The 72,089-nt window shown below is 39.0% G+C and overlaps 1 protein-coding gene across 1 annotated transcript; it reads right to left on the reverse strand.

Annotated features, from left to right (window-relative positions):
- Nucleotides 1-4,833: 4,833 nt before the first annotated feature.
- On the reverse strand, nt 4,834-49,856 carry Nse1 (SMC5-SMC6 complex component Non-SMC element 1). Its single transcript, XM_090387251.1, has 6 exons — nt 49,772-49,856; nt 35,368-35,497; nt 30,139-30,347; nt 14,126-14,269; nt 11,286-11,402; nt 4,834-4,995 (listed from the first exon to the last, which is right to left on the reverse strand). The coding sequence occupies exons 2-6, from the start codon at nt 35,480-35,482 to the stop codon at nt 4,834-4,836; spliced, it is 747 nt and encodes a 248-aa protein (XP_090243377.1). The 5' UTR covers nt 35,483-35,497; nt 49,772-49,856.
- Nucleotides 49,857-72,089: the final 22,233 nt, after the last annotated feature.

Consider the following 72,089-nt stretch of genomic DNA (forward strand, 5'->3'; position numbering starts at 1 on the left):
CTCCTCAAGGAGCTGGCCATTTCTAGTTCCTTGCAGACCCGGGGTGGTGCTGTGCCATGTAGGTGAGCGACAATTGACATCCGCCCCCACAATAATTGGGAGTGTTCCCAGCAGGCCGATGAAATGGGCACATGCAGCTCAGGCCATACAGAAGTGGTTTAGTTGAGTTGCTGTGAGACTAGGATTACGGAAGACAACAGTTGCCCATGGGGTGTCATCATCTACTTGAATGACTTTATAAGTCGTAGGACGACCTCTGACCTGTTTAGTGTGGGGATAGGGCTCTTGCAGGATTAAGATGTCTACATTTTCCTCCTCTGCTTTCTTTCAGAGTTGTTCTGCCACTGCTCTTGCTCTTTTTGCGTTTTGCTGGAAGATTTTTAGCATGGTGTTGTAGTTTTTAAGGCATGCCCCCATAATCTATTCTTCTTTGGTGGAAATTCTTTGTCTTGATGTACGTGGGACATTTTGGTTCCCTAATTGAGTGGGCATGGTCAATCTTCAGTGTTTTGCAATTTGCACAGGTTGGCCCTTTTGTCTTATTCAGGCAGTTGGTGAAATCATGCCCCTTCTCAGAGCAGTGACCACAAGTGGAGATGACCTGTGTGCATGTGTGGCCGAATTTGCAGCAGCGATAACATTTAGGGACAGCCACATGTTCCCTGAAGCGGTGACTTCGAAGGTTCTTCTCTTGGTAGAATATTTTGAACTAGGCTTTGTTGCTCTCCCTGTGGGATGCCTCGGAGGTTCCACTGAAAGATTTCCTCGGCCAGTTGTTGGGGTGAGAGGTCTTTATCAACATCAAACATTAATATGGAGGGACCTTTCTTTCAGATATGAAGTTTTCTGAGCAGTGCAGACAGACTGCAAGAGTAACTCATGGTGTCTTCTCAATATTATATACAGGAATTTTTCTAGCAGGGATAAGGTGATTATCCCCTTGTATAAGGCAATGGTCAAGCCACACCTTGAGTACTGTATACAGGTCTGGAGGCCTCATTTTAAGAAAGATGTGGAGCTGTTTGAATGAGTACAGAAAGGCTTAAGTTTTGCAAATTATAGTGTCCGGTAAGTAGGCACCTGCGAGGTGATCTGATTGAGGTGTATAAAGCCTTGAATAGTTTGAGCATGCTCAATGCTGATGGGATTCTTCCTCAGAATAATCGCCTGAGAGGGCATAAATTCAAATTGAGGAAAGACAGTTGTAGGATAGATGTGCGGTAGTTTGCCTTTAGCCAGAGGGTGGTTGATTGCTGGAACAAACTTTCATCTGTCACTTTAGAAGTTGATAGCTTAGATTCAAGGCAGAACTAGACAAACATTTGGAGCGAGTGGATGGGTGAAATGAAAAGGGTGTGTGTTTTTTTTTTTTTTTTTTTTGGCTGATGCTATATAAGCTTGCTTTCTTGCATCATGTGCCTTTACTAATGCTAATCAGTTGAGAAATTATGGACCAATCTACCATCGCCTACAGCCAGCAGTCAGAGAGAACACTGGTTACCCAATTTCAAAAAAACAGATGGTAACCATGAGGTGCAAGCCTGTTTAGAACACCTTTATTTTAGAAAACCAAAAGCCTTGGAATGTCAACAGTAACTGTTCGAGTTTCACCAAACTTATCATCGAATTTGTCCGTAGATGAGTAACATAAGCTAATATAACACTAGTGGATGAATACCAATGGAATCCACATTGGCAATTATTGATCAGAGGGAAGACAGATTAGTATTAGTAGTGGAAAATGATGCGTTCTTACCTCCCAGTATCCTTTTCCCCATCCTGTCCAATAATTTGTCTAGTTTTCCTTGAGTTTATTCCAACTGCTCACTTCCACTAACAGATGGAAGTTTGTTCCAATAATCAACCATCTCCTGGCTGAAGACAAAGTTCTGCATCTATCCTACAACCATCCTCCTCAATTTGAATTCATGCACCCTCATGTGTGTAGGGCACATACCTCCTCTTGTTCATCTGAGCAAGACGAAGAATGCCATCAGCACTGAGCTTGCTTAATCCATTAAAAGCCTTAAACACCGCAATTAGATCACCTCACAGTTGTCTAGTCTACAGATACTGCAATTTACAAAAATGAAGGGTTTCTTATCTTGAGAAGAAAACTCTTTTGTTTCTTTCACCGATCTTGTTGCCCTTCTCTGCACCCGTTCCAACAGATCTATATCCTTCCCAAAATGTGGCCTCAAGGCCTGTATGCAGTACTCAAGATGCAGCTTAGTCACCACCTTGTAAAATGGGATAATCATTTATCCCTGCTAGTAAAGTTCCTGTATGTCATTGACAAAACCCCATGAGCTATGCTTGAAGTCTGCCTGAAATGCTCTAAGAACTTCATATCTGACTGCACATTTATCCTGAGGTCTTTTTCATTTCCCAGTACTGAATGAAATACCACACAGTTGTTACATTAATCTGGGATTACTGCTACACATGTGCAGTACCTTGCATTTGTCAATGTTAAACTTGCCATTTCTCAGACCATCTGCCTCATTTTTCTAGATCTTGTTGCTCAATTGATTTGGTTTTTAATGACACATTGGCAGCTGAGGCCATAATGCAGAAAGTTAAAATAGAGGAGATTTCATAGTGCAATAGAGAATAAAGGATTTCACTGCTGCAAGAATAATTCACTGACAATGATTTAAGCAAACATTGGGACTGGAAGATTTAAAACAGCGATTCAACCAAGAAAACAAGGAACAGAAATCATGCATATCATCCCATTTCACACTCTTAATGCCAAATGACACAAGGCTGAGAATGGCCACAAGAGAAGACTCCATTGTGGAAGAGGCCAAGTTGTGATCTGAAGTGCCTAGAGGACCACTAACAATGTATGTTGAAATTGTTCGTGAGGAAAAGAGCAAGGTTCTCAGGATGCAGTTAGGATTGTCTGGTATCCTGGTAGGTAAATGAACAAGCTGTTAGGTCATTAGTAATTGCAAAAGTCTCAACATCTTTGACTAGCTAGGTCCACATAATTAGAAAACCTAAGCCAGCTGGAGGTATAAACAATAAAATTGCAAAGGAAAGTTATCTCACAGCTAAAAAAAGTTATACTGGAGAAAGTCAAGTTTTAAAGAAAGGAGGTCAAACAGTTCCAAGTAATTAATATAGTAAGAGAATGATAGAAGCAACTTGAATTTTGCAGAGATTTGAAGCCAGAGGAAAACAAAAAGAGGTGATTTAAATTAGGAAGTCTCCAACAAATATCAGTCCAAACATATACGCAAGTACCACTTCTGAAGCAAAAGGTTTTATAGTTTTGGATTTGGATTTTATGGTGCAAAAATGACTAGGTTATAATGCACCATGTAAAATTTAATATTTAAAAGGTATTGTAATATATCAGTAAATAAAAAGTTGTATTAGAGTAAAAATAACTGCCTATATGTAGCAAGTCAAACTGTCATACCAGGAAGAATGTCTGTGACAAGTCTCAGTACATGCGCCTCCGTAGCCAGGTGGGAAGGAGCAGTAGTGCGTAGCACACGCTTCTTGATTAGACCGGGGTTCGAGCCCGTCATCACCAAATACGGAGGATGCGGTAAGGTCAGGGAATGACCACCGCATATTCCCGGAGCAATATGGCCTTAGTTGCTAATGCTCCTAAAAAAAAAAAAAAACCAAAAAAAAAAAAAAAAAAGTCTCAGTACCAAATAATTAGTCATACTAAAATGCATTCATTATAGCTGAACTCTCAAATATATTCCTCTAGTGTCTCATTTCTCTGTAACTGGTCTTGTAGTGGCCTGGAAATAACTATACAACATAGTTGTATAGCTAAAATGGGATCAGGGTACAATTTGAGTCAATGTACTTGTAAGTTCAGCAAGGCTATAAGGGAGTTTCCATGGAATGATATTCATGTTCCCCAGTCTGAAGTTGGCCAATAGAAACACCTGGTTTCCTGTCATTCTATTTTTCTACCTCAAAATCTAATATTCTTGCCATATGTGGTGGGAGGCCAGAGACCAAAATAACTGGAAGTATGCTTCAGGACAGAAGTTAAGTAAGTGAAGTTAAGTTTAATGTATTGAAGAGCTGAGCTACATGTCCATATAAGTTCCTGTTGGACCAGTTTGACCCATTACACTAAAATGCTTTTGTAAGGTAAATCCTTTGTCCCACATCAGGTCAAAGTTGGTATCGTAAAGTACCTTTTCCACCTACTGTTATAAGACTTCTTGTTCCCCCCTCAAAACAATTTGTTGAAGAAATGAATTTATTAGAAGTGACTTGTAGTTAAGACAAGATCAATTAACTTATTACCAACTGACAGTTCTCTGAAAGTACCACTATTAAAGTACCTAACAAAATATTATAGTAGTTTTGAAGAAAGAGATCAGTAAGCATTCTCCCACCTCCCCTCAGATTACTACAATTGCAGTTTGAATGATATACATGTGTACAGACAATTTTTTCCCACACGACTACCTTTGGAAAAAAATTAACTTCCATTATATGAGTATGGAAGAATAATGATTAAGCTGCTAATATATTAACTGATTGTATCTTTGATTACAAATAGATACTGTAGCTTTCGAGACAAATTGTGTCTCTCTTTCAACAGAATTTGAAGTTCAAATTCTGTTGAAAAAGAGACAATTTGTCTCGAAAGCTACAGTATCTATTTGTAATTAAATTGTTTTTACTGGTTAACACTTAACTGATTGTATTTACTGATGTGTATAATAATATAATTTTGATTGGAATTATGATGCTAAATAATAATTAATAATGCATACAATTAAAATCACACAGTATGCAATAAAAATTTCTTTTTATCTTAAATGGATCCCGATAAAAACAATCCATTCATATTTTAAGATGACGTGTACTAGGAACACTAGACCTTAGGCCAATATCATGAGTCCACTCAGCATGGCAATTAGTGCACTCTCTGGTTTCTTTTCTGCTGAAGTATTTGGTGGCACAGTGTTTATGTACCTTGATATTGCATTCCTCACAGGCTTGACCCTAAAATATAATATAACAATCATAGATAAATATGTCTTCATTTCATACTAGCATAAAATAATCTCAATGCAAAGAGTAAATAAGAAACTACTTTTTATTAATTTTGAGAATCATAACAAGATTCTCCATAAAGCACTAGTTTCAATTACCAAAACGATTAATTAAAATAGGGCAATACAACTTTCTTTTACAACTCATGGATAGAGAGCACTTAAAGATTACACAATTAGGCATTAATTTTCTCCCTGAAATAATTTAGAAAAATTCTTGTAAGAAATATGTTCAAAACCTCATATATTTGATTAAAAAGTTCTCATCACCCTGAGTCTTCAAATATCGTAGTTTAATGACTGAAAACGAAGACCTGTAGTTGGTTTAATCATGTTTTCCATCTATTTTATCTATTTATTTTTTTATAGAACATTTGAGAGATTTCTAGAGCATTCAGGAGCTTTCTACAACACTGAAAATGTTCTGAATTGTTCTAGAACATTGCTATGTGCGAAAGAAAGGTCGGGAGTCAGGATGCTTCTGGAACTTTCTACAGGGTTATCTAAAAACATTGTGAGCATTCTAGAACTTCTCTACTGGTATATATATGAGTGGGTTCTACACCAAGCAAGCATTTTCGTATTCCAAAAAGTGTATGTTTCAGAGAGTGAGTGGTGAGCAGAGTGAACAAGTGTTTTAGTGAATCAGTGTTTGTAAACAAGTGTTGTGTGCATTAGTGCAATTTTGCAAACTGTGTTTAAATTAAAAATAACAATCTAAATTTTCTAAATTGTGTTCTGTATTGCATACCTCAACCATACATGAAATATGTTGCGTTCTTTCCGAAATAAGCCTGAAAGCTGTTGCTACATTTGTGGAGAAGTGGTATTAAAATTGCAGCAGAAGTCACTATCACAATTTGGGAGAAAAGTCTATAATCTCTATTTTGGATGTAAGGTCAGAGATCAAGATAAAGTATGGGCTCCAAAGATTTCCTGTAGCTTGTGTTCAAGGACATTAACAGGCTGGATTAGAGGTAGTCATAAATCGATGCCTTTTGCTGTTCCGGTGATAGGGTGTGAACCTCGAGACTACATAAACAATTGTTACTTTTGCACGACCAATATTTTTTAAACAGAAACTTATGGATTTGACTGTGATTAAGGATTGGAAAAGGATTTTTGCGATTGATTGATGGTCAAGATTTTTGCAGCTCTGCCGAACACTAAGTTTCATTTATATTTAGTCGTTTTATTGACTTAATTGTTATACTAAATTATTTTCTATAAGTAGCTTTATAGTTCTAGCCAAGCTCTAGTTTATTTTGAATTTAGATAGCGATTTTTAAAGTTAATACTTAGTGTTCATAGATTTTATGTTCGTAACCTCTCCAAAACAAAGGTTCGATTACTAGGATCACGACTTCAGCAGCAGAATCTTCTTGAAAAGGATGTCACGGTGTCTCTTTATAGGAAGAGGCAATCTAACAATGACCATGGATGGTATTTTGGTTTATTTTAACAATGTCCTGGATTGAAGAAGTTACATCTGGAGCATGTCCCTGAGCAGTGGAGGCTTTTCATTGATTCAATTAAGATCAGTTTCAAAGCAGTTGTACTCCATAATGGAAATAAGTATCCATCTATACCATTGGGCCATGCAGTTCACATGAAGGAAACATACAAGAACCTACGGGTTCTTTTGCAAAAAATATATCAAGAATATAAAAATGGAATATCTGTGCCAACTTAAAAGTGGTAGCTTTGTTGACTGGGATGCAAAGTGGATACACTAAATACTGCTGTTTTTTTATGCAGGTGGGACAGTCGAGCGAAGGATTGCCACTACAAGGAAAACAATGGCCAGGAAAACATTCACCAGGCCAGAAAAATGTAGAACATTCTCCTTTGGCACATAAATCAAAAAACTCTTTACTTCCATTGCACTTCAGGCTAGGTTCAATAAAAATACAGGCTTTATGAGTTCCCGGGTTTAAGAGTTTTTTTTAAAGTATCAAGTATCAACAAAATCTAAAATATGAACATTAATTGCAAAAAATGAATATTAAACATTCATAAATACCGCATTTGAAACCACGTGCATAGCTATACAATACAGTGTACCCTTACAATATTAATCTGTTCCAGAGACATCATTGTATCATGAAAATATAGTAATGTGAACCCAATAAAATATTGTTTTTAAGTTATTAGTTCCAAGACCTCGGAAATTGAAATTTTCGCTCTATAACTGATCTATTTATCTTTCTAAAAGGTCATTTTTATAATGTAAATTGTATTAGTTACCAATTCAAATCATTAAAATACACTACACTTTCATCGTTATCATATGTTCTGTTATAAGAAACAATTTTGAATGTCTTGTGATATTTTTCTAAGCACATTTATTTATTTATTATTTTTCTAAGCACATCTCTAAGCATGGAGGTAAAACAATAAAAACAATTTATGCTATTTGGTTTATTGGACTTTTCTGTTAGTGCAATCAATTATAGTAATGGAGTTTACGGTAGTAAATTCAATGTTATTGCATTTGCAAAAATATCGATAGCTGGAATTGTGTGGGTTTTTATGTTATGGTGAAATGTGTTTCTCCTTCACTGAAATCTTCGATCATATAAAAAAACATAAATAAATTTTCAGAACCTTCTCTTCATTCTTTTTTTAGGCTTCCTAAACTTGTTACTCCATGCAAATCGTGTTAGTTGCAATCTCACTTGCACATATCGCATTAGTTGCAATTGGTACATGCCGTTAAAAAGTGCTTATGCATGCTATTGTGAAATTTGAAAAGAAAAGAGATCATCTTGGATACAAATGCCTCTTGAAGAATTTCTGAAGATGACAACTCATTGTGCAACAAACTAATGATGAGTGATGAGCCAACAATGAGTGATTGACGAGTGTACATTTAATCAATGATGATGAAGAATAAACATTCTTTAACATTTGTAAGTCACAAATAATTTATTTATTATTCTTACAAGTTAGTGCAAATGCATCAGATCTGCTCGCAGCTAACTACTAAATAGTTATAAGATTGGTATCATTATGTATATCTCATATTGTGAATACCTTCACAAGTTGCCATGATATTGCACTACCTTGAATAAGTAACTCTTCACCATAGGAGAAGACTACTGTTACTTATTCTCAGCAGATGCCACCACCCAGACAGCACAGTTTCGGAGCTGATTGGCTCCTCTTTGGTGGGTGGGCAGGCACCCTGATGTTGCAATGATGGCAAGGCAGTTGCAAAGTATAACTCCGCACAATATGAGAGATGCCTGATGGTGTGTAGCAATTTGATTTACATCGCATTTTAGGGCAAAATCTTCAAGTTGCAAAGTGAGGTAACATGCTTACAAGTTAGTGCAAATGCATCAGATCTGCTCGCAGCTAACAACTAAATAGTTATAAGATTGGCATCATTATGTATATCTCATATTGTGAATACCTTCACGAGTTGCCGTGATATTGCACTACCTCGAATAAGTAACTCTTCACCATAGGAGAAGACTATTGTTACTTATTCTCAGCGGATGCCACCACCCAGATGGCACCGTTTCGAAGCTGACTGGCTCTTCTTCGATGGGTGGGCAGGCACTGAGAATAAGTACAATAGTGAAGAGTTACTTATTCAAGGTAGTGGAACTTGAGGTTTTGCCCTAAAATGCAACGTAATTTCTTTATTATTATAATTTGCTTGATTTTACAGGCTGTTTTCATTTCTTTGGATAAATCAATCATTGTTTAAACATAAATTAATTAGCTAACAAATTTCATTGTTAAGAACATAACCACTGTTTTTTACTTATGTCTATGGGAGATAAATTCCTGTTTTACAAGTTTTCGCTTTACAAGTGCACGCTAGGAACCAATTAACTTGTAAAGTCTGGAACTACCTGTATCTGTGAAAGCAATGGACTAAAAAGGAAGATTTTTCTGTTTGAGGCAAAAGTTTCCTCGAATCAGTGAGGTCAAGATAAAAGAGGGAATTTTTGTGGATCCTCAAATCAAACTGTTATTCCAAGATGAGGAATTCACTAAAAAATTAAATGCTACAGAAATAAGAGCCTGGAAGGTATCAAAAAACGTCTTCCAGAACTTTTTGGGCAAAGAGAAATCACAAAATTACAGTGAAATTGTGGATGAACTAATTTTAGCATACAGAGAGCTGGGATGCAACATGTCGTTAAAGCTTCATTTCCTACATTCCCATTTAAACTTTTTTCCTGAAAACTTGGGAGAAGTCTCCGATGAACATGATGAAAAGTTTCACCAAGATATTTTTCATATGGAAAAGATAAAACAAGAAGAAAATCACAAAATAGGTGTTTTGTTATCAAATAAACATTTTTGTAAATAGAATAAAGTTAATAGACCCACTGTTCAATATGTAGTATTGTAAGTAACATTTCTTTAAAATATATGAAATCTTTGTTACTAGAAACTTAGTTTTTGATTGTAATCCCTTCTCCTTTAAAATTGGTTGGGTAATTACAACAATAAGGTTGTCATATTTGGATTCAGCAATGTCAAACCTACAAGAATCACTCTGAACTTTTAACAGGGAGAAAAAAATATTTTTTTTGAAGACCAGTGTTAGCACTGCAATTATGCTTTTTTACTGTAACAATGAAAAGTGTTTTTCTTAGACCAGCAAATTTGAACCTTGTATTGAGTAATTGCAAAATTCAGGTGAGGGAGGGGCTGCAAAAATAGAATTATGATGAAAGAAAACAATGCTACTATAAAATAACAGAACAGTGCTAATCAAAATGATAGAACTATCAGATACATCCATCAACTTTCTTTTTAAAATTATTTGTTTAACCACCTTAAAAAGTACCAGTGCACCTTTTCAAAGGTACAATGGAAGAATCACAAATAATTAAAAATGAAATCATATAAAAAAGAGAATCAAAAATTGTGTTTAAATATTTATTATAGGACTCAGTATTCCTACTATTAACAGTACAACTGTTAAATGTGAAATCTCACACTTTGTTTTTGAGAGGCATGTCCAGAGTTGCTGCTTATAATTTTTTTAAAAGAATAATGGAAATCAGTGTGTGATCAGGCTTTTTCTATCTGTGATCAACAAGAAAAACCAATATATTTTATTAATATTCTTTATCAGCAAACGACTACGATTTTGGTTTAAGTGGCGATTTCAGCTTACCATTAGTTACAAGCAGCAGGTGGAAGAAGAAAATGTCTGAAGACAAGTACCATTTGTTTATCAGTCTCTCTCTACTTCCTCCTTCAAAAACATCTCTCTTAACATCCCTCCCCAACACACCTTGCAAGTAAAACCCCTGATTGTAGTATTAATTTGTTTCCTGGTAACTGGTGTGTAACAGTACAACTGTTAAATGTGAAATCTCACACTTTGTTTTTGAGAGGCATGTCCAGAGTTGCTGCTTATAATTTTTTTAAAAGAATAATGGAAATCAGTGTGTGATCAGGCTTTTTCTATCTGTGATCAACAAGAAAAACCAATATATTTTATTAATATTCTTTATCAGCAAACGACTACGATTTTGGTTTAAGTGGCGATTTCAGCTTACCATTAGTTACAAGCAGCAGGTGGAAGAAGAAAATGTCTGAAGACAAGTACCATTTGTTTATCAGTCTCTCTCTACTTCCTCCTTCAAAAACATCTCTCTTAACATCCCTCCCCAACACACCTTGCAAGTAAAACCCCTGATTGTAGTATTAATTTGTTTCCTGGTAACTGGTGTGTAACAGTACAACTGTTAAATGTGAAATCTCACACTTTGTTTTTGAGAGGCATGTCCAGAGTTGCTGCTTATAATTTTTTTAAAAGAATAATGGAAATCAGTGTGTGATCAGGCTTTTTCTATCTGTGATCAACAAGAAAAACCAATATATTTTATTAATATTCTTTATCAGCAAACGACTACGATTTTGGTTTAAGTGGCGATTTCAGCTTACCATTAGTTACAAGCAGCAGGTGGAAGAAGAAAATGTCTGAAGACAAGTACCATTTGTTTATCAGTCTCTCTCTACTTCCTCCTTCAAAAACATCTCTCTTAACATCCCTCCCCAACACACCTTGCATGTAAAACCCCTGATTGTAGTATTAATTTGTTTCCTGGTAACTGGTGTTTCTATTCCGTGGTAGTTTTGGAGACGTGACTGTGTTTGTCTTTATTTAAAGACAAACACAGTCACGTCTTGTCAGTTAAAAGTTAGACTGTCATGTTGGTTAAAAGTTAGACTAACTATAATTTAATGGCATCATGCAATTACCTTGATCACCATCTGGTTACAAATGTGGCATACTGATATGATATTTTCATATTCCCTTTTCAAATAATGATCCAATTCAACCACTGATCTGGTGCTAAGGGAGATTTTTCCTTTTTCCTAAGAAAAAAAAACAAAAAAAAAAAAAAAACAGCACTTATTAATAAAAGCGCTTATGAAACTAACTGCTGTAATTATTCATAATTCAAGGAGAGGTTTCTTTTATTTAGCCAAAAATATTTAAGAGTTGCCTTAAATTTGCATTACTTTTTAAAATACCTGTACTTAATATTTTTAAAACTGGTAGCATAATTATTGCTAACAAGAAACATACTCAGCTCATCTTATTTACCATACTACTAAATATCTGAAAAAAACAGTTCACTAGTAAACACTTCTCAATGGAAATGTTAAAAATATTTTCCAGGTCTCCATTTCACCAGATCTGTCTCCCAGGTTATTTTTCATTAAAAAAAAAAAAAAAAAAAAATCGGAAAACAAATTGATGTAAGTTTGACTGCTTTAAAAAATGTCTTTCAGAAGTCAAAAATAATTGGTAATCTGAAGGATTTTGTGATTATGGCTATGACAACACACGTTAGCAAATAAAGAAAAAAAATTTTTTTGTAGCACAAAAAATAAGCTATTTTTGATTGAAAACTGCTATAGTAAAAATAGTGACGGCCCTATACTATTTGAGAGCACATGACACCCACCCTAGACAAACTTTTTTAATATAATTGGATAGCTTCGAACGTTGAAAGTTCTTTATTTACTTTTAACTTTAATAATTACTCTTTCTTCTAATTATGATGAAATCATTTAGCACTGGTCAGAATAAAGTATTTGTGATATTACTACCCCTAAGAACTTCATGATGAATGTAGATGCAAAATAATTATGCAATTTGTCAGCGACTTGAATTGTACAGCATCATTAATAATTATGCCATTCATACTAGCTAAATGGATTTTCTCTTTCCTTCTGGTCACATCCATTTAGTTCTAAAACTTGAACAAATCCTCTTAGTATAAAAAGCTTATTAGCTTCTACAATTATTTTCCCTGAATTCTTCCCATTTAGCATTTGCAGTTATTAATAAATCAGCTAGCCCTATTCTCACTGCTCTGAGCTCTTTGCTTTGTCGATCTAGTCTGTGGCATAATTTTATTTAATTTTAAAATTTAACAAACTACAGCTGTATGTACTGTCACTAATTCTTAGAGATATGCAAGCTCAATAATAATGATACACTATTCCCAGTTACTACATAAATATTAGCATTTAGCATTAGCATTAGTAGAGGCATATGATGCAAGAAAGCAAGCTTATTCAGCATCAGCCAAAAAAAAAAAAAAAACCCTCTCCCATTTCACCCCTCCGTTCGTTCGAAATACCTGTCCAGTTGAGCTTTAAATTTGTTTAGGCTATCAACTTCAACAACAAGTGATGGAAGTCGGTTCCACCAACCAGCCACCCGCTGGCCAAAGGCAAATTTCCGCACATCTATCCGACATCCGTCCTTCCTCAATTTGAATTTATGCCCTCTGAGGTGATTATTCTGAGAAAGATGAAGAATCCCACCGGCATTGAGCATGCTCAAACCATTCAAAGCCTTATACACCTCTATCAGATCACCTCGCCGGTGCCTAGTCTCCAGACTCTGTAATTTGCAAAACTTAAGCCTTTCTTCGTAAGAGCAACCCTTTGTTCCATTTACTAATCTTGTTGCCCTTCTCTGTACCCGTTCCAGCAGCTCTACATCCTTCTTGAAATGAGGCCTCCAGACCTGTATACAGTACTCAAGATGTGGCCTAACCATTGCCTTATACAAGGGAATAATCACCTCCTTATCCCTGCTAGAAAAATTCCTGTATATCATTGACAAGACACCATGAGCTACTCTTGCAGCTCGTCTGCACTGCTCAGAGAACTTCATATCTGCCTGCACAATTACCCCCCGGTCCTTTTCATTCTCCACCACTGTCAGTGTAGTACCGCAGAGTTGATACATTGCTCTGGGGTTACTGTTACCCATATGTAGTACTTTACATTTGTCAATGTTAAACTTCATTTGCCACCTCTCAGCCCATCTGCTCAACCTTTCCAGATCCTGTTGCAGCAGCATAGTGTTAGTAGTGTCCTTGACAACCCTGCCAACCTTTGTATCGTCTGCAAACTTGGACATTAATCCCGATATACCATCATCAATATCATTTATAAATACAGAAAACAATAATGGACCCAACACTGAACCTTGAGGAACTCCACTAATAACATTAGTCCACGTTGAGCAGTGTCCATTGATTACCACTCTCTGTCTTCTGCCACTCAACCATCCCCTTATCCATAGCAGCAATTTGCCTCCAATGCCACACTGCTCCAATTTGTGCAGCAGTCTTCCATGTGCAACAGTATCAAAAGCCTTTCTAAGATCCAAATATATAATATCAAAGTTATTCCCTGCATCCAGTTCTTTTGTGACTACATCATAGTATCCAATCAAATTGGTCAGGCAAGACCAATATGTATGCATTATGCTATCAAATTACATTTGTGCTATATATAAAATTACTTTATATATTATGTTATAAAATTTATAATACACAGACTTTATAAAAACACTTACCTTATTAATTATACAACTATATAATTGCACAAAAGAATATTAAAGTCTTTATATTGTGCTTACATCGATACAATGAATATAAGGTAGCCACTGTGTTCGATTAAAACAAGTATGTCTAGTAATGGTTACTAAAAGGCAAACTTAGAAAAAACAATCTACACATTTTTTATTTATAATGCATAAAATTTATAGTGGCTTTAGTTTTTATTTTTACCTGTGTAAGCCACTGTTCTTCAATAAAATGCTCTAGAAGATCTTCAGTATCTTTCTTGCTAATACGTTTCTCTAGATCATCACTAAGTTGCAAAGCTTTTATTGACGAAATATAACCATCATCAGAGTATATTATTTCAGCCACCTAATAACAAAAATGCAATCATTAACGTTCATGAAAGAAAATTTAACCATTTATAAAATCTTTCAGTCATAAAATTTTAAGCTTTTACACAACCATTAAAGGTATAAAGCTAATAATTCTTGCACTTTGATCATTTGTGGAAAACATTTGAGACCATAACCCTACCCATCACAGTTTTTGCCTACTATGGCCTTTAATACAACCTAATCCAATTTTAGGTCCTTAAATTTGTTCATAGAAATCTTTAATATTCATGAGAATCACTGCCAAGATTATTGCCACTGGGCTATAATGGCATAGTGTTTTGTGGAAGGCACCACCAGTGGTTCCCCACATCTGTACCATGGTACTTTGTGAAGAATTACAGAACCTCTGCAAAAGCCAGAAAGGTGAAGTGTCTGGTTTATGTCAGAATGGGGTTACGTTCTGTTGTTGTCTCTCTGGCTACTTGGCTACAGGGCCCTAGTGGAACCCCACACTGCCCATCACCACTGGGAGCTAAGCCCATTGTACTCTAGCTGGCATCTGCCAGGGTTGCCTGAGCTTCCTGACAGAGACAAAAAAAAAAAAAAAAAAAAAAATCGGAAGGAGTGAGTAAAGAAATAGTGAAGAAAGGTGGGGTACAAGTAGTTAAAAAAAAAAAAAAAGCAAGGCACGGAGAAGGGGGCCCGCTAGAGATGGAAACAGGGAAGAGTGAGGAAGGGGACTGCCCCCCCCCAAGGATAGAAATTCATGGAAGACAGATGCTCCCATGGGAGTCCCACATGGCAAGGATCAATCCTAACTCCAGAAGGGGTGAGCATGACATCATAAAAATCCCATGACAGAGAGCTCGTTGTCAGCAGCTCCTACTCAGGAAAGATGCCTATAGCATCAGCCAGGAAAAGAAAAACAAAAAAAAAAAAAAAAACCCTTCTCATTTCACCCATCCACTCACTCCAAATGTTTGTCTAGTTCTGCCTTGAATCTATTTAAGCTATCAATGTCTACAACAATAAATGGAAGTTTGTTCCAGCAATCAACCACCCACTGGCTAAAGGCAAACTTCACAACATCTATCCTACAACTGTCTCTCCTCAATTTGAATTTATGCCCTCTCAGGCAATTATTCTAAGCAAGAGGAAGAATCCCATTAGATTTTCTACATGTGTGTGAATAGTCGCGGTGGTGTTGTTTGTGCTCCTGCAAATGTATGCTAGAATGAATGATTCAAGATGAATCTGTTCCAATATTTTTACTCTCTCTGAATCAGTGAGTGTTGCTCTTCACATCTCTGAAGAAAGAAGTATTCGAGAGATAGTTTTCAAGTGATAGCAAACGAAATTTATGTTCCCCTTCAACAAGGTTGTCATATAGTTTCTATAGGCAGCCACGAAGCTGGGAAGTTTTCAGTGTAAGGATTACTGTTTCACAGGTTAACCAAGGTCAGTCACTTTACTGTTTTTTGTCTGATAATAGTCTGCAAGGTCATCCGCCATTGTTCTTACAAAGAGGACCTGTGACTTTCAAAAGACTCCTGATTAATCTCCAGTGGTGTGCCATTAAGTACTGCCTGTAGTTGAAATTAGGAATGTTCTAAGCTTATCTATAAAATCTCACTTAACCCTTTGCATGAATATTAAAGAACTCTAAAGTATTTCAACTATAATTCTCTAATACGTTTACTGTAAAATTAGTTCAGATAGCAATAATTTTGTTTGAATATTGCATTTTAAATTTTAATTTTAAAACAATTTTATTGTTTTTACTGTTAATTACAATGGCTAAGCAAATGCAAATTATTTGCCATATACCCCAGGGGCTCAACATCTGGTGAGTATGGGATTGGAAAATCCAGGGTCCTGAGCTGGATATCATTATTTTTCTCTTTCTTGCTTTCTTGGTGATTTCCTTCTATTTCTGACTGACACTCTCTCTGGGTAACATGGGAATTTATTTTTTTTTTGCTGGTGCAGCATAAGCCTCAGGCTTCCTTGCATCATACGGCTAATAATAATAATAATAATGTGTAAAAAGAAATGCAAAGACTTCCTTCAATGCAATCTTGTGTACTGCATAAAATGCATTGATATGTCAACAGTAAACTGCAAAAAGATGTCACAGGCAGCGATTGACTCATGGAAGGATGATTGTTGCTACAGGCAGATGAAGAAAAAGCAGACAAAAAATGAAAATAACTCAGCATCAAGCCCAACGGATCTTTTAAGACTTTGCAACGTTGAATCTCAGTGTTTCACCTGCTCCCCATTGTCAAATGGCACTCAACAGAGTGGGCTATCCGAGGACATACCTCATGACGTGGTATCAGAGCAGGCAAATTGCTCCTTCTCTCATCTTCTTAACCATCTTCTCACACCATGAATTGTCAAACTAATAGAGCAAGCTTATCTGCGAAAAGATCTAAACCTCCCAAGGACTTCCTAATTCATTTCACAAATATACGTGGTCTCAATTCTAATCTCAACGATATCCATTTCCACTTGCAGTCTGGTAACAAATGGGGTCCAAATCCCATGTACTTTTTCTGACAGAATCTCAGTTATCGGATGAATCAACTACTGCTCATCTCAGATGCCCAAATTATTTGCTGTATGATTCCTTTCGCCTCAAAGGTGGTACTTGTGCATATGTCCATTGCGGTATTCCCTGTCAGAGACTTGGTAATTTGGAACTCCTTTTTTCGATCTTCTCTGGCTTAAAATCTCTCTACTTCATTGTGTCAAATTCATCTGTTGTCTCTACCGTTTTCCCAATTCCACTAATCACTTGGAGCTCTTTGACTTTGTCTCTTTGAAACTTGACTTTCTCCAGTCCAACTTTCCTAACAGTGAGGTAATTTTCCTTGGTGATTTTAATGTTCACAACTCCAGTTGGCTTCCGTTTTCTAGTCACACACACCCAGCTGGTCGAAATGCTGATGCTTTTGCAATTACTAATGACCTTGCACAGATTGTTCATTTACCTACAAGAATACCGGACAATCCTAATCATACAGCCAATACGCTTGATCTTTTTCTCACAAACAACCCTTCTAAGTAAACGGTCGAAGTGAGAGGTCCTTTAGGCACTTCAGATCACAACTTGGTGATTGTCTCTTCTCCAAAGGAACCCTTATCTCATGGCTATTCCCAACATCGTGTTGTTTGGTATTACAAGAATGCAAAATGGGATGACCTGAGAGACGTCTTTTCTTCTTTTCCTTGTCGGATTACTGTTTCAAAACTTCTGATGTCAGCGTTTGATCAGATCATGTCAGTGAAATTATTCTTGCAGGAATGGAATCCTTTATCCCACACTCCACTTTAAAATCTCGTCCTTTATCTAAACCTTGGTTTTCCAATAAATGTGCTAAGGCTGTTCAAGAGAAGAATATTGCATATCGTAATTGGTTTGTTTCTAATTCTCCAGTTTCATTTTCTGCCTACACCAAAGCTCGCAACAATTGTAAAGCAGTTATTAATCAGTCCAAACTAGAGTTTGAACAGGCTAAAAGTAGAAGACTTGCTTCTTGCCCTAATGGTAGCTGAGCATTCTGTTCTCTTGCCAAAGCTATTGGCCACAACTTTTGCTCATCTCTGCATCCACCTCTGTCCAAACCAGATGGGTCTGTTGTCACTTCAGCCAAGGATAAAGCTGACCTGCTAGCATTCCATTTTTCTTCCAACTCATGTATTAATTATCTTGGTAAAACACCTCCCACCATTCCCAATACGCTCCGTTCAATGCCTCCTGTGGTCTTCCGTCAAAAGGATGTCAGAAGGATTTTAACAAATCTTGATGCTAAGAAAGCTCCCGGTCCTGATGGTATTTCTCCATTTGTTCTCAAAACCTGTGCTCCTGAACTTACTTCTGTTCTTTGCTGCCATTTTTCACTTTCTTATTCCAAAGTTGTTTTTCCTTCTGCTTGGAAATTTGCTCATATCCAGCCAGTTCCTAAAAAGGGTGACAAATCCCTCCCATCCAATTATTGTCCCATTGCAATTACTTCTACTCTTTCTAAAGTAATGGAGAAATCAATTAACCGCCAACTCTTAAACTACCTAGAAACCTTCCGTCTGATCAACGATAGCCAGTATGGATTCCATCAGTGTCGATCCACTGGTGATATTCTGGCTTATGTTACCCATTTATGGACTAATTAAATGGAGAGGTTCGGGGAAACACAAGTAGTTGTAAAGCCGGTGTCCCCCAAGGTTCAGTTCTTTCCCCCACTCTTTTCCTCTTGTATATAATGACCTTCTTCCATTGACTGGAAATCCTATCCATAGTTTTGCCGATGATAGCACATTGCATTCCACTTTCCATTTTGAGAAACCTTGTCCTGCTCAATCAGCATCAATTTCTCGAAAATTTGCTACCAATTCCTTAAATGCCGATCTTCGGGTAATTATCCATTGGGGCAAAGATAACTTAGTTGATTTCAACCCTTTTAATACTCAGTCTTGTCTTATATCTCGCAAAAAGGATTCTTCTGCTCCTATGCTTATCTTTAGTGACACTCCAATTTATAGGCAAAAGGATATATCTCTTTTGGGGATTACCCTGACGTCTAATCTCTCTTAGCACGAGCATATTACAAATATTGCTTCCTCCGCATCTAAAAAACTTGGTTTTCTCTAGGCATTACTTTTCTTCCAAACAGCTGCTCACTCTGTATAAATCGCAAATCCACCCTGCCATGGAATATTGTTCGCACATCTGGGGTGGTGCCCCCAAAACCTCTCTCAGGCTTCTTGATTCCATTGAGAAGAGGGCAGTTAAGTTAATTAATAATTCATCTCTAACAGAGTCTCTCCACTCGATCTCTCACAGACGTACTGTTTCTGCTGCATGCCTCTTCTACAGATACTTCCATGAGCACTGTTCTTCTGAATTGGCTTCTATAATTCCAGCTCTCACTTTCAAAACAGTCCGAACACGTTCCGCCACCAGCCAACATCCATTTACTGTCCAACTTCAAACAACTTTTTTCTGGAACAACCTTCCTTCATACGTATTTCCTGAAAATTACAGTCTACAGAAATTGAAGTCCAATGTCAACAAATATCTTCTTTCATCTTCTCAACCTCCAACCCAAGCATGGTACGAAGTACTATAGGTTCTAATACCTGTCATGTTTGGGGTTTACTTAAAAAAAAAAAAAAAAACCACGAAGTCTCACAAATTGAAAAGTCAAACGAGATGACCACTAAAATGATTTTTCAAATCCTGGACAGTCACAAATCCATGATGGCCTCTCTTCTTGAGAAACTAAAAAAATCAGGTTGGAAAATGCCCAGCTTCATGAAATAAATTACATTTTACTACAGAAAATTTTGAACTTAACAGATTTTATTCCAAACTCCAGTAGATCCTTCAGTCCTACATGCAACTTGGCAAAACCCAGGGAAAATCCCACATTTCAACCAACTCCTACAGGAGAAGCCACTTATGCATCTATTGTAAAGCAACCTCTATACTCTCCAGTATATGCTCCGGTTACTAATCGATCTCAGAAGGCATGTAAATATGGCAATCGATCTGTCAATCCACTCCTAGAAGATGTAATTTCCTCCAGGCGGCAGGCAGATCACACTGAAGGACAACGGAATCAATCTGCCTCTAATCAGACAGGAAGACATCGACATCCTCCTCCTGTTGTGGGAACAGCTACGAACTCTTCGATCCGAGCAGTCCCCAGAACTAAAAGTTCAACCAAAGGTATTTTCGTCTCAAGACTCGAACCCCAACTGTGCGGTACAGAAGTAGAGCAGCATATCAGAACTCAACTGCAGATAGAAGTAAAAGTAATAAAAATGAATTCCAAACATGATTCATACAGCTCTTTCTACATTCAGTGTCAACAAACTGACTTTGATCTATTACTAAAGGATCACTGTTGGCCTGAGGGAGCCATTATTCGGCCTTTCTATGGACACCCCCTTCTTCCTGGTACTAGGTCATCAGCCAGTGACTTAGCTATTGAAACAGTTAACGGGAATGACAATTCGTGCATTTTTCAGATGTTCTGGAATCCCGACTGAGTAAGTCTATAAATCATTCATCTATCTCTTCATCCTACCAGAATTTGAATGATTCTAATTCGTGAAAACATCTTTCTGCCCTGTCATTTGCCAACAATTAAACCAAATAACTTATGCCTTACTACAGCATCAAAAGATGTAATTACTGTATTCTATATGAATGCTTGCAGTCTTGTAAAACAATGATGAAATCCTTGCTCAACTGACATAATTCAATTTCCATCCAAACCTGATGGTTTTTACTGAGACCTGGTTCTCACCTGAAATTTCAATCCAATTTCAAGACTCTTTCACAGTTGCAGATGTGATTCTAAAGGGAGTGGATGCTATTTACGTTCACAATCATCTGCGATGCTCTGCCTTTTCCATCTCAAATCTTCCATGAAATCACTTTTATCCGCATTGCCTCTTTGGTGATTGGGTGTCTATACCGACCTCCCTCAGCTTCATTCAACAGCTTCTTTAACTCTTGACAATATTCTATCTCACTTCACAAGAAAATCCCTTAAGTCTTCTGCTGATGGGAGACTTCAATATTAACAAACTTCAAAGCTCTTCTTCTCAAGTGCAAAAAGACCTCCTAGATGTCATTTCTTCCAATGGTTTCTCTCATCTGACTGACAGAAATATCCCAACAGAATGGGAGAGTCTCACAATTCCCTTCTTGACTTTGCAACTGGGGAATGCTCACTCACCTATGCAGTGCTGGATGCAACTGTTTTTGATCATTGCCCCATCCTAATGGTAATTGAAAATGAAGCAGGTGGGGAAGAGATCATGCACACTTACAGATCTGTCACTCCAGGCTCTCTCAATAAGCTCTATTATGATCACCAGCAGTCTTCATGGGATGGGGTGCTTGCTACAGATGATCCTGAAATTGCAATGAACTTCTTCTTTGAGCATATCCTAAATAGTTATGAAAAATGCGCATCATATATCAGGAGTCCAGGGTAATAAAAAGACCACCAAGCCAAGACGGAAATTATGCCCATTCATCTCAAACAAAATTTGTAACATGCTAAAGAAAAGGGACAAACTTGCAAGAATTGCTAGAGCAACACGAAAGGAGGCAGATAAAAACAAATACAGCGTAGAGAAACAAAGTCACCGACAGTATTCGGTTGGAGAAAAGGAAATATTATAGTTCCCAACTTGAAGGCATCATTACAAGCAAGGAAAAGTGGACAGTCTTGGACAAGCTACTACCTGGAAGGAAAATGAAATCACAGAGCTACATTGGAGATGTAGTTGAGAACGAGGTACTCATTTCCCGGATGACCAGGAAAAAGCTGCAGCCTTCTGTAATCACTTTATCTCAAGTGTGAATAACCTTTTTCAAGACAAATTTGACTCTAGAGACAATGCAACAAGAGAATCTGCCAAGCACTCAAATGTGGAGCTCTTTTTTTCTCATTCCGCTCTCACATCAAGAGATTTTAGAAGCAGGACATCAATTAAAAGTAAAGGGAGCCCCTGGTTTTGATGAAATATCTCCTGCTCTGCTGAAGAAGGTCCTTAACACAATTCTAACACCACTGAAGCTGAAGTATATTCACAATCTTTCCTTTCAATCTGGTAAATTCCCATCTCAATTCAAAAAAGCAGTTATTGTTCCAGTTCCTAAGGGGAAACACTGCAACTCTGTCAATAGTTTTCGTCCAATAGCTTTGCTCTAAGTATTTGCTAAATTATTTGAAAAATTCTTCAAGTCAGACTCATGGGCTTCCTAGAAGTCAATCAGCTTTTCCATCAACAACAGTACACTTATCATTCAAAAAGATCCACTGACCTGGCAATTGTTGACTTCTGCTCAAGGATCATGGATTGTCTTGAAAAGGGTCACTACGCAATAGCACTGTTTCTAGACCTATCAAAAGCTTTTGATTGCATAAATTATAAAATCCTACTCAACAAGTTCAAGAATCTTGGCTTGAGAGGAAAAATTAACCTTCTCCTTGAAGACTACCTTACTGATTGACCATTTGTTCTCAAAACAAACTACAGTGAAACTTCCCTTTAACGGACAGCCATGGGGAACGAAAATGTGTCCGTTAGAGAGAAGTGTCCGCTAACAAGAAGTCTGAGGGAGAAAAAAAAAAAAAAAGAAAGAAAAATCGTTAAACGTTTAATGTAAAATTAAATTAAAATATATACAGATTTTGAACAATATTTTTGTAAATAATGTACAATTACACACACAAGAGATAGAGAAAAATCATTAAACGTTTAATGTAAAATTAAATTAAATTATATACAGATTTTGCGCAATATTTTTGTAAATAATATACATAAAATTGTGCTATGCATATTATGACTTTATCTTATGAAAAATACATACAGTAATCACTTATTTTCTTCTGCACCTTCTTCCGGCTGATAATTTTGTTTGTTTGGAGTGAAGAAACCATCGAAAGTCCTTCAGTAAGATACTTCAGCGGCGAAAAACATTTTTAAACGATTGATTTGTATGGGCGCTTCTTCTATTTTCATCGGTGGTTCGTCATTAATATGCTCTTCGACATAATGACCTCCTTCCATTTCTTCATCCTCATGAGGAACTTCTTGAAAAATATCGATGATAATGTCATTGATATCTATAGCACCATCTTCTGTAGTGAGGTTCGAGTCTATATCTTTGTAGCCAGGGTCACTTGTAGCTGAAGTATCGTACATTATCAATAGATGAAGTTCTTGTTCTTCTTGGTGCTGCTCCACATTGCTGTTCACAACTTCAATTTTTGCGTTTGAGAAGCCAGACTTTACAAAACAGTTCACGACAGTTTGTTTCTAATTGCGTTTACTGAAGAGGAAATCCACTGTATCGCATCTAGGATGCTGATTTTCTTTGCACGGTCACTCGTTACATGTTACATCGTCCATGTTTGCAATGAGATGTCTTAAAACATGTTTTCTGTAGTGAAGTTTAAATTTTTTTATTATCCTTTGATCCAAGGGCTGACACTCTGCAGATGTGTTTGGTGCAGAAAAACGATTTGAATGTTGGACAATTCAATGTGCAGGTGAGATGCAGCATTATCCATGAAAAGAATAATTTTTCTGTTTTGACGAATCGTGTTTTGGTTAAAGTGACTTATCCATTCACTCATGATATCTCGTGTCATCCATGCTTTTTTATTAGACTTCCAATCAACATTCAAGATTCAACTTTATGCCCTTGAAACAACGAGGATTTTGTGGTTTTCCTATAACAAGAGGTTGTTCAAAGTCTCCCAGCATATTTGTACACAATAGTACAGTCAAGCGTTCCTTAGAAATTTTTCCGCCCTGGCACTTTTCGTTTTTTAGACTCATTGTTTTTTCAGAAAGAACTTTAAAAAACAACCCTGTTTTCATCACAGTTGTAAATATCCTTAGCTTCAAAATCATGACATAAATCTTCCAATTTGACGGTACACTCTGTTACAACCCCAGTATCAACAGATCCACTTTCACCACTTACGGTTCTCCAAGAAATTTTATGCTGAGTTTTGAACTTGTCTAGCCATCCCACAGAAGCTTTGAACTCATTTACTCCCATAGATTTCGCAACCTCCGAAGCCTTTTCCCTAATAATAGGCCCATTAATGGGAATTTTTTTAGCACATGTGTGACAAAACCACTCATACGTAACATTGTCAATTTGAAGTCCAACAGTTTTCGGGAATGATTTTTGAACCTGATCATTTCCTTGTTGCCAAAATTGTTTGAGCAGTTCATTGTTTTTTCTTTAGTATGTCGCTTACCTGGGTCTTCCCGATTTTGAATTTTGCAGCGAGAGTGCGAACACTATTTTTTTTGCCGATCATACGCATTAATGAGTTCGACTTTATCTTTTAAAGTTAAATGTTTACGAGAAGACATTGTGCACTTCACACGACACTGAACAAAACTGAAAACTGAAACGACGAAAGGCCGACCATATCCCCCCCCTTGCACACACCGAATTCATCAGAAGTTTTACACGTGCCTTAAAATTCTTGAAAAAGGGTTTAGAACCGCGACGTAAACCTTGATAAAATTCAGAGAATCGGAAATAGAAAATAAACACACGATTGAGGCAATACGTGGAAGAAACGTTCCTAGAAAAAGGGCCGTGAGCTCTCCCGCAGTCCGTTATGGGGAGATAAAATTAAGTGCTAATCTAAACGAAACAGTGCAGATTGCCTGTCCGCGTCCGTTACAGAGAATGTCCGCTAGACAGAAGCTGCAAATACGTTAAAATCAATGGAGGTGAGTTGGGGAATTTGAAAATGTCCGTTGTAGAGAGATGTCCATTAACGAGAGGTGTCCGTTATGAGAAGTTTCACTGTAGTCTTTTTCAGACATTTGTTATTTCTCCAGGGCAGTACCTCAAAACACTTCTCGGACCCATCCTATTTGTTCTTTACATTAATGAATTTCTCTCTCTTCTTCCATCTTCCCACCTAGTAGCAAATGCCGATGACATTTCCATTCTGATCACTGATAAAGACCTTAACCAGCTCCAACTCAAAATCTCTGCCATGCTCTCTGTGATGCATAGTCGGCATCAAAAGAATCAGCTTACACTAAATCCAAAAAAATCCAAATATATGGTGTTTAGGATGAAAAAGAAACTACTAAATATTGATTTCGAAATTAACATACAAAGGAAAACAACTTGAAAGGGTGAATGATACCAAGTTTCTAAGAATTTGGCTAGATGATAAGCTGAGTTGGGATGAACAAATCATCACCTTATGAAAGAAGACTATCACTAGCAGGAATACTTGCCCAAGCCTCTGCCTTGGTGCCTCCTTCCCTTCTCAGACTAGTATTCCTTTCCTTAATACAGCCTCGCCTCACATATGGAATCATCTCATGGGGTACTACACGTCAGGGCTGTGCCGAGCCATTTTAGCACCTGAGGCAAGAATGAAAAATTGCACCCTACTGTTAATGATGGCAACGGCAATTATTTAAACTTCCTTTTGGCATCCCTTTCAGCTTTTCACGTGAGGCAAGAGCCTCGTTCACCTCACCCTCAGCACAGCTCTGCTACCCGTCAGGAAAACCTTGTGAGAATCAATTCCATTGTCAATCGATGTGTTCGTTCAATATTAGGCCTTCCCTGGAATGCATCGGTGACTTCGAGATATATAGTCAGCCCTCGTATAACATGTGTTTACACTACACGAATTCAATCATACACAATTTATAAACAGGGAAACGATATCGTATATAACATGAACCGAATTCGGTTATTCATGATTTGCCTTTGTGTTTACAAAAAATGGCAGTTGAATGCGGAATCGCCCCAACTGAACACAACACGATAGGAATGAAGAGAAGATTCTGGAAATGTATTTATGTTTTTTAAATCAGTGAAGGGGAAACACATTTCACCATAATAGCGTAAAAACCCACACAATTCCAGCTATCGGTATTATCGCAAATTCAATTAGATCGAGTTTACTATACCAGTTTATGACAGATTCCACTAGCAGAAATGCAGCTGGAAATTATTTTTATTGTTTTATGGCAGTAACCCCCAGAAATGTGCTTTAGTAAAATGTGAGCTAGTGAGGTGTTCATAGTGTGTCTCTGCCTTCAGTGTTGTTTATTCAGTTGCTACACGCATGCAGTTTTGTTTATGTGTATCATGCGTGTCTCCTCAACTTGTAATTGTGCTTTATTTCCTAAAAATCGGTAAAATACTTAAAAGGTGTGAAAAGGAAGCGTTCCGGTGAAGACACTACAGATTCAGAGAGAAAAAGAAAAGCAATATCGATAAACAGAGGTGGACTGGATCAAAAATTCTTACAAACAGCTTGAACTTCTTGAATATCCACTACCAATGTGGGGCACAGATAACTTAGTTGATTTCAATCCTTCTAAAACTCAGTCCTGTCATATCTAGAAAGAAGGATTCTTCTGCTCCTATACTTATCTTTGATGACACTAATTTCGAGGCAAGATCATATATCTTGCTTAGAAATCTATATTGGGGATTACCCTGACTCCTAATCTCTCTTGGCATAAGCACATTACAAATATTACTTCTTCCACATCTAAAAAACTGGAGTTTTCTCTTTCACTCTCGGCATTATTTTTCTTCCAAACAGCTGTTCACTCTGTACAAATTGCAAATCTGCCCTATCATGGAATATTGTTCCCACATCTGGGTTGCTGACCCCCAAAACCTCTCTCAGGCTTCAAGAATCCATTCAAAAGAGAGCAGTTAGGCTAATTAATGACTCATCTCTCCACCCTACCTCACCTCATAGACGTTCTGTTTCTGCTGCATGATTTTTCTATAGATACCTTTATGGGCATTGATCTTCTGAACTGGCTTCTATAATTCCCGCCCGCCCGCTCGCTCTCTCTCTCTCTCTCTCTCTCTCTCTCTCTCTCTCTCTCTCTCTCTCTCTCTCTCTTAAAAAGTAGTCCGAACACATGCTGCAACCAGTTAACATCCTGTTACTATTTAACTTCAAACACACAGAACCAACTTTTCTTCTTCCTCATTTATACATTCACCTTCCACTTTCTGGAACAACCTTCCTTCATACTATTTCCTGAAAATTACAATCTACAGAAATTCAAGTCTAATATCAACAAGTATCTTCTTTCATCTTCTCAACCTTCAGCCCATGCACAGTACTAAATACTACAGATTCTAATAATGGTTGTGTTTGGGCTTTCCATAAAAAAAAAAAAAAAAAAAAAAAGTTGTGATCATATCTGTTTATAAATATATTAAGCAAAAATAATAAATACTGTACCAGTTGATCTCACATAAAAATTCATATTGTAATAACATAAAAAAAATGTATGATAAAAAAAAAAAAAAAACATTAAAAAGTAGATCCAATAAAATCCAAACACTCAAAGATGTTGCTCGGAAGTAACAATATTATTATATAACTTGCCCATTGACCCTCATTTGATCCCTTGGTACGTATAAACTCCTATTTCAAGACGACTGACCCCGAGGAGGTCAATATTGATCTTGTTTTCGAATCCCTGCACTACACGCACACAATCTCTTTTTGCTCAAAGTAGGCCTACACGCACAACTTTTTTTATACAGCAGTTTCAATTTTTGACAAAGAACAACTAGGCTGTGTTCTTCCCCTTTCCCCCCCCCCCACTGCAACTTCTTATCCCCAAAGATACTGCAGCTCAAAGGACAGAGATTTTATGTTTTACAAGATCCAAACAGAACTGTAGGCAATACTGAATGTGATCTTAAAACAAGAGTTGGAGTAAGCTTACAGAAGTGAGATAGATGCTGGACTCATTCTGTATATTAATTTCAAAGAGAACAACATCTGTGACCAAGATAAGCCTACCACCTGTTATTGAACCAATTCAAGAAAACTTTGTCTCACCACTTTGTAATTAAAACAACAAAATAAACTTGTGTTTGTTTTATGAATAAAATGTTAGATACAGGAAGGGGAAAAAATAAAAAAATAATAAATTTTTGACAAGATTAAGTGTACATAAAACAATTAATTTTGGAATTATTTACATTAGTTAAATCTCTTCCTTTTCTAGATTATAAAAATTTAAGTGCAGCAGTTCTAATGTATAAAACTCTTCATTATAAAAAAATGTTTACCAAGATTATAAATATTTTCAAAAACAATAACCTAACAGCCAACATTGAGATCTTGAAAAATGAGAGCCAATACCTCAAGGCTGTCCAAGAGATATACACTAGTTTTATCAACAGAGAGTCACTAGAAAAGCAAAAGGCAGTCCAAGACAGTAAACTTTAATATAATATTTTATGCATTATCTTGTAAAATACAGGAGACCATGCAGTTTTTGTGCAAGCTTTGTTAACAAAACTACATTCATGAGTCACTAACTGCATGAAATATAATTTTTACCTTGTTCGTTTGGACTTCAGCAAAGCATAGGACTCTGTCCTATGCATTCTTGAAAATTTATTGGTTTTTCGACCTGTTACTTATTTGGTCAGGTAAGGGTTTGAATTCCACTGGGAACTGGAGGAAACGTTAAAGGTCTCGTCGATAATGGCCATGGCAACTTATCAAAAACTATAAGGTTAATTTTACCCAATTTTTTATGCATGAAGAAAGTATAGAATTTTTATTGGGCAATGATGGGTACTTCGTTCATGGGTATGTCAGTTAAAACTTATTACATTTTTCTCAACTCATTCAAAAGTAATCTTGAATGAGGTTTTGAAAAACTGCAATCAAAACATTATAACCACCTGCCTAATAGGTATGTCCTCCTCTTGTACCAATACTGCCACCACATAGTAAGGTGTGGATTCTATAAGGCCTCTGAATGTAGCAGAAGGTACGGCATTGCCAGGATTGCTTCCTGTACATCTGCGACAGTCTATAGTAGAGGATCCAAATGCCAGATCTCTTGTTCCACATAATCCCAAAGATGTTCTACAGGATTCACATCCAGCGAATTTGATAGCAAAGGCACACCTGAAAATAACTTTTGTGTGTGCATTTGCTATCAAATTATAATACTAGCAATGCGGCATGGCACATTATCCTGCTGGAACATACCTGTGCCATTCAGGAAGAGTCACCATGAAGGGATACCTGATCAGCCACAATGGATAGATAATTTTCAGCATTCAGAGTGCAGTCCAGGGTTATGAGGGCTACAAGAATTTCCCATGAAAACAGCTGACATACCAAAACACTGCTGCAACCTTCCTGTTTCTATTGGGCCAGCAGATCAGTGATTTCTCTCCACAGCCTGTTGCCATACCCTTCATCTACCATCCACACAGCATAGCAGGAAATGTAATTCATCAAAAAAGGAAACTTTTTTCCCAGTCGATGTTCAGATGCAAACTTTAGGTGTCGTTGGCAATGGATAGCCATAAGCATAGGTATCTTGATTAGGTGCATACTCTGGCTGCTCATATGGAGGAGGGCCCTTTGAATTATGATCCTGGAAACACTGCTGGTCATCCCCTCGTTAAAGTCCATGGTCAGCCATTCAATCATTTTCCACTTACTGGGACAAGGTGGGACAGCCTATGTTCACTATAACCATCGATAAGACATGGGTGCTTACCATTGGCCTGATGACTGCTGCTCTGTCCACTATCCATCCACTCTTGGAAGTCAACTGCAACACTCTGCCCACAAGATTCACAGTTAGCATTAGTAGAGGTATACGATGCAAGAAAGCAAGCTTATACAGCTTATCAATCAAGCTTATCAATCAAAAAAAAAAAAAAAAAAAACCCATTTCACACAACCATTCGTTTTAAAAGTTTATCCAGTTCTTCCTTGAATTTATTTAAGCTATCAACTTCCACAATGACAGATGGATGTTTGTTCCAGCAATTAATTACCCGCTGGCTAAAGGGAAATTTCCAAACACCTATTCAGAACATCAGTCTCTGAAATACTGCCACCCTTTGACTGGTATCCAACAATCATTTTTTCAAAGTCTATCAGATGTCTCTTGCCCATGACAATCAACTACTTTATATGGATGGCATGCCTCAAACCTACAGTATCACATTTAATCGGTTCTCATTGTGACACATGTACCACCAGGCAAGAAGAAATGGCAGATTACTAAAACAAGGGAGTGGCCATAATGTTTTGAATGGACAGTGTAATTCATAACGTGCTGATTCCCAGGTATACGACCCTCAAACCACAGATGAATTACCCGTACGTAATTTTGTTTGTTCCTTTTATTTGTTATACCAATGAAGAATAAAAATGCTGTAAGGAAACAACTACACGTCAGGAGGGTGTGTGTGTGTGCGCGCGCCCGTGCACATAAATATATATGTCTTTGAAAAAATAGCAGCTAATTTCATGAAATAACAATTAATAAAACTATTCTAAAAACACTTACAACTTTTTTAAAGAGCTCCAATTCATTTTTAGAAAATGATGTAGCCAGCAAAGACAGAGGACTTTCCACTAAGTTTACAAGAACATAACAATGCTCTCCAGTTTCCTCATCGATGCCCTTTTTGATTTGCAAGTGGTAAGGTTCTATACAAGCATTTATAGTTGTCATAAATTCAAACAATTCACGCGGATTTCTTCCCCCTATTGGAACTTCAAAATAAAATGTTATATTACCAACGGAAGTTACTTTCACATAATACCATTAAAAAGGTTCTAATCATACTTTTCTAACTTTTCAGTGAATAAGTTTTTCAAACACACAAATCCACAGATTATCATTTAATAGGTAGTACCTTACATGTTATTTAATTTATCATTAAATCACATGTCAGTATATTCCTCCTTCCACCAAGAATAGTGATCGTACTGTTCACATGGAGAATGATTTGGGTCTTAACATATAGCAGAAAAGCTGAAATGCTACTAATAAAAACAAGAAAAATTGTTTCTTCGAAAGCTAGGTTATATTTTATGCTTCTCATTTATGTACAGGGAAGTTCTAAACATACTGAAATCATATGATATAGAGTCGATTCCGGTTAATTGGGACACATCGGAACTAGTGCATTTTGGCCCAATTAAGTGGCTGGCCCAATTATCCGAAGTTCCACATAAAAAAAAGTTTAAAAAAAAATGGACCCCCGCTTTACAATTGGTTCACTGTACAATCAAATGTCTCTTGCATCACGTTACGATAAAGTACCATTCACTATACAATGTGTAGTAAGCGCCGGTCATTGTGATCATGTTTGTGAATTGAATTTTAATTCTATTAAACAGCAATTCTAATTAGGGAAAATAGGAGGAATATTATCCACAGCTATAAAAGTAAAGATATATTAAGCACAAATTTACCCTTTGTTACCTTACCAATTAAAAAATTAAATGATACGTGAAAATCGGAAGAATATATGTGATAATTGGAATAATTAATACGTACTGTAATATATACATACTAACTAGTTGACATTTCTGTACACTGACATTTGTGGCTGGGGGTTAAAATTTAAAACAGTAAAATGATAAGCAATCAATCACAAAGAACACAGCACACACAAATTGCAAGTAACACAATACGCACAAGTGCGAACGGAGTAACAATTTTATGAAGCTTTAAAAATAGGAATGAAGAGAAGATTCTGAAAATAAATTTTTTTATATGATTTAAGATTCCATGGAAGTGTAAACACATTTCACCACAATAACCCACAGAATTCCAGCTGTCAGTATTATCGCAAATTCAATAAGATCAAGTTTACTATTCGTTTATGATAGATTGCACTAACAGAAAAGCCTAATAAACAGGTGACTGCTAATTGTTTTTATTGTTTTATGGTTGTGACCTCCACAAATCCTACCGAACCCCGTGGTTCGGTCGAAGAAAATCGTAGGGTAATCTCCAGTGCTGCAGTCTCCTGCCCCGATTAAATGGCATGTTGTCCCAATTAAGCGAAGTAAACCCTGGCTATTTTCTCCATTTGCCAATAAACAGCAGCCCCGATTAACCGGAGGCATAAATAACTGGAATCCATTGTATTAGGTATCAGATTGCTCTCAAATCCAACCACTCTAGACATTGAGTGTGTTGCTTTTTTTTTTTTACAAAAAAAGAAGTATCGTATTTCCCCATGTATAAGACGCACCTTAATTTTGGGGCCCAAAATTTGAAAAAAAAATGTATTACATACAGTTATTGAACTCAAGTTTTATTCATAATAAAATTCATACAACTCCTCATCACTGTCAAAACTCCCATCCATTAGCTTGTCCTCATCTGTGTCTGATTACGAATCACTGTCTTCATATATTGCCTCGTCCTCAGTTCCATCTATGGCATTTGAAATGCCACTTGACAACGATCTCAATCTTGATATTACCCCAGGATCTTTTCACCCAGGTACAAACTTCTCGTATAGTTGGTTTCTTCACTCTTCCTGCTGGTGTCAAATTGTCCCCAGAAGACTTCATCCATTGGTTCCATTCGTCTGTCATGGCAGCTTTGAAGGGTTTGTTAATGCTGACACCAAGTGGTTGGAGCCGGGATGTCAAGCCTCCAGGTATGACGGGAAGTTTTGTTTTTTGTCATGCAGCAACCTTCTTTGTGTTTTTTGTTATGTGTGCCCTGAACTGATCAAGCACCAATAGGGCAGGTTTGCGTAAGAGCCCACCTGGTCTCCTGCTCCAAACTTTCTCAAACCAGATCTTCATCCCATCCTGATCCATACAACCCTTGTCATGAATGTGGACAATCACTCCTCGAGGAATGTCTTCTTTTGGCATTGTTTTGTATTTGAAAATCAGCATAGGCGGCAGCTTGGTTCCGTTGGCACAACAAGCTAGAACAACCGTATAATGGCTCTTTCATGTCCACTTGTCTTCACAGTTAGTTTTCACCCCTTTCTTATCAACAGTTCTGTTACTTGGGACATCAAATTGAAGGGGGACTTCGTCCACATTTGCAATCTGTCTCAACTCAAACTGATGTGTCTTCCGACATTGAATGACAAAACGATGAAATTCAAGGGCCTTCTGCTCATAGCTTTCAGCCATCTTTTGGGCAAGTCTGGTGCGTGTACGCATGCTTAGTCCATTCCGTTTCATGAACCTGAAGCACCAATTGTGTCCTCCTTTGAAATCAGTAACTTCTTTTTCATCAGCAATTTTTCTTGCCTCATGCTTGAACCATCTTTGTGGACACAGGAATTCTAATTGCCCTTTGCTCTTCAATCCATATCTTCAATTCCCTCTCTAAATCAGGCCATTTTGCTGACTTGCCTCTCATGGCCTTCTTCTGCCGTGGCGTTTTCAGTAGGGTTTCTTCTTCCCGTAGCCAGTCTCGGATTGTTTTCTCAGTTGGAGGAGGACCAAACTTACGTTCAGCAGCACGATTTCCATTCACTTTTGCAAACTGGATCACTTTTAACTTGAATTCAGCACTGTATAAAAATCTTTTCTGAGCCATTTCTAGGCAGAACGTGGCAAAACGTATCCTAATATACCGGTAACAAGTGCAAAACAATGAGCACAAAGACAACAAGCACGAAAAAGCGGGAAATGCAAGTTAAAAAATCTACAACCACTGTATAAGACGCACCCAGTTTTTAGACCCCAAATTTTTCAAAAAAGGGTGCGTCTTATACATGGGGAAATACGGTATATATTCTGACCAGAAGGCTTTTATTGAAAAATTCTGACATTTTTCTGTGGACTTTAGTTATAGCTAATTTATTTAATCTGCAAACTTTATTCCCTACTGATAAGCTTTCTCGTTGATATAATTTACCGTATTTCCCCACCTATAAGACGCACCCTTTTTCAAAAAATTTGGGGTCTAAAAACTGGGTGCGTCTTATACAGTGGTTGTAGATTTTTTTTACTTGCATTTCCCGCTTTTTCGCACTTGTTGTCTTTGCGCTCATTGTTTTGCACTTGTTACCGGTATATTAGGTTACGTTTTGCCACGTTCTGCCCATAAATGGCTCAGAAAAGATTTTCGTACAGTGCTGAGTTCAAGTTAAAAGTGATCCAGTTTGCAAAAGTGAATGGAAATCGTGCTGCTGAACGTAAGTTTGGTCCTCCTCCAACTGAGAAAACAATCCGAGACTGGCTACAGGAAGAAGACACCCTACTGAAAACGCCACGGCAGAAGAAGGCCATGAGAGGCAAGTCAGCAAAATGGCCTGATTTAGAGAGGGAATTGAAGATATGGATTGAAGAGCAAAGGGCAATTGGAATTCCTGTGTCCACAAAGATGGTTCAAGCATGAGGCAAGAAAAATTGCTGATGAAAAAGAAGTTACTGATTTCAAAGGACACAATTGGTGCTTCAGGTTCATGAAACGGAATGGACTAAGCATGCGTACACGCACCAGACTTTCCCAAAAGATGGCTGAAAGCTATGAGCAGAAGGTCCTTGAATTTCATTGTTTTGTCATTCAATGTCGGAAGACACATCAGTTTGAGTTTGGACAGATTGCAAATATGGACGAAGTCCCCCTTCAATTTGATGTCCCCAGTAACAGAACTGTTGATAAGAAGGGGATGAAAACTGTAACTGTGAAGACAAGTGGACATGAAAAGAGCCATTATACAGTTGTAACTTGTTGTGCCAACGGAACCAAGCTGCCTCCTATGCTGATTTTCAAATGCAAAACAATGCCAAAAGAAGATATTCCTCGAGGAGTGATTGTCCACGTTCATGACAAGGGTAGGATGGATCAGGATGGGATGAAGATCTGGTTTGAGAAAGTTTGGAGCAGGAGACCAGGTGGGCTCTTACGCAAACCTGCCCTATTGGTGCTTGATCAGTTTAGGGCACACATAACAAAAAACACAAAGAAGATTGCTGCAGAGCAAAAAACAAAACTTGCCGTCATACCTTGAGGCTTGACATCCCAGCTCCAACCACATGATGTCAGCATTAATAAACCCTTCAAAGCTGCCACGAGAGACAAATGGAACCAATGGATGAAGTCTTCTGGGGACAATTTGAAGCCAGCAGGAAGAGTGAAGAAACGAACTATAGGAGAAGTTTGTACCTGGGTGAAAAGATCCTGGGATAATATCAAGATCGAGATCGTGGTCGAGTCATTTAAGAAGTGTGGCATTTCAAATGCCATAGATGGAACTGAGGACGAGGCAATATATGAAGACAGCGATTCGTCATCAGACACAGATGAGGACAAGCTAATGGATGGGAGTTTTGACAGTGATGAGGAGTTGTATGAATTTTATTATGAATAAAACGAGTTCAATAACTTTATGTAATACACTTTTTCAAGTGTATTACAAAATTAAGGTGCGTTTTATACATGGGGAAATATGGTAAGTCTTGTTAGTCAGAAGATTGTGCACTCATGCACAATGTACAATTATATTAAAATATTTTGTGAATTCCTTCAAGTAATGCCACACAAAACTTTGCAAAACAGTGCAATCTGCAAGTTATGCTTCAAAGCTGGAGTCTGTCCTGCTCTAAAGCATGAGGTCATCTGATATACAAAGGTGTGGTGAATTTAAAATTAACCATTTAGAAGTCAACTAACTTTGTTAGAAATAAAATTATATATAAAATGATAATAATATGAATTAATTGGAAGACTATATTAAATTCTGGTGGCAGAAAGGGTTATCGATAGGCAATATAACTTTTATAATTAAAAGAAACTAACCATCATATTTTGCGCAACACTGTTCATAATGAACCCAAACTTCTTCAGCGGAACAAATTTTTTTAAACATCATCACTTGCAGAAATGCCTGATGACTAGGTTGAAGGGAATTCATTTTATCAACTTGTATCTACAAGAAATGAAAAATTATGTTACTTTTTTTTAATAAAAAAATGGAAACAACACATGCAACTTCTCTGTAGAGATATTCTCCTAAATACAAATACTACACAAAAGCCACCACTAACTTCTACATATAGATTTCAATATATGCTCTTAATTGCAATAACAACATTCTATCCTATTTTGTAATTATATTCATGCATGGTAGTTTCATTCTAGACCTGCCAAAATATATGGCACTTGTGCCATTGTACTTAATACACCTGTTGAGCAAATATCTCTAACAAAATCGTATTTATGTCATTTTAATTTTTTTTTTTTTTTTTTTATGAGAACCCCAAACACAAGAGGTATTAGAACCTATAGTACTTAGTACCGTGCTTGGGTTGGAGGTTGAGAAGACGAAAGAAGATATTTGTTGATATTGGACTTGAACTTCTGTAGATTGTAATGTTCAGGAAATACGTATGAAGGAAGGTTGTTCCAGAAAACGGCAGTTGAATGAATAAATGAGGAAGATGAAAAGTTGGTTCTGTGGGTTTGAAGTTGGACAGTAAATGGATGTTGGCTGGTGGCAGCACGTGTTCGGACTGTTTTGAAAGAGAGAGCGGGAATTATAGAAGCCAATTCAGAAGAACAGTGCCCATGGAAGTATCTGTAGAAGAGGCATGCAGCAGAAACAGTGTGTCTATGAGAAAGCGAGTGGAGAGACTGTTAGAGATGAATCATTAATTAACCTAACTGCCCTCTTCTGAATGGAATCAAGAAGCCTGAGAGAGGTTTTGGGGGCACCACCCCAGATGTCGGAACAATATTTCATGGCAGGGCGGATTTGCGATTTATACAGAGTGAGCAGCTGTTTGGAAGAAAAGTAACGCCAAGAGCGAAAGGGAAAACCAAGTTTTTTAGATGCAGAGGAAGCAATATTTGTAATGTGCTTGTGCCAAGAGAGATTAGAAGTCAGGGTAATCCCCAAAAGAGATATATCATTTTGCCTAGAAATCGGAGTGTCACTGAAGATAAGCATAGGAGCAGAAGAATCCTTTTTTGCGAGATATAAGACAAGATTGAGTTTTAGAAGGGTTGAAATCAACTAAGTTGTCTTTGCCCCACTGGAGAATTACCTGAAGATCGGCATTTAAGGAATTGGCAGCAGATTTTCGAGAACTTGAAGCTGATTGAGCTGGACAAGGTTTCTCAAAATGGAAAGTTGAATGCAATGTGCTATCATCGGCAAAACTATGGATAGGATTTCCAGTCAATGGAAGAAGGTCATTGATATACAAGAGGAAAAGAGTGGGGGAAAGAACTGAACCTTGGGGGACACCGGCATTAGTGGAGAAGTTAGAAGACAGAGAGCCATCTACCATCACCCTCAGTGAGCGATCAGAGAGAAAACTGGATAACCAATTACTATAAACAGTTGGCAAACCATAAGATGGAAGCTTTTTTAGAAAACCTTTATGCCAAACACGATCAAAAGCCTTTGAGATGTCAAGAGCAACTACTTGTGTTTCACCGAACCTTTCCATTGAATTAGTCCATAAATGGGTAACATAAGCCAGAATATCACCAGTGGATCGACACTGACGGAATCCATACTGGCGATCGTTGATCAGACGGAAGGTTTCTAGGTAGCTTAAGAGTTGGCGGTTAATTGATTTCTCCATTACTTTAGAAAGAGTAGAAGTAATTGCAATGGGACGATAATTGGATGGGAGGGATTTGTCACCCTTTTTAGGAACTGGCTGGATATGAGCAAATTTCCAAGCAGAAGGAAAAACACCTTTGGAATAAGAAAGTGAAAAAAGGCGGCAAAGAATAGGAGTAAGTTCAGGAGGACAGGTTTTGAGAACAAGAGGAGAAATACCATCAGGACCTGGCGCTTTCTTAGCATCAAGATTCATCAAAATCCTTCTGATATCCTTTTGACGGAAGACCATAGGAGGCATTGAATGGAGCGTGTTAGGAATGGTGGGAGGTGTTTTACCAAGATCATTAATACATGAGCTCGAAGAAAAATGGGATGCTAGCAGGTCAGCTTTATCCTTGGCTGAAGTGACAACAGAACCATCTGGTTTGGACAGAGGTGGGAGCAGAGATGGGCAAAAGTTACGGCCAATAGCTTTGGCAAGAGACCAGAATGCTCGGATACCATTAGGGCAAGAAGCAAGTTTTCTACTCTTAGCCTGTTCAAACTCTAGTTTGGACTGATTAATAACTGCTTTACAATTGTTGCGAGCTTTGGTGTAGGCAGAAAATGAAACTGAAGAATTAGAAACAAGCCAATTACAATATGCAAAATTCTTCTCTTGGACAGCCTTAGCACATTTATTGGAAAACCAAGGTTTAGATAAAGGACGAGATTTTAAAGTGGAGTGTGGGATAAAGGATTCCATTCCTGCAAGAATAATTTCACTGACACGATCTGAGCAAACGTTGACATCAGAAGTTTTGAAACAGTAATCAGACCAAGGAAAAGAAGAAAAGAAGTCTTGCAGGTCATCCCATTTTGCTTTCTTGTAATGCCAAACAATACGAGGTTGGGAATAGCCATGAGATAAAGGTTCCATTGGAGAAGAGACAATCACCAAGTTGTGATCTGAAGTGCCTAAAGGACCTATCACTTCAACCTTGTACTTAGAAGGGTTGTTTGTGAGAAAAAGATCAAGCATATTGGCTGTATGATTAGGATTGTCCGGTATTCTTGTAGGTAAATGAACAATCTGTGCTAGGTCATTAGTAATTGCAAAAGCCTCAGCATCTCGACCTGATGGGTCGGTGTGACTAGAAAACGGAAGCCAGCTGGAGTTGTGAACGTTAAAATCACCAAGGAAAATTACCTCACTGTTAGGAAAGTTGGACTGGAGAAAGTCAAGTTGCAAAGAGAGGAAGTCAAAGAGCTCCAAGTGATTAGTGGAGTTGGGAGAACGGTAGAGACAACAGATGAATTTTACACAATGAGGTAGAGAGATTTTAAGCCACAGAAGATCAAAGAGAGGAGATCCCAAATTGCCAAGTCTCTGACAGGGAATATCAGAACAGACATATGCACAAGTACCACCTTTGAGGCGAAAGGAATCATACAGCAAATAATTTGGACATCTCAGATGAGCAGTAGTTGAATCAACTGATAACTGAGATTCGGTCAGAAAAAGTACATGGGGTTTGGAAGACTGCAAGTGGAAATGGACATCGTTGAGATTAGAATTGAGACCACGTATATTTGTGAAATGAATTAGGAAGTCCTTGGGAGGTTTAGATCTTTTCGCAGATAAGCTTGCTCTATTATTTTGACAATTCATGGTGTATTCAATAGTAAGAAAAAGTGGGTGGGACATGCTGTATGAAGTAGTGAAATTTTTGGATATGGCGTACATGTGGTAAGAATATACCCAGATCCTTGACATAACGTGGCCTCAACAATGCTCCCCGCATACACACTACTCGGACTCCCTCCAGTCACTATCTGGCAGAGAAGAGGTAGCAAGATTATACACTAGCTGATCCGGAAGCCTCCTAGAGAGTTACCAATAGGTTTGGTCCGGTGTACTATCTAGTGGCCGGCCTGCGAACACCGTTTTAGAGCTGTACCCTCAAAATGTAAGGAATATTGGATCTCGCCATGACATTCATCATAACCTCAAAAATCATCAATCATACTGCATGATGGAAGAGATAGGGAAGGGTTTCCTGGAACTTAGCTCTAGAGATTAAACATGGGTTCCACCACTTCAAGCCTCCAATAAGCGAAGTGGTGGTATTTCACCGGTTGATGAGTCATCTACCACCTAGTACTGCCTGGTAACATAGAGGGGCAGCGTTCCTCCATGTGGTGTGGGCGCCACACCTCAACCCCTGCTTACGGTGGTTCACACCTGGGTGGTCACCCACCATGTACTTGTGCATGAAGGTTATACCCAGGATTACTAACAGTCCCACCATCGTGAAGGTGCAAGCAGAGGATTTGGCTGTCATAGACCGTCCGGACTTCGCCGAAATTGGGTCCACTTGACTTGAGTGTCACCCGAATATCAGTTCCATCAGCGTTTTAGACTCCCAGGTAGCAAGAACAGGTTGTCTGGCATATCTGAGAGAATGTCTGTGACAACCACAAGGACCTAATTAAATTAAATATATATATATATATATATATTTAATACTAATTAAATATATATATATAATATTAAGATTTTAAGAGAGGGGAGGTAATGAGTATGAAAGCTATAAAGGAGTATGAAAAGTATAAGGGTTTATAGTTCCAGATTACTACATTAATATTACAAGAAACTAGCAACTATAAGGAATATAGATAAAATATATAGAGCCTATAGGTATAGGGTGCAGAGCAGTCTAAAGAACTATCTGTTGAATTCATAGTAAAATTACAAGAAAGTACTTGTAAAGAAAATTGCAAGAAAGTACCTGTAAAAAACCATGAAATTAGTCATGTGAAATTACTCGTTCCAATTACGATGATTTTGGCGATTTCATCAGGGGTCAGCCGCCAAAACCAAGGGAAATGCAACTAATGAGCAAGGGCCTATGTTTCAAACATGAGATACACTCAATGCAGTGTAAATTACTGTGATAATGGAGTGAATATAAGCAGGAAAAGAGTGTGAAAGCTGACGTATATCTCGTGGCTGAACTGGAAACACATTCCCAAAAATATTAATAATAACAACTGGCGTAAAAGTGATTATATATATATATCAAAGTTAATATATTTATTTTGTATGTATGATTAATTGATGTAAACTGATTATCTGAATTTTTAAAAAAAATCAAGAAATGAGGGCAATTCTGTCTTATTTTTAATGTTCCAGGCCCTGTCAACTGAAGAAAATGGAGAAGAAAATAACTTTTCATTGGTTTTATTTTTCTCTCTATCTCACTCACTCACTCACTCATACACACACACACACCAATTCCTTATTTCATAAATTGTCACAGTACTACACTATCAAATAAATAGTTCAGGCTTCAGTTCTTTCAGCTTCTGGAGGCCTCAATCAGATCACCTGCAAGGTGATCTGATTGAGGTATTTAAGGCTTTGAATGAATTGGACAAGCACAGTGATGGTTTTTTATCTCTTACTCAGCCTACACACATGAAGCAACATAAATTCAAACTGAGGAAGGATGGATGTGCGTAAGTTCATTTTCAGACAGCAAGCAAATTGCTGCTATGGATAAAGGAATGGTTGAGTGGGAGAAGACAGAGAGTGGTAATCAATGGACACTGCTCTTCGTGGACTAATGTTATTAGTGGAGTCCTGCTGGGTTCAGTGTTGGGTCTATTGTTGTTTTCTGTATTTATAAATGATACTGATGATGGTATATCAGGCTTAATGTCCAAGTTTGCAGATGATACGAAGGTTGGCAGAGTTGTTAATGACACTAATGACAGTATGCTGCTGCAACAGGATCTAGAAAAGTTGAGCAAATGTGCTGAGAGGTGGCAAATGAAGTTTGACATTGACAAATGTAAAGTACTACATATGGGAAGCAGTAACCCCAGAGTAACGTATCGACTCTGTGGTACTACACTGACAGTGGTAGAGAATGAAAAGGACCTGGGGGTAATTGTGCAAGCAGATATGAAGTTTTCTGAGCAGTGCAGACGGTCTGCAGGAGTAGCTCATGATGTCTTGTCAATGATATACAGGAATTTTTCTAGCAGGGATAAGGAGGTGATTATCCCTTCGTATAAGGCGATGGTCAGGCCACACCTTGAGTATTGTATACAGGTCTGGAGGCCTCATTTTAAGAAGGATGTGTAGCTGTTGGAACGAGTACAGAGAAGGGCAACAAGGTTAGTGAATGGAACAAAGGGTTGCTCTAACGAAGAAAGGCTTAAGTTTTGCAGATTACAGTGTTTGGAGACTAGGCACCTGCGAGGTGACCTGATTGAGGTGTATAAAGCCGTGAATGGTTTGACCATGCTCAATGCTGATGGGATTCTTCCTCTTGCTCAGAATAATCACCTGAGGGCTTAAATTCAAATTGAGGAAAGACAGTTGTAGGATATATGTGCAGACGCTTGCCTATAGCCAGCATGTAGTTGATTGGTGGAACAGACTTCCATCTTTTTGTTGTGGAAGTTGATAGTTTAAATAAATTTAAGGTTGAGCTGGACAGGTATTTGGAATGAATGGAAGGGTGAAATTGGAGCTTTTTTTTTTTTTTTTTTTTGGCTGATGCTGCATAAGCTTGCTTTCTTGCATCATGTGCCTATACTAATGCAGTATAACGGGGGATTTAAATTTTCCAGATACTGAATGTAACCTATAGGCTTTTAGCTCACACAGTAACATAGCCTTTCTGGATGTATTGGATGGCTGCCTCTCTAACATGATACTGTTTCCTGCACAAGCATATTAGAGAGGCAACAAGAGAAAACAATACACTTGATTTGATTATCCACAGTGACTTTGCATACATTAAGAATCTCCAGATAAAGAAACCATGGGTGGCAGTGATCACAATATATTGATCTGGGATTTATTTAAAGATGTAATTACTGTCAAGGGTAAAGGGAAGGGATTTTGCTTCTTAAAGGTAACTGCTATGGTCTTAGACAGTGTTTAAAGTGTTCCCCATGGGATCAACTGACGACGTTACTAACTGAAAATTGTAAATGGGAAGCATTCAGGGAAGTAATCATAGATGCTACATCTTTTTTTACAACAGATACTGTTCAAAGTTTAGACCTAAATGGATGTCAGATGAGATTAGTAGCAGAGAAGAAAAATGCATGGCATGATTTAAATTAAGAGAGTATCCCCAGATTCATAGGAGGTACCTATGGATTGGAGAAGTGCAAATATATCCTTAATTCACAAACATGGATAAAAGGGCAATGTGAGTAATTACAGACATGTCAGCTTGACTTCTGTTCCAGAGAAAATAATGGACTCGTGGTTAAGGAAGTACTGCAGGATTATCTTGACAAGAATGCAGTTCTACGAAAATCACAGCATGGATTTGTTAAGGGGAGACCTTATTTTAACAATCTGATTAGTTACTATGACACAATAAAGGAACTGGATGAAAAAAATAATTTTGATATCATATACTTTGATTTCATAAAAGATTTAGACTGTTTCACATGAAAGACTGTTGATATACAGTTGAAGCACTGTGGCATTAGTGGCAAGTTACTGTTATGGATAAAGAGATGGTTGAGTGACAGAAGATAGACGATGGTTATTCATGGGCACTTCTCTCTTGGAATAATGTAATTATTGAAATCCCTTGGGGTTTGGTGCTGGGCCCCTTACTGTTTTCAATATTTATTAATGATACTGATGAAGTCTTATCAAGCTTACTGTCAAATTTTTAAAAAAACAAAGGTTGGCATAGTGGTTAATGATAGAAATCAAGACCTAGAAAATTAGGCAGGTGGAATGAGATGTAGGAATTGAAGTTTTAAATTGATAAATATAAAGGTACTGCATATGGAGAGCAATAAGCCTAGAATAACATACCAATTAGTATTAGTAGTGGCAAATAATGCAAGAAAGCAACTTTTAAAGCATGAACAAAGAAAAAACCTTCTCATATCACCTGTCCATCCCCTCCAATAATGTCTAGTTTTTCCTTGAATTCAAACTACCCACTTCCACAACAGATGAACGTTTATTCCAACGATCAACAACCTGCTGGCTGAAGGCAAACTTCCAAATATCTATCCTAAAACCATCCTTTCTCAATTTGATTTATGCCCCTTCATATTTGTAATCTGTGAAAGAAGTTGGTTGTTTGGTGTTTAATGGTGCATTGGCAACTAATTAAATAATGTATCAAGCCAACTGTGCAAGAGGAAGTATTTCATCAGCAGTGAACTTGCTTGAAACATTCAAGGCCTTAAACACATCAATAAGACAACCTTGCTGGTGCCTAGTCTTCAGATGCTGCAATTTACAGAACTGAAGCCTTTCTTGTTAGGACTACCCTTTTGTTCCCTTCAATCTCATTGCCCTTTTCTGCACCCATTCCAGAAGATCTACATCCTTTCTAAAATGAAGCCTGCAGTACTCAAGATGCAGCCTAGCCATTGCCTTGTACAATGGGATAATCACCTTCTTATCCCTGCTAGCAAAGTTCCTGTATATCATTGACAAAACACCATGGGCTGTCCTGGTAGCCTGTCCGCAATGCTCAGAGAACTTCATATCTGACTGCACAATTATCCCAGGTCTTTTTCATTTTCCACTATCCTGAGTACAGTAGAAAATGAAACCTAATTTTTCAAGATCTCGTTGCTGTTGTCATAATAGAGTTTTAATTTATTCCTATTAATTGTTTCTAAAACTCCCCCCCCCCCTTTTTACACATTTCTTATTACAAAATTAACCTTCTTTTAGTACTCCCCTATTTCTTTGTTATGCCCACTTATTAAGGATTTATACAGAATCTTTTACTTGTAATATCCAATTATCAACTCCATTATAACGAAGCACAAGAAGTACATAAAACTCTCACAAAGTTCTACCGGGCTGTTTCTTAAAATAACTTATATTATAAACAGAGAAGCCTTACGCTACTAGCTTGGACATAAATCACATGCCTTTAGTGATATTCATGCATATGGGCATCAACAGTTGTGCCAAATATGGAAATGCGCTTGGTACTTCGGGTAGACACCGGACACAGATTGAGAGAGATGAGGGGGACATTGTGATCATTCCTTTTCCATCACGTGCCATCCAGGTGCATGAGACAAGCACTGAAGAGTGCAATCATATCGTAGTTTTATGTAAACTCTGCAGAATGCTCTCCCTTTAAAAACTGGGTACTGGGAGACGCAGGGAGTTTAAGGGAGAAAGGAAAAGTGGAAAGTCCAAGACAGACGAGAGAGAAGAATGTCGGGAGGTGTCATTGAAGCAGTTTTTGACCACAGTGCGTGAAAAATGTTGCGATAATATTTCTTTGTGATATGGTGTCTGTGTCGTCACCAAGGAGAAGGCCGCTGCCCAGGTTCCTCCAGATGAAGTTGCCCATGAGAGGACAGCAAGGGAGTGAGAGGAGAATGGGATAAGTGACAATCCCTTTTCATAAGAGTGAAAGGATTGTGAGGAAATGATAACTGAACAGAAAATATTCATGTTAATTCTTACCCCTAAGGAACCATGATTTCTTCCTAAGAATATATATTTCTTCTTAATGTATATCTAGTATATATATATGCCTAGTATATCTTGTGTTTCTTAGTATTCTGACAACCTAATAGATATGGTTAATGAACTGATATTTCCAATAACGTGTTTTCAACGTAAAGCCCTTTTATTTATATGAAATAAAAATGTATTTTATTTATATGAAATTACTATAATATGTGCTCAAACGAGTGAACACTATAACTAATTATTATGTTGACTTACTCTCATAAATGTAGAATATAATATATCAGAATGCTCATGTCATTAATCTTTTTAATCTTGGATGGAAGGTGTGATGTATATTCATTAATGTATGTTTGTTCATTAATTTGTTATATTCAATGCTTTGTTTGAAATAACTGTCTCTTTCTGCTAACTCCTCTTCATTTACACCAGAGAAAAAAACCAGTTCTAGAATCAAGAAAGGTTTTGGTGGCATTACAGATTTTAAGCTAATTTGCATAACTGAAGTCTCTAATGTAAATACAACACTAATCCAAATCACGATATTTTATTGGTGGAGTGATTCCCCCTTTTAAAATATTCAGGATATACGAGATTATTGTCCTATTTTACCACTAGACAGATATGTTAAGCTAGAGGAACGTTCAGAACTTAAGTGCGCTGATAGTGAAAAATATTAGGAGCACCTGAACACCCTATTAGCATTAGCATCACATGTCGGGTCTATTCAGCCCCCCTACACTGTACCTTACCTTACCATGATTACTGTCATGTCACTCTGCCAACCTTTGTATCATCTACAAACTCAGACGTTAAACCTGATATACCTTCATCAATATCATTAATAAATATAGAAAGCAATGGGCCCAGAACTGAACCCTGGGGTCTGCACTAATAACATTAGTCCAAGAAGGGTAGTGTCCATTAATTGCCATGAATGCCACACTGCTCTAATTTATATAGCAGGTTTATATGCAACAGTATCAAAAACTTTACTGAAAAAACTCAGGAATGGGATACACTTAAATAGAAAAGGTGCAAGAATATTTGCTGATGCTATCAAGGCAGTGTTAGGTCAGTAGGAAAACTGCTAGCTTGGTGGGATACAAGGAATAATAGATTAACAGTAGCCACTGGCAGAGGTGAAAGTGATTCTTGCACTGCTTCTATTGGAATGAACAGCAGCCTGGAAAACAAGATGCAGGATATTTCGGAGACTGCTGGGAGTCATTGCGTTACAAGTAAACACATTGTTTGTGTTAGGGTAGCTAAGAATAGGAACAGGTGCATGTATACTTGCGTGTACACCAATGCTAGGAGTTTGGTAAATAAATTTTATGAATTCGAGGTACTGCTCAAAACATCAAAGGCAGATATTGTTGGGATATCAGAGACGTGGTGTCACACAGATATAAGGAATGCAGAACTGGAATTTGGGGAGTACTGTGTACAGAAAGGATAGACAGGATAGGAAGGGAGGAGGGGTTATGCTATTAGTTAAGAAACACATAAAATCCAAGGAAGTGAAGCCAGTCAACATCGCTGGACAGTGTCGAGTCAGTTTGGTGTGACATAAGCATTGGGAGATAAAAATTGAGAGTTGGAGTGTGCTATAGGCCTAATGACTCTGATGAGTATAACAAGAAACTGTACAGGGAAATAGAGTGGGCCAGTAAATCAAAGAGCCTTATAATGGGGGATTTTAATTTCCCAGATGTTTACTGGAATTTGGGGGCTGGTCACGCACACACTAGCAAGGCTTTTGTGGATTTATTGGATGATTGTTTTCTACATCAGCATGTTCGGGAGGCAACTAGAGGGAGTAATACTCTTGATTTGATTATCAGTAGCAATTCTTCATGCATTAAGAATCTGCAGATAAAGGAACCACTAGGTGGCAGTGATCACAGTGTGCTGAAGTGGGATTTACTCAAAAAGGTAACTACCATCAGGGGGTAAAGGGAAGCGATTTACTTTCGTAAAGACGACTACGATGGTCTTAGACAGTATTTAAATTATATACAGTGGGACCTACTAATGATGTTACCAACAGCAAATTCAAAATGGGAAGCATTCAAAGAACTTAACTTGGGAGCTACTAGGTTTAGGCCTAAATGGATATCAGATGAACTAAGGAGACATGTTGCAGAGAAGAAAAATGCATGGGATACATACAAATTAATGGGTGACATGGAAGCCTATGATAGATACAAGTTGATCTGTAACCAAGTTACAAAGGAGGTTAGGCAGGCAAATGCAGATTATGAGAAACCCTTAGCAAATGATGCAAAGAAAAACAGAAAAGAGGTCTTTACCTATGTAAACTCTAGAAGGAAAGGGATGAATCAAATTGGTCCACTGGATATTGATGGTTCAACAGTTGAGGATCCTGCTCAGGTGGCTAACAAACTAAACAAGTATTTTGCATCTACATTCACACATGAGGAATTATTCAGGAGGGAGAATGCCAGAGGTGAAGTAAACTCTGGCAGTGAGCTAGATGATTTTGTAATAACTGAGAGGAAAGTGGAGGAGAAATTGTTGAGGATACACATAAAAAAGGCACCCGGGGTGGATGGGACCTATCCAGTTATATTAAAGGAGGCAGCAAAGGAAGTAAGCAAACCCTTGGCCATAATTATGAGAGCTTCCTTGGACTCAGGAGAGGTACCCATAGACAGGAGATGTGCAAATGTGACCCCAATTCACAAAGGAGGATCAAAGGCTGACACAAGTAATTATAGACCTGTGAGTTTAACTTCTGTTCCAGGAAAATTAATGGAAGCACCGGTTAAAGAAGCACTGCAGGATCATCTAGACAAGACTTCAATTATAGCTCAAACACAGCATGGGTTTGTTAAGGGAAAGTCTTGCTTGACCAATTTGATTGGATACTATGATGCAGTCACAAAAGAACTGGATGCAGGGAATAACTTTGATATTATATATTTGGATCTTAGAAAGGCTTTTGATACTGTTGCACATGGAAGACTGCTGCACAAATTGGAGCAGTGTGGCATTGGAGGCAAATTGCTGCTAGGGATAAAGGGGTGGTTGCGGCGGAGTGGTAATCAATGGACACTGCTCATCATGGACTAATGTTATTAGTGGAGTCCTTCAGGGTTCAATGTTGGGTCGATTATTGTCTTCTGTATTTATAAATGATATTGATGATGGTATATCAAGCTTAATGTCCAAGTTTGCAGATGATACAAAGGTTGACAGGTTGTTAAGGACACTACTGACGCTATGCTGCTGCAACAGGATCTGGAAAGGTTGAGCAGATGGGCTGAGAGGTGGCAAATGAAGTTTAACATTGACAAATGTTAAGTATTACATACGGAAAACAGCAACCCCAGAGTGACGTATCAAATCTGTGATACTACACTGACAGTGGTAGAGAATGAAAAGGATCTAGGTGTAATTGTGCAGGCAGATATGAAGTTCTCTGAGCAGTGCAGACGGGCTGCAAGAGTAGCACGTGGTGTCTTGTCAATGATATATAGGAATTTTTCTAGCCCGGATAAGGAGGTGATTATTCCCTTGTATAAGGCAATGGTCAGGCCACACCTTGAGTACTGTATACAGGTCTGGAGGCCTCATTTCAAGAAGGATGTAGAGCTGCTGGAACGAGTACAGAGAAGGGCAACAAGATCAGTGAATGGAACAAAGGGTTGCTCTTATGAAGAAAGGCTTAAGTTTTGCAAATTACAGTGTCTGGAGACTAGGCACCAGCGAGGTGATCTGATAGAGGTGTATAAAGCTTTGAATGGTTTGAGCATGCTCAATGCTGATGGGATTCTTCCTCTTGCTCAGAATAATCACTTGAGAGGGCATAAATTCAAATTGAGGAAAGACAGTTGTAGGATTGATGTGCGAAAGTTTGCCTTTAGCCAGCGGGTAGTTGGTTGGTGGAACAGACCTCCATCCCTTGTTGTGGAAGTTGATAGTCTAAATAAATTTAAGGCTCAGCTGGACAGGTATCTCAAACGAATGGAGGGGTGAAATGGAAGTGGTTTTTTTTTTTTTTTTTTTTTTGGCTGATGCTGCATAAGCTTGCTTTCTTGCATCATATGCCTCAACTAATGCTAATGAAATCCAAGTATATGTCATCAACAATTAGGTGGTAACACAAGCAGGGTAGTGGAGAACAAAAGAGCTCTACAGGTAGTTGCAAAGTCGAACATGAAGTTCTTTGAGCAGTGCAAACAAGCTGCTAGTGTAGCTCATGAGGTTCTGTCAACAATATATAGGAGATATAATAATATAATCACATTGTAGGTTTTTTTTTTGTGAAAAAAATTTTTTCACTAATTTTTTTTTGAAATACAGCTGGGCAATCCATTGATTTATAAGATTGGTGATGTTTGATTGTTTTGAATCCTAAAGCTCCTTCAGCAGCCCAAACAGTCTCTGAACTATTTTCTATCATAAAAAAGTCACTCAAACGTGAATTGTTACTTTGATTCGGAACATTTTTTAATGCTTATCTGACTCCAAATGGCACTGTACATCAACAGCACCACATGTAGTGCATTTAGCTTCCCTCTGACTCTTTCCAGGTGCAAATTCGGGAAATTTTCTTTGCAATTCACTATTAAATAGAGATTTTCTCTTTGGCATTTTTGATAGGGTATTATTCTGAAATATTAAAAATATTTACAAAGTTAATAAATCTACACTTAAGTTTAAAAACTTTAAATATTCAATATAGTTTTTCTTATTATTAGCTCGAGATTTTTTTTAAATAGCTACCTTTATTTTTTCATTTCAACCGGTGAAAATATGTATACTTCTAAATAGAAAACTTAGAATGCAACAATATGAAATATACCTGTCAGAAAAACATTAAATAAAAACCTTCAGGATCCATAGAAAAATATGGATTCTGTGGGCTATGAGGGAAAATGTAAGCAGAGTTAGCAGAGTTAAAATTAGCCTGCCGCATAGTTAGCATAAGTGCGGCAATTATTTCTTGTTTGGACATTAATTTTCATTGTCCGGAAAATTACGGACAGTAATCAAAATCCCTCCCGGACGCCAGGGAGGGATTTTGATTACTGGATTTTGATTTTGAAAGACACGTCCGGAAAAACCGGACATCTTGTACACCTACCAAAAGATAATGCTGACAAGTTTTCCTACAATACCTGCACTGAAAATCTTGGGAAATTATCACTCAAAGAATATTCTTCTCAATGTCGTCTTTTCTTTCCCAAACTTCATGAAACGTTTCCCATCCATAAACAGACAATTTTCGTATTTCTTTGAGAAGAAACAAGTGGTTAAAAGATTCATTAACATATAAGTGAACAAGTACTACATATTTATTTCATATTATACCCCAGTAACCCCACACAGTAGTAACTTATCTTACTTCTCTGTGGAACACTGAACACTCTCATAGGTGATAATGTTAATTCCTTTCACATGCTAAAGCACATAGAAAGTGGAGCCACCATTGTGTGAACATAGAAACAGGCCGGAACATTGCAAAAAATTCCTGGAGAATTTTCTACAGTTTTGTAGTTGATCCACTGATTATTAGTATGAGATGTTCACAATTAATTATTATTGCAATACAAAAAAAAAAAAAAAAAATACGGACGAATAGGGAAATATAGATATAAGTAAAGGTATACGTTTCGAGAATAATGTAATCGGAGTTTTAATAGCCGTATGGCACAGAGTAGTAACATATTTTGAAACTAATTTTTTTTTTCCAATAAATGGCGAGCGCATTCTTTATTGTACCTGTCGTCCAAATTTCTCTTCAGTACGAGCCTTAGAACTCGCTCCAGAACCCTCTACATAGGGGTACTTTAATTTTAACAACCCTGTACTACATACTCGCATATATATATATATTTTTTTATTTTTAATTTTTTTTTCCCTCTCTTATTTGTATCCTGTGAAAATAGGATACAGTACAGCTATTTTCTTCACCAAGAAGAGTTACTTATTCGAGGTAGTGCAATATCATGGAAACTCGTTGTGAAGGCATTCACAATATGAGATATACATAAAGTGATCAGATCTTTAGCATTCCAATGCGGGATATCTAGGGGGGGGGGGGAGTATTTAAAAATTTTATATATAAAAAATATTCACATACAATATATATATATATATATGTTTTAGTTTTTTTTTTCACAGAAAGGCTGAAATTCAGTATATGGTACCCCTCGTGTTATGCTACGTAATGAACAGAAGGTTGCGTGAAGGATGTGAACTGAAAAAAAATAATTGTAATTAAAAGGGGAAAATCACTTATTAGAGGGGTTTTAATGTAATGGATTTTCATTATTGTTTAGTGAAAAAAAGTTAGGTTTTTCTGTGAAATAATAATAAAAATACATACTTCTTTTAACAATAAAAACAAGAGAAATTAAATATATTTTTCTGCTGAGTGAAATTTTCTTAATAATTCTTTATTATTTGCAATTTCTTCGTAAAATTCTTCACAAGAATTAGAAAAATTGCACTTAACTTGTAGTATTGCTTTCAGTGTTTCTACGATCAATTGTTTTTTTTGTTGACGTCCACACCTTATTTATTACCGAAAAAACTCTTTCCGTTATACCCTTGGTTCCCGGCAAACATAATGCAAATAATTTGAATTATGTTTTCCATTAAGTATGGAGGCTACATGTCCAATCTGGGACATTTTCTGTGACAATTTGAAATGCGGGGAAAACAACTGAAATCCGGGACTGTTCCGCATAATCCGGGACATCTGGTCACTTTAGATATACATAATGATTCCAAACTTATAACTATTTAGTAGTTAGCTGCAAGCAGATCTGATGCATTTGCACTAACTTGTAAGCATAATTTTGAAAGCATAATTTCTCCATAACCTCGGTAAGATTATGGAGAAATTACAATTAATTTCTCCATAACCTTACCGAGAATCGACAGAAGGACGATAGGCCTATTTGAAGTAGGTACATTTAGCGGCTTGCTAGAATTCTTTAATAGCAGTTTCAGATTTGCCAGTTTCTAAGAATTCGGAAACACCCCCTCATTTAAACAAGAATTTAGTAAATTTCTTATGAGTTTAGGACAGACCTTCCAAACCCTTTTCAACACTACTACTTCAATTAGATCAACTCCGGGACATTTTCCATCTTCCATTGTGTTTATTGCATTTTCAATTTCAGTTTGTGAGAAAATATCCTTATAACTGTTGCCAACATAGCGTAAACGTTCAAGTCTCATTATAGTCTGTTCATTACTTTCAGGGGCAGTAACATCTTGATGAACAATTCCATCAAGCAGAGCATTGATAGAATCAGACCAAGTAAGTGTTTCAACATTATCTGAAGTTACAATAGATGAAAAAGTTTCACCTGGAGGTATTTTCTGACAGACCAATTTATAGGGTAAACCCCAAGGGTTATCTTTAAGTCTGATTTAACTGACCTGTCCCAAGCTGAACGCTTTTCCCTGTAGATGCTATTAAAATATGCTCTCCTTGCCGTTTTGTACAGTTCCTCAAGACACTCAATCTCCTCCCGAGATCTGTTACCTCTTTTAGCACGTTGATAATTTCTGCGCGGTGTCTTTAAATTTTTTTCTGAGAGATGTGAGTCCCTGGGCCACCAGGGAACAAAATTTTTCTTACGCTTTTTCTTTTGCAAAGAGGCATCACAAACTTTGCTTATAAGTTTTGGTACTTCTACTTCTTGCACACTGGCATTTAACCGCCCTATACTTTCAATGTCGTCTGGAGAAGTGTATTCACATAATTTAGCATCAAAAGTATTCCAAGGGAATGGGAGTCAAACCATATATACAGGGTGTTTCAGTTAAACGTTTCAGAACTTCTAAGAGGGGTAGGGTACATCCTGAAAACTCGAAATCATATAGCAATGTGGGGTCGGAAATGCTTTCCTGAAGCGGTGTTGTACACAGAAGCACCATAAAGAAAAGAGACCGTAAGTGAGAAATCGTTTTAATAATACATGAAAAGAAGCAAAAGGTAAATGGATTAAAGTAAGTGTTCGAAGTTTCTTCCATGGGCTACAATGCACGCCTCACATCTCCGACGCATGGACATCCGAACATTCTGGAATACTCCAGGCGAATTTCGAATTTCTTCGGCAGCTACTGCGATTCTTGCAACCAGCTCCTCAGCATTGTCAACAGGGGTGTCATAAACTAGCGATTTCATATGACCCCAGAAATAAAAATCAAGACATGATAGGTCGGGTGACCGAGCAGGCCAACGCATGGGACCACCACGTCCGATCCACTGTTGACCAAATGTGACATCCAGGTAGTTACGAACGTCTCCGCTATAATGAGCAGCGGCTCCATCGTGTTGGAACCACATTGTCTGTTGCGTCGATGCAGAAATCTGTTCATCTCTCAAAAGTTGTGGCAATACTTGCTGCAGAAAGGTCAAGTAGATAGGTCCGGTTAGACGACACGGTAACAGGTAAGGTCCGATGAGGTGATCTCCCATAATACCGGCCCATACATTGACCGAAAATCGAATCTGTGCTGTACGACGTCGTATTGCATGCGGGTTCTCGACCGCCCAGATATGGTCGTTATGCGTGTTGAAAATTCCTTCCCTTGTGAAGGATGCCTCATCGGAAAACAACACTTCAGCAGAAAAAAGGGGATTTGTAGCACATTTTCCAAGGTACCACTGTGCGAAAGCAATACGAGGTGCATAATCCTCCGGTTGCTGTGTCTGGACACGCTGCACGTGAAACGGATGCATGTCTTGTTCCCGGAGAATCCTCCAGACGCTGCAATGGGAAACCCCGACTGCGTTTGCTAGACTTCGTGTACTCGTTCTTGGATTCCCCTGTACATGCTGCAGCACATTCTGTTCGACGGCTGGAGTCCGTGCTGTTCTTACCCTGTCCCTGTCAGCTCTTTCAAATGAACCTCTCTCAGCTAACCTCTGGTGCAGTCTTGCAAAGAAATTATGACTGGGAATACGCCTCGTCGGATATCGTTCCGCGTGCAAACGCTGTGCGGCTGGCCCACTACAATTTGCAGCCCCGTACGCCAAATGCATATCGGCTAACTTTGCGTTCGTGTAATCATCCATCCTACTAACTTGGCGTTCTTGTTCAAGAAATTCGAAATTCGCCTGGAGTATTCCAGAATGTTCGGATGTCCATGCGTTGGAGATGTGAGGCGTGCATTGTAGCCCGTGGAAGAAACTTCGAACACTTACTTTAATCCATGTACCTTTTGCTTCTTTTCATGTATTATTAAAACGATTTCTCACTTACGGTCTCTTTTCTTTATGGTGCTTCTGTGTACAACACCGCTTCAGGAAAGCATTTCCGACCCCACATTGCTATATGATTTCGAGTTGTCAGGATGTACCCTACCCCTCTTAGAAGTTCTGAAACGTTTAACTGAAACACCCTGTATATATATATATATATATATATATATATATATATATATATATATATATATATATATATATATATATATATATATATATATAACCCCAGGGGCTCACATCTGGTGAGTATGGGCTTGGCACACCCAGGGTCCTGAGCTGGATATCATCATTCTTCTCTTTCTTGGTGATTCCTTTCTATTTCTCTCTCTCTCTCAGGGTAACTCGGAAATTTTTTTTTGGCCGGTGCAGTATAAGCCTCAGGCTTCCTTGCACCATTTATCCGTAATTCATTATAGAAACCCGTATATATCTGTCTGTAAATTGCATCTTCTCAGGTCGATTTGCCTGTTTTGCTGGACGAAAAAACCCCCAGCTTTTGGACGAAAAACCTTGCTATCTACGCCTGAGAGCGACTAACTCAGTCACGGAGTGAAAAAAGACCATTAAAGTTCCTCGCGTCATCGACGGGAATCGAATCCGGGTCTTTCCCGGATTCCAATCCCGTCGATGGGGGGGGGGAGACGGTGAAGATACTACTGTGCTACGAGCGGAGACGGTTAGGAGATGAAAATAATATATAATGTTGGGAGATCAAAAAAAAAGGGGAAGCTAAATTATGATATTAGGGTTCCCTGTAAATGATTACATCTACCCATATATTTATTTTGTCTGTAAATTGTGTGTGTTCTCTGGTGGATTTGCCTGTTTTCTGCAAGAAAAAACCCAAGTTTCTCAGAAAAAAAAACCTTCCTATCTGCGCCTAATACCGATTAACTCAGCTACGGAGTGTAAAAAGCCCACTAAAGTTCCTCGCATCATAGATGGGATTCGAACCCCGGCCTTTTCCACACGGTGTGGGGAGAACGGTGATGATACTACTGTGCTACATGCGCAGGCAATGTTGGTACGAAATCAAAAAAAAAAAAAAAACTATTATATTTAGGCCACCCGTATAATTAAATTCATCTGACGTGCTGTGTCTTACGTCTATTAATTGCGTGTGTTCTATGGTCTATTAATTGCGTGTGTTCTGTTTGCTGGACGAAAAACCCCAGTTTCTGCGGGAAAAACCTTGCTATCTACGCCTGAGACCGATTAACTTAGCTACGATGAAAAAGCCCATTAAAGTTCCTAGCGTCATCGACGGGATTCGAACCCGGGCCTTTTCCACCCGGTGTGGGGAGGATGGTGACGATACCACAGATGTGGATTTTTCGAGCACGTATGGGACATTTCTTTGCAATATATAGGTTCATTCTGGTTAATCTTATCAAGCTGAAGAGCCCGCCGCCTCGAAAGCTTCTCGATTTAGTTATTTATTTCGTTGTCCTATTTTATATTTTAATTGTGTATAATCGCGTTTTATATTTTATTTTACACAGCCAATGATTTTAAATTGTTATATTTATTTATATTTTCAATTTCTAATTTTGTATGATATTCTATTTTAATAAACCGTTTGATGTCAGAACAAAGAATATTTCCTTATCACGTCTAATCCTTACACCCGTGGATTCCTTCCTACTGTTTTATTCTCTCTCTGAAGTGGAAAAGCTAATATGTAAGTTGTGTGTGTGTGTTGACGGCCAAAGGAACTAATGCTGCGATGCGTCAATATATTTCATCTGTTAAGAAAGTGATTGTGTATTCTATGCTGATCGATTTTGCCAGCTTGCTGGACGTAAAACCGGAGCTTTCGGGAGACAAAAACCATGAAACCTTTACCTGAGACAGAGTAACTCAGCCACATTGTGAATATAATTATATTATAGTACTAAGCGGATATGATAGTAGATATAATATTTTAGTAGTGCATGGATCATGGTAGTATGAGATTATAAATTGCAATTGACAATACCAACAAATTAAAAGTTTTAATACTTAATTGTAATGTGATACTTTTTCATCCTATCATTCTTCCGTCATTTTGAATGAATTTAATTTAATATACAGTAACTTAGAAAAACGCAACATTGTGATTATCCATAGATCGATTTTGAAATGACCCACTCTTTTATCAGGTAGACAAAGCAAAATTACTTTTTAAATCTTTTGACCTAATTCCTAAACGTATTACAAAGGTGGCTTTTCAATAATTATTTATCATTCGATTTACAAAATCTGCTGAAAATCGATATTGGAGCATCGTGCAGACATCTCCATACTACACTTGACAAACATAAAAGAGATGTCAATGTGGAAGGTCCAATAAGCCTGACTCAGCGTTCCACACCTCAGCACAGTGATCCATGGGAATATAATAAAAGAGCACTCCTTTTCATGTACCAACAAACAGGAAAAAATTCAAAGAGGCATTTTGCATAAAACTTTAGAATCTAACTCTATAAACAGGAAGAGATTTTTACCAACAATATTGCAATATTGTTGTAATATTGTTTAAATACAACATATAAGAAAAGCTTTAAAAGAAGATCCACCACTCCAACAAGGTCCTCCTCCACCACAGATCCCAGCTACCTCAGTAACAGATGTCAAGGGGTTTTGGAAGAGAGGGCACATTAGCGATAACAGTGACACCTCCAACTTTCATAAGTAAAATTTAGCCTTCAATTCGAGGATTTTATATCTGGCAGTCCCTCGGTGGCCATCAGTTGAATGTTGCCATTCAGCATTAATCCCTGACAAATGTCAAAACCTTAAGAGCAGTTTTAAGCAATCCAAGGTGGGAGGTGCTGTGAACAGATTCGTTGACTCTGGGTCTGTAATGATGCAAGGATGCAAATCTTACACCCCAAAAAAGAAAAAAAAATTTATGCACTTTATTTGTTCAATTCATCCTTAAATTTATTGAACACATAAATTCTACAATGCGAGACATAAGCTGGTGTTCTAATAAAGTGCAATATCTTGGAATTTCACATTTCTAACCCTTTTTCGCGATGGTATTTAAATTAATGACTAGCATCAAAAATAGAAATATAAACAAAATATATTTAATAATAGTTAAAGCAAAGCTAAGTAATATTTGACAGGTGCTCTCAAAATATTCCAAAATGAGCATTTTCAACCTTTATACAACAGTTTTGGTAAACACGACAATTGTGGCTGAAATGTTGTCAGAAGTCTTCAATTTGCTTCAGTTTATCATTTTAAAGGGAAAACAAAATGAAAAGTTCACCAGGTGCAAACTAATATTTAGTTTAACCGCCTCTGCCCATGATGACAGCAGCATACCGTCGAGGCATTGACAAGATCAATTTATGAAGATAATCAACTGATAGTTCGTGGTTCTAAACATGAATTATGCCTTCATGCTGATTCCATACGATGCCAAGTTCTCTATATGATTTAGGTCCTGCCGAGCTGTTTCCTGGGCAGCTAAGAGTTGTAATGGACCATTCTTCCAACCATTGTTTCACGTGTAACAATTGTAAACACATTACTGTCGAACCCCTAATGCAGAAACGAAGCTAAAGTAATCAACCGGTGAAATACCACCACTTTGCTTATTGGAGGCTTGAAGTGGTGAAACCCATGTTTAGTCTCTAGAGCAAAGTTTCTGGCATCCCCCTCCCCCCATACTCCTCCTTCAACCCATGCACGGTACCAAGTACTATAGGTTGATACCTTTCGCGTTTGGGGTTTTCATAAAGAAAAAAAAAAAAAACTACAGAAGTGACTTATACTTTTTGCCCGATGAAAAGGAGCAGAGTGGTCTTGAAAGATTCAGTTACTTGGCAGGTTGAAATGGTCTCTAACGGTTGGCAGCAATTTGCCTTTCAATATAGCCAGGTATCCATTGGCACTTACGGAACCTTTTATAAACTGCAGGAGACCTACTCTGCGATACGAAATGCACCCCCCATTTCATTTGACTGGTAAGGAATTTCACTCTAGCCACCATACAGTCTGTATGGTATTCTTCACCACGTCTACGGCGAATCGTTGTGTCCCATCAGAGCCATGCAGGTTGAATTTCTTCTCATCCGAGAAAATAACTGACTTCCACTGCTCGGATGTCCATTTGACATGCACCTTACACTAAATTAATCGGCCATTTTCACTTTTTGTGTGAAGAGGGGCTTTTTCTTAGGACGACGGGGCTACAAGTCCATTTTTGAAGACGGGTCTTCTGACTGTTACTGCACATTCTATCACTCCTGTATGTTCTTCCCATTCATTCTCTTTTCAGGGGCCGCCTCCGTAGCCAGGTGAGCAGGAGCAGCAGCAGTGCGTAGCACACGCTTCTTGATTAGACCGGGGTTCGAGCCCGTGACTATCAAATACGGAGGATGCGGAAAGGTCAGGGAATGACCACTGCATATTCTCGGAGCAATACGGCCTTAGTTGCTAATGCTCCTAAAAACCAAATAAAGAAACAAACAAACAAACAAACTCTTTTCAGCTCAGACAAAGAAGCTTTATGGTTTTTAAGGCATGAGCGCTTCAAAATGCGGTCCGGTTTTGGAGTACAGACTCGTTTCGTGCGGCGTCCGATTCCTTTTTTTCTATCAGCAGAACCAGTATTCTTGAGTTTGTAAAGAAATCTACTCACTGTCGACTGATTACAAGACACTCTATAAGCAATATGACGGGAAGAACATCCTTCCTCACGGAAAGCAACAATAGCACTCTTTCTTTGTGGTGTAACTGTATGTAACTCGCCATCCTTACACAAACAAGCAATGACTGCAACTCTTGCAGAGCGTGCTTATATAGCTGAAAGTAACAGTTGATGCGATATTGCGTCATCATCTATGCGTGTCAATCTTATCTGATGCAATCTGTAAAAAATATTACCATATACTGTACTTACGTTATTCGGACGACAATTACAATTTTAAGGGGTGATGCACTTTCTTTTAACACTAGTGTACAATTATTCCAAAAATCAATTACTTTCTCAGTGAAGACAAATTTCCATACATTTATTCTATAACCATATTCAATTTATACATAATGGCATAATTACTTGTTTGTCCGTTTTAAAATTTCTGTATAACTTTTGACAGAACCCCATGAGCTGTGTACGTAACCTATCAGCACTTCGCAGGGAACCTTATGTTGAGCTGTCGTTGTTTAGAGCAATTTCCCTATCGACTAATTTGAGTTTGTACTACCCAAATGATACGTTATTCTATAATTACTAATACTCAGTGATCACTGAATTATGATCACCTACCTAATACCATGTTGGGCCACAGTTCGTACAGATAACAGCTGGAACCCTCTAGTCCCCTGGGCATCTACTCCACTAGATATTTAAAGACGTCCTCAGGGATCTGCAGATATACTGCCTGCAAGGCTTTCTACAGCGTCGGAATAGATAATGGTTGCATACCGTACGGCCACCGTAGCCGAGTGGTTACGAGCGGGAGTGCAGTAGCACACGCTCTTTGAGTAGACCGGGGTTCAAGCCCCTGACTGCTGAATACGGTCGATCTGCCAATCCGCACTGGACCAACGTGGCAGATCATGGTCCATTTCTCTCAGGATGAATTGTTGAGGAGGCTTCCATCCTGCAGTGGGTTGATAATGGCTGCACTTTACCTTTTTTTTTTACTGTACGACTCATTTCCCGTTCCCAAAACATCCCAGAGGTGTGCAATTGCACTGAGCTCAGGCGAATTTGGAGGCTAGTCAAGATGGGTAATATCTTCACTGTATTCCTCGAACAACTCGAGCACAGTGCGGGCCTGATGACACGGCGCATTATCGTCCTGGAAGATCCTGTTTCTGTCCTGGGAAAAATGCAACACGGCAAGGTGAAGCTGGTTTCCTGAGAGCTGCCGGTAGACCTCACCAGTTTATTAATTTTTATTATTTCATTTTATTTTTATTATTTTTTTGTTATTATTTATTTATTTTATTATTTCATTTTATTTTTATTATTTTTTTTTGTTATTATTTATTTATTTTATTATTTCATTTTATTTTTTTGTTATTATTTATTTATTTATTTTTATTTATTATCATTATTTTATTTATTTTTTTATTGCTGGTACCTAGGTACGAGACAATGCTGGGAACTGATAGATTGCGGAATCCAGTGTGTTTTTTTTTTTTTTTTAGATGGTACCTAGGTACAAGATATCACACTTATGAGTTGTGGGTTTTTTTTTTTTTTTGCTGGTGCCCAGGCGTGGGCGACCTGGGTACAGGATTGCTGGCATCCACCGGTATGGCACACCCACTGGTGGATGCGGAATTTGGTGCGTTACAGTACTGACTACTGGTACAGGTCTGACTACACGTGCCGAGGTTGGGCACAAGGAATCAGTCATCCAGGTGTTAGCTGCTCCTTGGTGGCAAAGTGGCCTGACATAAACGACACATACTACAGTACACACACACACACACACACACACACACACACACTGATATTATGTCAGGCCCGTTTACAAGGAGATTCTGTATTCCATCACAGAGACATTAGGTGGAGAGCGGCATACGCCTAGGAGCCACCATAGACAGGAAACACATACATACATACTCACCAGTGAAACGTTGGTTCATAAGCATCAGAGGTCCTAGTTCTTGCTAGCAAAACATACCCCATATTAAACAAACACCGCCACCTGCCTGGATAGTGGGCACCATGCATAATAGATCCATGGACTTCTATTGCTTGTGCCACACATCAGCATGTTACACAGGTATTTGGACTTATCACACAGCACACTCTTTTCCAGGGCCCCAACGTCTGGTTGACATCACAGCATTCGCCGTGGGGGGGGGGAATCCCTGATATTAGACAACTAACACACTTTATATTCGCCGTCGAGGATGATCAGAGGTGTGGAGAGGATGTCTCTTGGATCGTCTGCTGTGGAACCCGTACGAGACGCATCGTCATTTGGGACATTGTTCTCGTATTTTCTTGTATTGAGAAGTGAAATGTCGCACAGTGAAACGAGCCCGTTGGGCCTGTAAAACGAGCTGCACCCTTCACTTACCATGAACACCCACCTTGCATACTCCTTTACATTTCTTTCGGCTGGAGCTGGTTTTACCTGTTCGACACCATTCTTTGTACACCTTAACCACAATGAGTCGTGAACAACGAACAAGGCTTGCCGTTTTCTATACGGAAGCACTTGACGCACAAGCTTCCACAATCATGTCCTTTTGAAACTACATGACTACTTTGACTACATTACCACGGCTCTGGCGTACCAAGCTGTTAGGCGCCTCCGTAGGCAGGTGGGAAGGAGCAGCAGTGCGTAGCACACGCTTCTTGATTAGACCGGGGTTCGAGCCCGTGACCACCAAATACGGAGGATGCGGAAAGGTCAGGGAATGACCACCGCATATCCCGGAGCAATATGGCCTTAGTTGCTAATGCTCCTAAAAACCAAAATAACTAACCAAGCTGTTTGGCTTTTTATACGCAAGTTATGCAGCATAGTCCCTTACCAGTGAGGTGGTCATAAGTGATCATTGAGTTATGTTCAAATGCAATATCTTCCACTTACTTAGATAAAACCCCAATTGCCAATTTTCAGCCTATCTCCCAATTTTTATCTAGGCCTTGAAGAAGCACAAAGTGATTAAACTTATCACCCAACCTGCCAACCTTTGTGTCATTAACAAAGGAACCTGATATTTCTCTATCAATATCACTAATATCTCCGCCCGTCGTCTATTTAAGGTGCTTATTGACGTTCGATTCTCCAAAGATGAATGAATATCATCTGCAGTCGATACGAAAGATGCATCACTTAGCAGCAGTATGCCTGTAAATTATGCAGTTCTGAAGTTGGTCTCAACCATTTTCAAAGAATCTAAAAAACTTTGAGCATCTTTGTTTATCTGCTAGAGCCAAAATCAATTAACTGTTTTATTATCTCTTTTAACATGTCCGTAACTCTTTGTCAGGAAAACGGGAAATATATTTCACAAAGTGATGTATAACTGAAAGGGACTAAATTTAATAACCTTGAAAAGCTCTTATTATCATTTACGGGCACAAAAAAAAAGTGTTCTTTTTATGCACTGGCTGTATTAATTAAATTAAGATAGGCGATCTTCTGAGAATAAATTTAACAAAACTAAGGACAAAAACCCCAGAAATGGGGGTTTTCGTCCAGAAAAACAGAAAAATTGACCATAAAAGACATGCAATTCACAATACATGACACACATAGCAAAGCAGATGAAATTAAATATTCGGGTGGCCTAATCTTGGGTGGAGGATCCAAAGCTCGAACAGACCTTTCCACAGCATCTCAAAGTTGCTCCACCTGTGGAGCAACTTTGAGATGCTGTGGAAGGGGAGGCCATTCCATGGCGGTAAAATCTGTGGAATGTTCTTCGAACCATATTCTAGTCACCATGGCTGTGTGGAAAGGCACAGTCCTACTGGAAAAGTCCATTGATCTGCATTCCACTTGACCTTTGTCAGGAAGCTTAGGCAACCCTGGCAAAGGCCAGCCAGAGTATAATGGGCAGCCTGGCTCACCTCCCAGTGGTGGTGGCGGGCGTGGGGTCCCACTAGGGGCACTGCGGCCAAGCAGCCAGAGACACAACAACAAAACATAACACTATTCTGACAGAAACCAGACATTACACTTTTTCTGGCTTTTACAGAGATTCTGTACTTCTTCACAAAGTACCATGGTGCAGATGTGGGAAACCACAGGTGGCGCCTTTCACAAAACACTATGATCTGCATTCTGCTGTCTGCGCGGGTAGCACAGTGGTATCGTCATCGTCCTCCCCACACCGGGTGGAAAAGGCCTGGGTTCGAATCCTGTCGATGACGCGAGGAACTTTAATGGGCTTTTTTCACTCCGTGTGGCTGAGTTAGGTGGTCTCAGGCGTAGATAGCAAGGTTTTTCTCCCCAGTTACTGGGGTTTTACCGTCCAGCAAAACAGGCAAATCAACCATAGAACATACGCAATTTACAGACACAAATACGGGTTAATGTATTTAATTACGGGTAACCCTAAAATAATAATAATGATCTGCATTCCGCTGCGGCATGCTCTTTCAACTGTCCAGAGGTAAAAGTGTATCCTGCATCGGCTTCACTACCGATCCAGCAAACAACAGCAACATAGAGAAAAAACGTCTTATCAACCATCTCCGGCAAACGTGGCAGTCCCGATGGGTAGAATCAACTCAAGGCGCCATAACCCGGAAATTTATCCCGGACGTTACCCAAGTCTAACCCCACCAGCGGCCTGGTTCTCACTGGGGCTCTACACCGTCTTCCTTCTAACGGGACATGGTTCCTTTAATGCCAAACTTTCGACCTTCGGAATAAAAGAATCACCACTATGCCACTGCGGTGAAAATCAGACATGGACGCATCTGATGCATGAATGCCCCCTCTTTGATGATATCAGATGTCACTTTATAACAAAAATATGTTTCGACCCGAAGGATTGGGAACATCTTGTACTGTGGGAGAAGGAGTACTATAGAGCCCTCTCAAAATTTGCGCACGAACTGTTCAGCAGACTACGAGCATTGCCACAACTTCCCTAAACTCGACACTGGAACGCTGACAACTGAAACAGACAACAATGACTAGGACTTTACTGGATGAGACCTATACCCCTTAGTGACACCATCCCACACTGACATCCTGATTATTGGAACAGCAGTGGATGAGATCCTATCCCAACACTGACCAACTAATGGATTGTACACTGTCACGGACCTGACGAAGCCACAGCTTTGCTACATACACGCCATGTTAGTGATCTGAGCCGGCTCCCTTGTTCGGTCCTTTCTTTTCCCTTGCCCCGGCGGGGGGTGGCGACGGCTTTCCTCTCTCCTCCTCTCCTTGCCAACCCCACTCTTCCCTCTGGTGGGGTATGGGCATGCTCCACTGATTCCACCTGGGGTCGTCTTCCCTATTGACCTCATTCTTCTGTCTTCATCCCCCCCAGTCTTCATTCTCCCTACCCAATTCTATCAGTATGCAAGCGAATGCCCCACACGCCAAAAATAACTGTGTCTAAATTACGCTGTTCACCCACAATTTTGGCTTTTCCAATTCCACCGCAATATTCCCATGCAATTTTTTTTAAAGGTCCTAGCCACTGAAATCCCAGGAAACTAGGTGGCAGGACCTGCCAGAGTGAAAATTTAAACTAGTGGTTACCTGATCTGCCTCCACGGGACATAGTGCGGGCAACGTTGGGCCTCAGCTGGGGTCCAGCGGCTAAATGGCCAGAAGAACAACGGTACATAACATAACACACTCACATGATCCACACACTTTTAAATCTCTGGCCTTCCCAGTGAACTGGTACACTCATAATGAAAGCAACGCGGAGATGGGGGGAACCCCTGGTGCCATTAGACCCTTAACACACTTTGCACTTGATCTGCATTCCTACTCGGAATACAGGGTCCCACCTGCGGGGGGGGTCTGGAGAGCTGGCAGCATCTCATGCACGATTGCAGCTCTATGACGGCCTCCGCAGTGCATTCATCACCAAAATACAGTATCTACCATACGGCCAGGAGCACCACATCTTCGACTCCAGGGAAGAATATCAGGCTTTCTCCAGCTAAGCACTGGCCCTGTTCACAAAATAGAGAGCTCTTATTACAGCGAACTGCAACCAACCACTGACACAATAAGGAAATGAACAAACCTCGAAGGAAATCGTCCCGCGGAAGACGCCTGGAACCCAATGGCCTCTGATAATCAAGGCACTAAACCCTGAAGTGGACCTAAAGTCGAATCAATGAGAAATGACTCTATAAACAACATTGACGCAAACACCACATGGATGGGAAATGAAACAAGAAAGACCCCACAAACGCCGACAAGCAAACCCGGGCCTTTTGATTGTAAAGACTGCAGAACGGACGGGAACCACCCCGTGAACGATCACGCTTCGGTCCGATCGCTCCTGGGAACAGACTAGGGCCACCAGCAGCTCTGCTGCCAAATGCTATATGGCGAGCTGAATCGGGTACCCTTACCCTATTCACCTTAAATTCCCTATCGCTGGCAGGAGGGAGAGGAGACATGCTCTGTTTCCTCCCTCCGCTGCCAATCCATCTCTTTGCCTGGTGAGGTATGGGGTCGCCTTCTCTATCGTCCCCGTGCTTCTGCCTTTCACCCCCCAGTCTTCATCCTCTTCCCCCACTATACCTGTATACCTTATCCATGGTAGAGGGAGATAACTCTTCTTCGTCTCCCCACCCGCCATCCAAACTTCCCTCTGGTGTGGCATGGACATGCCATACTACCTAGCAGGGGTAATCTCCTCTATCGACCCCTTACTTCTACCCTCCAGTCTTCAGCCTCCCTTCCCTCCCACTTTTATCTTTCATCTAACGTATAGCCCACATCTAAATTCAATAACAACAAAATTCTGCCCGACCTATTAGGCCTTTTAACACATCTCTCTAGCGTTCAACTACAACGAGCGATTTACTAACAGCAATTCTATTAAGAATTAACGTCAAACGCGTATATATATATATATATATATTTTTTTTTTTAGGTCCTAGCCACTGAAATCACTGGAAACTAGGTGGCAGGACCTGCCGGAGCAATTTGTCATGATTCTGGACGTACCCGGCTAGCCTCCACGTGGCGAGGTATGGGCAACGTCGGGACCCACTAGGGGCCTGGCGGCCAATAAGCTGGACAAACAATGAGCACAACACATCACACTGCCCACACACTTTCATGTCTCTGGCTTGACAGTGTACTGTCCTCGATACAGCGAACACACGCGGAGATGGGAGAAATCCCAGGTGCCATCTGACACGAACATACCTTATACCTTATTATGATCTGCACGGATCCGACTGATCTTGAAGAACCTGACAAAATTACAGGAACTTCCGGAGTCATACAGACCTATAGCACTATTCCCGGTACTGAGCAAACTATTTGAACATTTACCCCACAACAGGATAGAAATCCACTACCTAGAAGCAGACCTACGATCCCTCAAACAATTTGCCTTTCGTAGAGGCTGTTCCACTGTAGACGCCTTGGAACATATCATAAGGGCCGCCGTAGCCTAGTGGTCAGGCGCACGGGTGCATAAGTACACGTGCCTTGAGTGACTGGGGTTCAAGCCCGTGACTGCTGAATATGGTGCTGTTTCTTGTATTCTGTCTATCTTGTGAACTCCTCTGACCGTTTGGTCGTCCCGGAGTATAAACAGAAAATTTATTTTATTTATAACCGCAGCTACCAAATGTAACCACAAATACTTCCTGATGATCGCTGTCGATTTTGCCGTGGCATTTGACTCACTTTGGTGGCCAAGTGTCCACAGCAGACTCCGGGACGCAAATATCCCCAAAAACCTGTACACTGTATCAAACCTACAGGGTGTTCGGAAAGTCACTGTGAACTTTTCTAATCATATTTTGTTTATATTTCAGATTTTGATCCCAATATGGTTTTAACAACTGAAGAACGTGTGTGGCTCGTCGAACACGTATTTCGAGAAGGTGGTAGATACACAGATGTGGTTCAACAGCGATTTGCTGACAAATTCCCTGATACACTTGTTCCACATCGCAATACAGTTCGTAACCTTGTCGATAAGTTTCGGGAAACAGGAGCAGTGGATGATGTTAAACGCTGTGGAAGGCCGGAAAAGCAATCAGAGGAGAAACTGTTGGATATTTCTGACAGTATACTGCAGAGTCCATCAAAATCATTACGAAAGTTAGCTCAGCAGCATGATATTGGTCTTGGAACTGCTTATAAATCCGTGAGAAAGAAATTAAAGCTCTTCCCATACAAAATAATGGCGGTACATGAACTGAAAGCAACTGATCATGAAAAACAAATACGCTATTTCAGATGGTTTAACCGATTTATCGAAGAGAATACAGCTAATGTGTTGGATGTGACCTTTTTCACCGACGAAGCATGGTTCCATCTCTCGGGTTATGTTAATTCGCAAAATTCAAGATTATGCGGTCATCCGATAATCCTCACACTTTGCACCAAACACCTGTACGATTTCAAAGTTGGTGTGTGGGTTGCGATTTCCAGACGTCGAATTGTTAGCCCTATTTTCTTTATGAACACAATAAACAGCGAGTGCTATTGTTTGGAGATTCTTCACACCTTCATCGGTGAGATGACAAGTGATGAAATCAATTACTCATGGTTTCAACAGAATGGTGCTATTGCCCACATCTCACAGATCTATGCAGTTATTAAAGGAATGTTTTGGAGACCGCATTATTTCGACAGACGTGTGGACCCCACGCTCAGCAGATCGAAATCCACCAGACTTTTATCTATGGGGAGCAGCAAAATCTGCAGTATATCGAGCTTGTCCGCGCACGCTGGATGACTTGAAAGCAGCGATAACAGCATTCATTCAGTCTATTTCAAGCGAGCAACTGATAGCGGTATTTAGAAACAAAATAAGAAGGATCCAAGCCTGTATTGATGCTAAGGGGAAGGTCACTTTCAACATTGTTTATAATTGTCATCCATATTTACCTCCTGTATTCTATATTGAAACACATCTCTTAATAAATATATAAGTGCACAGTGACTTTCCGAACACCCTGTACCTATCTGACAGAAGGATCTCAGTATGTGCTCCCTACTCTCAACTTACTCGGCCTATCTTCCGGGGGTGCTCACAGGGTTCAGTCCTGGGGCCACACCTTTGGACCCTGGTGATGGACGGCTTCCTCAAACAGAATCTCAATAGGGCATATGCACAAGCTTTTGCAGACAACCTCGTCCTGATGCTGGAGGCGGACAGTCGGGCAGAACTGGAAGCCACTGCAAACCGGGCAATCGACTCCCTGGAAACTTGGGCAAAACAGAACCACCTAACGATATCACCAATCAAGACATCCTCAATACACCTCAAGGGCTCTCTCGACACCAGAAGGCCACCACAAATCAAACTAGAAGGAATCGTGATTGAACTAAGTACAGAACTAAAATACCTCCGAATCGTATTAGATAAAAACTTATCCTTCACCACACACCTCGTCTATCTCCAGAGAAAGATCAGAAACTACTCAGCCCTCATAGCAAGAGTCACACAAAAAGATTGGGGAATAAGGAAACGGACCCTGTCTCTCTTTTACAAGGCTTTTTTCATTATGGCTGTCTCATATGCTGCAGCGATTTGGTACAACAAAGCAACCACGGCTGTCAACAAAAGGAAAGTAGAATCAATACAGCATAGCATCTTGTTCGCCATCACAAGAGTGGCCTGCACTGTCAGCTCACACGCTGTTGGACTTGGAAATTGTCCAGTGGCATGCTCTTTCAACTATCAAGGGGGAAAAGTGTAACCTGCACTGGCTTCACTACTGATCCAACCAACAGCAATATAGGGAAAAAACGTCTTATGAACTATCTCCGACAGTCCCGAAGGGCAGAATCAACTAAAGGTGCCATAACCTGTAAATTCATCCCAGATGTTACCCAAGTCTACCCCACCAGCTTGCCTGGTTCTCACCGGGGTTCTACACCATATTCCTTCTAACGGGCACGGATCCTTTAATGCCAAACTTTCGACCTTCGGAATAAAATAATCACCATACCACTGCGGTGAAAACCAGACATGGACACATCTGATGCATGAATGTCCCCCTATGAGGATATAAGATGACACTTTATAACAAAAATATGTTTCAACCCAAAGGATCGGGAACACCTTGTGCTGTGGGAGGAGGAGTACTACAGAGCCCTCTCACAATTTGCCCATGAACTGTTCACCAGACTACAAGCACTACCACAACTTCCCTAGACTCGACACTGGAACTCTGACAACCATGACTAGGACTTTACTGGATGGGGCCTAGATCCCACGAGTGACACCATTCCACACTGACATCCTGATTATTGGACTAGCAGTGGAAGGGATCCTATCTCAACACTGACCAACTATTGGATGGGACGCTATTGTGGACCTGACAAAGCCACAGCTTTGCTGCATACACACCATGTTGGCATTCTGAGCCGGCTCCCTTGTTTGGCTCTTTATTTTCCTTCACCCTGGTGGGGGGTGACAGCTTTGTTGTCTCCTCTCCTCACCAACTCCACTCTTTCCTCTGGTGAAGCATGGGCATTCCCCACTGATTCCACCTTGGGTCGTCTCCCTATTGACCTCATTCTTCTGTCTTTATCCTCCCAATCTTCATTCTCCCCACTCCACTCTATCTGTATGCTAGCAAATGCCCCACACATCAAAAATAACCGTATCTAAATTACACTGTTCGCCCACAATTTTGGCTTTTTCAATTATAGCGCAATATCCCCAGCAAATTTTTTTAAGGTCCTAGCCACTGAAATCTCAGGAAACTAGGTGGCAGGACCTGCCAGAGTGCAAATTTAAACTAGTGGTTATGTGGTCTGCCTCCACGGGGCAAAGTGCGGGCAATGCTGGGACTCAGCAGGGGTCCAGCGGCTAAATGGCCAGAGGAACAATGGTACATAACATTACACTCACATGATCCACACACTTTTAAATCTCTGGCCTTCCCAGTGAACTGGTACACTCACAATGACAGCAACGCGATGGGGGAAAACCCCTGGTGCCGTTAGATACTTAACACACTTTGCCCTGTGGGTAGTCTGCACGGGTAACAGTAGTATCGTCACCGTCCTCCCTACACCGGGTGGAAAAGGCCTGAGTTCGAATCCCATTGATGACGCGAGGAACTTTAATGGGCTTTTTTAATTCCGTGGCTGAGTTAGTTGGTCTCAGGCAGAGATAGCAAGGTTTTTCATCCAGCAAACAAATCGACCATAGAACACACAATTAACAGACATAAGACAGCATGGCAGATGAATTTATTCAGGTGGCCTAATATAAGTGGTTTTTTTTTGGTTTTTGCCCTTTGGGTGCACGATGATCATTAAGGGATGAAGATGGTCTGCACAGATAAACGCATAACTTGGACCGTTCAGAGATGCGTATAGACATACAGACTGCATCCCTCGTTGACATGATGGGTGCATAGCTTCATGCAGTTTCCACTAGGTACACACCTTCCTGTCCACTCGAAAGAACTGGAACTGATCGGACCAAGAGACACGTCTCTACTGATCAAGGTCCAGTGCTGATATTCTATCACCCAGTTCAGATGTGGAGTCCTGTGTCAGCAACAGGACTCTGCTATCGGCAGCTCCCATAACCTATTGCAGTTAAAGATTACCTGTTTTTTTTTTTTTTTGTTAGTTGTTGGCACATCGGCTTCTGTGGCCATATTGCACCTCGCAGTTTTTGCATTTTCTACTCTGATCCCAGCCCGAGGCGGGATTCGAACCCGCAACCTTTGGGACCACCTGATGGTGTTGGTGGAAACTTTTCTACCTCCTTTGTTGAAGCCGGCAGTAATTCGTGCACACTGTCGCTCTCTGATTAGCTGAAACAATGCAGGACAGATGTCAATGGCCACATTCATCCACCTTTCTCCACCCACAGCGCTGTCAATGATGAGATGTTATTCTGGAAATGGCATATTCCCAATACACCCTTAACTCTTGAATGGGGATAGTGCACTTTCTGTACCAATTCTGTGCTAGTGACCCATGTGTTGGGTGCCCACTATCATCCCTCTTTCAAAGTCGGTTAATTCACCTTTATCCATACTGACATCGAATTACCATCTACACGAATGTGGTGTAACTATATAAATAAATAAATAAATAAATTTTCTGTTTATACTCCGGCACGACAACCATGTCAGTGGAGTTTACAATAAATCGTCAATACAAATATTTATCGTATTTAGTAGTCACGGGCTTGAACCCCGGTCCACTCAAGGAACGCGTGCTATGCACTCTCGCTCCTGACCACTGGGCTACGTCAGGCCTATCTGCCAAGCGGTGGGCTCGTCCACTGGCAAGAGAGGTGACAGCGTCACGTTGCTCAGGAACCGGGTCTCCCATGAATTCTGTCCTTTCGGTGTATGCTATATAATATATGGGTGGATAGCTGCTAGTTTGGGGATACACAGGATAAGATTAATAGCAGCTGCAGGCAGAGATGGAAGCAATCCTTGCACTGCTTCTTTTTGAAGATGCAGCAGTGTGGAAAGCAAGGTGTCAGAGATCACAAGGCCTGCTGGGGGAAACAAGCATCTAAAGGTACCATGTTATGGTCCTAAGAGTGAAAAGAGGCACATCATCACCATACATGTATAATTTCATGTACATTAACACGAGTTTAGTAAACAAATTTAATGAATACGAATTATCAAATGCAGATTGTGTAGACTATGTAGGGATGGATATTGGGGACATGATGCCAATGATACATAAGGAATGCAGAATTACAATATGGTGAATACGTGTACAAAAATTGTAGTGTCATATTAGGACCACCTGAAACTAATTCATGCCCATACCTATCGTGGCCATAAATTGCATGTTCTCTGTTCGATTCACCTGTTGTTACTCAAAAAACCCAAGCTTCCTTCATGAAACCTTGCTATCCACACCTATAACTGGCTAATTCAATCAAGGTGTGAAAAAACCCATAAAAGTTCCTCACGTCATTGACGAGATTCAAACCCCAGCCTTTTCCAACCAGTGTGGAGAGGATAGCGATTATCTGTGCTACCTATTCATTGTACAAAAAAAAATCTCATATTAAAGCCACAAGAGGGCCAACTCATCTGCCCATATGTATTGTATCATATCTATGATTTGCAAATGACAGGTCAAGTTGTCTGTTTTCCTAGATGAAAAACCCAATTTTCCATGTGAAAAATTTTGCACTCCTGAGAGGTGTAATTCAGCCACAGAGTGAAACGGCCGAAAAGTTACATCATTGACGGATTCGAATCCAGGTTTCTTCCACCTGGTGTGTGGAGACAATGACTATAACCACTATGCTACATGTTCAGGCTGTCCAGAAAGGTCAGGAAGTTATGCTTAGTTAATAAGCAAAGTATAAAGCAGTGCACCTAGTCTACATAAGTTGCAAGTGAAATAATGAGTGTTTTAACATAAGCACTAGGAAAACAAAAATGTGAGTGACTTCTATTGGCTAATGACATGGGTATAATGAACAACTGTAGTGTCAAAATATTCTTATAATTGAGTACTTTAACTTACCAAATTAGTTACTCCAATTTGTTTAGAATAACTAATTTGGTTTTAATTTATCTTTTACCAAACACCTTTTTGCCTATAAAAGAC

The sequence above is a fragment of the Mastigoproctus giganteus genome, chromosome 13 (genome assembly GCF_048544385.1).
Source record: "Mastigoproctus giganteus isolate SK-2022 chromosome 13, ASM4854438v1, whole genome shotgun sequence".
Lineage (NCBI taxonomy): Eukaryota > Metazoa > Arthropoda > Arachnida > Uropygi > Thelyphonidae > Mastigoproctus > Mastigoproctus giganteus.

Bases quoted from the DNA above. Each gene is read 5' to 3' on its own strand.
- Nse1 (XM_090387251.1), bottom strand. From the start codon at position 35,482: ATGAATTCCCTTCAACCTAGTCATCAGGCATTTCTGCAAGTGATGATG. The intron at 30,348-35,367 runs GTTAGTTTCTTT...TTTATTTTGAAG, and splicing joins GTGTTGCGCAAAATATGATG to TTCCAATAGGGGGAAGAAAT. The intron at 4,996-11,285 runs GTAATTGCATGA...ATTATATTTTAG, and splicing joins GTAACCAGATGGTGATCAAG to GGTCAAGCCTGTGAGGAATG.